The 66,362-nt window shown below is 38.1% G+C and overlaps 1 protein-coding gene and 1 pseudogene across 1 annotated transcript in view; both read right to left on the reverse strand.

Moving 5' to 3' along the window:
• Positions 1-6,714, reverse strand: part of SOD3 (superoxide dismutase 3) — a 93,253-nt gene extending 86,539 nt beyond the window's left edge. Inside the window, exon 1 of the mRNA XM_069073833.1 lies at positions 6,703-6,714. The gene's annotated coding sequence lies outside the window, so the exon portion shown is untranslated. The remainder of the gene's footprint in view (positions 1-6,702) is intronic.
• Positions 6,715-36,152: 29,438 nt separating this feature from the next.
• LOC138150411 (small ubiquitin-related modifier 2 pseudogene) lies at positions 36,153-37,210 on the reverse strand (annotated as a pseudogene).
• Positions 37,211-66,362: the final 29,152 nt, after the last annotated feature.

A 66,362-nucleotide genomic window follows, 5' to 3' on the forward strand; every position in this document is an offset into this window, starting at 1 on the left:
GGGAAACATCTGACCTGGGAGAAGGAGGAGGGAGAGGAGGAGGGGGAGGAAAAGAGTCAGCATCTGTACAAAACTTTAAAGTTTGCAAAGCACTTTACAAATATTGTTTCATTTGATCTTACTCTTGATCCTCCATTCACTGGAATATGTGAGAATATAACATTTGAGACTATTTCCCCTACCTCTTCGCAAGTAATTTCTCCCATGAATTAACAGACACCTGTTTCACTAGTGGTCTTCTTTTGGTCATTCCTGTTTTACAAATTTGTCTGAAAACTTTCCCCTCAATTTTCAGTGTAAAGATTTTTTAATCAAGTTGGCAAGTCTCCAGTCAAACCCAACCTTATTAGTCCTCAAGATACAGTTTCTCTAATCAGGAACCTTCATTTAGATATTTAAAGTCATAGTACCAGCAGACTTCATAGCGCCCCTAGACTAAGTTCTAGCCTTTGGATGGCATCCACCCCTTAGCTCCTTGAAACCAGGGGCTATAATTTCATCATATTCCTCTGCAGTCCCTAACACGTTGGATCCTAGATGAATGCTTAATAACTATTAAATGATGAACAAAGAAAAAGATTTCCTTGATACTTTGCAAGATCTAAGAGTTCACTGCAAGGGGGATTCCCTCAGCTACTCCATACCTTCTTCCTCCTCCCATATAATTCTTGTGCTTCTTTTCTCATGCTTCTTCCATGGAGAATCTACCCAAAGCTCTGTTGGTCTTCTTCTTTTTGCTTTTACCGTCTCTGAGCCAACAAGGAATGTGCCACTTTCACTGGCCATCTCCTTTTTCTTATTCTTACTACCTGACTAGCTCATATGCTTTTCCAATTGATTAATCACAACAAGCATTTATTAAGCACCTACTATGTGTCAATCACTGTGCTAAATGTTGGGGATACAAACACAGAGACAAAACATCCCCTGCCCTTAAGGAGCTTACATTCTAACAGGAGAGGCATCATGCACCTTCATCAGTATATATATGATACAGATAATAAGGTACAAGGTAATTAATATTTGTAAGGGTGTAGGAAGCAGAAAGACAGTAACACCTAGGGGGACAAGAAAGGCTGTATGCAGAAGATGGTACCAAGCTAAGTCATAAAGAAAACTTGAGGTCCAAAGAGCTTGAGGTGTAAAGAGAGAACATTTCAGTCATGGAGACTTAGTTACACGGAGAAAGTATGGTACAATGGAAAGTATTTGAAGTCAGAGGCCCTGGGTTCAAATTCCTGCTCTGCCAATGACTGCTTGTATAAGCTTAGGCAAATTGCTTAACTTCTCTGGGTGTTAGTTCTCTCATCTATAAAATGAGAAGTTTGGACTGGGAGACATAACTTTTAAGACCCCTTCTAGCACTGAATCTATGATGGACATTTTCTTTTCTTTTATTTTTGGAGTGGGGAGGGCAGGGCAGTTGGGGTTAAGTGACTTGCCCAAGGTCACACAGCTACTAAGTGTTAAGTGTCAGAGTCTGTATTTGAACTCAGGTCCTCCTGACTCCAGGGCTGGTGCTCTATTCACTGCGCCACCTAGCCACCCCTATGATGAACATTTTCAATGAACATTTTCAAGAAGCAGCAATTATTTGACTCAATCCCAAGATAGAGGGCCTTTGAATCCTTCCTAACCAAAAGTAATAACAAAAGTTCTAACTTGGTTCTATTGACATCTTGCCTATGGTTAAAAAAAACCAACAAACTGCCTTTCCTGGTCTTTATCAAAAGAGAGTCAACTCTTCCAACAAGCTGGTTTCTGCTCTTGGATGCTTCAGTCCTCGCTCAGAGGAAGAGTACCACCTACTGAATTAGCTATTCTGATTTTAAGCACTTGGAACCTTTCTAAGAGCTTCTTGCTGGTTCCTGGGATAGGAGTGCTTTCAAGGAATCTAAGCAGCAAAATGGAATCTCAAACTGACTTACGTTATTATTATAAATAAGAAGTTGTTACTAAAGTATTACGCAATTCACAGAGACAGAGAAGGACTGAGTAATAGTGAAAAGTAAGACCCACTTTATTTAGGTCTGGCCACTGTGATCTTGGGGCAAATGGATCATAACTCAATGGGGAAACTCATTGTTTTCCAAACTTGTATTAACCTCTTATATTTTTCAAGGAAGTCTTGCCATTGGATGTTACTTGATGGTGCCATGATTAATCAACATTAGCTAAAATAGTATTTTTACTATACTATTTTAATTTCAATTATTAATACCTTGCTAAGAAACTCAGCTTTGCTATTTAAGTCAAGGAAAGAAAAAAATATACGATTTCCATGATTGACAAGTTGCTGTTTCATTTGCCCCTCTAGATGTGCTCTGGAGAAATTGGGTTGGGTCCCATAGGACTTGATGACTAAAAAAATCACATTAACCTTCTCTCAAATACTGGTTCCCTTTGTTGATGATATTCAGAAATGAATATGGCCTTCCCCAAATTCCCAACATGTATTTTTATCATCCTAGACAGGAAGTGCTATGGAGCAATGTTATTAAACCCCATTAGGCTGTCAATCAACTGCTTGTTCCTCCCTCTTCCCTTCCTCTCTATTTTTTATGAATTTCACCTAGATGGACAGAAACTCAGGAGATTCAGCCATAGTACTGCAGGCCTCTCTTAGACCCTGTGGCAGCTTTGGGCTTTCACCTTTGTTCTTTCACTTTTTGCCTTGATTCTTTGAGCCCTGATTTTCTTTTAGTATGTTTTGCTTTGTTTTGTCTTTCTGAAAATACTTAATGAGTTTATTACATTGGTTTGTGAGGAAATGATTGAGTAAATGAAGGAAAAGGTTATTCTCAGATGGAGAGTATTAAAGGGAAAGGTGTTTTCAGTGCATGTGTGTTTTCTGACTAGACAAACCCAGACAGCATGACTCATATGTAACCTTGGGCTTTCCTTTGTCTGGACTTACTTCAACTTTCAAATGAAGGAACTGGATAAGACAACCTCTGACATCCCTATCAGTTCTGATATTCTATATTCTATGATTCAATCAAGTAGACTCTTTACTTCTTATGCACTTAAGGAATGCACTCCTTCCTTACCACTACTTCTTAGAATTCCCTGTTCCCTTCAAAACTCAGTTTAAACACCATATTTTACAGGAGGCCTTTCCTGATTCTCACCTTTCCCCTTTGCTAGTGCCTTACCACAAAAATTACTTTGCTATATATTTTTACATTTGGTTCTCCATTGGACTATGTTCCCTGAGGACAGGGTGTAGATTATTTTGTCTTTGTATCCCCAGTTCCTAGCATGATTCAGGGCACATAATTTGTTGACATTGGTTGATGGTTTAGAATTCGAAATTCAAACCTAACTCTGTCATCATCTTACCTGAGTCAAAATCCAGAATTTCTCTGTACTTTGTTTTCTTTATCTGTTATCAGGACCCTTCTGTAATTAAGGGAAGCTTAGTTCACATAGAGAATAACTACCAGGTTGTGAGCATTTGCTCTATAACTGGTGGAAATTAAAATTCTAATCTCATTCAAGCCCACTTCCTCTTTGAAGCCTTTTTTTGACCATCTCTGACCAGGGGGAAACTTTCCCCTCTCTGAGGTCCAGTACTAATGATCATCCCCATCATTTGTCATTTATCACAGATTGTTGTTCTGTTAAGTTACCCTTATTATTATCCTAAATGAACATTTACTGATCACCATTACGTATTAGAATTGCTGCTTGACTTTTGTCTGTCTTAAAGTATTTGAAAGGGCTTTCATGTGAAAGAAGGTTTAGAATTTTTTTGCTTGGTCCCAGGGAACTAAATTATAAGTAATGAGCAGATCTTAAAGCCTTTATACATGGGGGTTATTATTGTTGTTGTTATTTTTATTTATAGAGACAGATTTCAGTTCTGTGTGAGGGAAATTATCATAACAATCAGAACTATGCTTAAATGGAAGGGGCTACTTAAGCAAAAAGATATTGTGAAGGGTATTATTTAGTGGGTGTGGGTGGGGGATGACTCTTCCCATCCTGAGAGTCTTTGATTTTGTGAGAACTTGAAGCCTGCTTTGGGGAGTTTTCAGGCTATTTGGGGAGGTTGAGTATGAGAAGAAGGTTTAGATAAGTAGAAAGGGAGAAGTAAGGGTATTTTCTTTCCAGCAAAAAAAGGGGGGGTGGGAACTACTTGATTAGATGAAAAGATTTCTGTAGGGGAATAGGGGGGAAATATTTTTGAAGATATAGGAAGGGGATATATCATAGAGGATCTTGAGTTCCAAGCTGAATTGGAATTTTGGAATTTGATATTCTAGTGACTAGACTTTTAAATTCTTGGAATAGTTCCCAGCTTCTGGTCTCTCATCCATCTAACCTATCTTCCACTCAGGTTCCAAAATAATTTTCCTAAAGCACAGATCTAACATGTCACTTTCCTTTTAAAGAATATTAACTGGCTCCCAATTACCTCAAGGATAAGATACAATACAAGTTGTATTTAAAACCCTTTACAGCCCTTGTAGTTAAAGCCCTGACTTAAGCCTAGGCTTATTGCACATTATTTGCCTTCATAAATGCTATGTTTTGGCTTAACTACTCTACTCATTGTTTCTCAAACAGAATTTTATCTCCCACCTCCAAACCTTTGCACAGCTGATCCCCCATTCCTGAAATATAATCCATTTTCACAACTGCCTCCTAGAAACCTTAGCTTTTTCAAGAATCATTTCAGTTGATATAACCTACCTAAAGCCTCCCCCCATCCCCACCCCACCCCAAAGTGGCTGGTGTGCTCTCTCTCCCTTCACAAATTATCTTATATATATATTTTTTTATCTACTCACATATAGTATAATGTAAACTCCTTTGGGGAAAAAACTTTTTTTCTTTGTATACCCATCATTTACTGGTGCTGTCTATAGTCTCCTAAGGCTGAGCTGATGGATGACTTCCTCAAACTGGGGGATATAAGGGTCAGTTAGATCAGATCCCTGCCTTGAGGAACCTCTCAGGGGAGATGACTGGCTCTATCTAGGTTTCCAATTCCCTCTCTGTCAAGCCCAGGACCTTGTTTCCCCCTAGCCTATGGTTAATTGTATGTTATAAGCTCCACCTAATTCTTCCAATTCTACTCCTTTTCCTTCATGTAACTGAGAAGAATAAGGGTCTACTTCCTCTTTTCAGGTTGAGAGGGTATAGGCAGGGCCATTCTCATGAGGAATCCCCACAGCTGAACATTAAGTCACACACCTGCCAGTTTTCTAGTGCTTTATACTTGCAGGAACATTGACTTGATTGAGGTTGTGTTCAGTCATTTCGGCCATGTCTGATTCTTTGCGATCTCATTTGGAGTTTTCTCAGCAAAGATACCAGAGTGGTTTGCCATTTTCTTCTCCAACTTATTTTACAGATGAGGAACTGAGGCAAACAGAGTTAAGTGACTTACCCAGGGTCATGCAGCTAAGAAGTATCTGAAGCCAGATTTGAACTCAGGAAGATAAGTCTTCCTGACTTCAGGCCTAGCACTCTATCCACTAACACCACCTAGCTGCCCTGGTTGAGGTTAGGGTTGCTGAATAAGAGCTCTAAGTATTAAAGATCTCTGAAGTTAATCAGTAGGATTTTACCTTGACAAGGGTTCCTTCTTCTTGTCTTGTGAAATCATTTATAATTACTTTATATATGGAACATAATTCCTTTCTTTTGAGGTTTTGGAGGTTTGTAGAAAGCAACAATTCTACCATTTTGTTGGTAGAAATATCAGACATATTATGTCTGAAGACATAATATGTGTTATATTGACTATTTTGTAGTACTTTTCTATTCAAAAGACTATAGAAAAGCATTATCACTTAATAATTACTGTTTCATTGTTACTATTATAATATTTTTAAATTGACCTTGATAAGCTAGAGAACATTCAGAAAAAGGTAACCAATCTGGTGAATTATTTCAAAACCATGCCATGTGAGGATTAGTTGAAAGATCTAGGGATCTTTAGCCTAGAGGAGAAAACAGTTATGGGGGACATGTAGCTATACTAAAGTGCACAAAAGACTACTATGTGGCTACCCTTGGCTTCTACTCAGTAATGGGCCCTCTAAAGATACCCCTAGTTCAAGGCATGCTTTGAATTAACTTACGAGTCTTTACCTATATTTCTTTGACCATTTTGACCAAAGCACATACTAGTTCAAAGTAAGCAATATTTCATTAAACAATGAAACAAAATAAATGACAAAAAATATTCTACCTACATCCCCTATAAATGCAGGAGCATACCCCTTTTGTCCACAGGTAGGAGAGGGAAAATGCCTTCTCCCTTATCCCCTAGGCTCACAACCTAAGAGTCATCCTTGCTTTCTTACTATCTCTTATGACCCACATCTGATTTGTTCCCAAGGCCTATTGATGGAATCTTTGTAAAATCTCTTGAAAACACCCTCTTCTCTCCTCTGACACTGCCACCACCCTGGTGCAGACTCTTATCTCCTTATGCCTGTACTATTGCAATAATAGCCTCCTGGTTGGTCTGCCTGCCACATGTCTATCCTCACTCCAATCCATTTTCTATTCAGTCACCAAAGTGATTTTTCTTAAATTTGGGTCTGGCCATTTCAACCCTCTACTCTTATGGATCCCTTATGGAACCAAATATTAAATCCTCTTTTTCAAAAAGTCCTTCATACCCTAGTAGCCCCTTCCCTATACTTCCATCCTTCTTACGCTTTACACTCCCCCTCCCCCTGCCCCCATGTACTCATTGATCTAACCTCCTTGCTTTTCCTCAAACAAGATACTGCAGCAACTTTCACTGACTCTCTCCACCCCCACCCACATGCCTAGAGTGCTCTCTTTCCTCATCCCTGACTCCTGGCTTCCTTTAAGTGCCAGCTAAAACCCCACTTTCTTCAGGAAGCCTTTTCCAATTTCTCTTATTTCTACTGACTTCCTTTTGTTAATTATTTCCTGTGCATCCTGTATATAGCTTGTTTGTATTTATTTGCCTTCATGTTGTATCCCTTATTAGATTGTGGGGTCCTTGAAGACACTGACTGTCTTTTGCCATTCTTTGCATCCCTAGCACTTAGCACAGTGTACACATAGTAGTAGGTGCTAAATAAATTTTTATTCACTGACTGATATAGGAAACATAAAATTCTCATGGAGATGGCACACATATAGAGAACACATATGGAGAAGACATGTACTCACATCTAGGAAAACTCATAGTCCTAAGTTAGAGTCTCCACTGGAATGCTACTTCTTACTTATCTGTAGAGCTACAGATGTCATCTGATATAGTCTGGTGATACGATCAGACTGGAAGTAGTCTCTACTTCTCCATACTACTAGGATCCTCTGTTGTTCTACCAACTCTGATGTACTACCATCTTCTTGTATCTCCACTGCTGCCATCTTCTGTTCTCCACCAAATTCAGCTGCCATGTAGTCTTTTCTCCACAGGAAGAGGTCTCTCAGCTATTTTAGCTTCTAGCCTCAGAAACAATTTCAGCTTTTTTGTTATTCAGACCCATAGCTATAATCAGCAAGCCAATCAAAGAAGTCTTTAAGCTGATCTTTTAACCCGATTTTCCTCCTCCTTAATCACCATTATTTTAAAAATTCAGCTTACTTTTTGTTAGTATGTGAATATTTCTTTCAGTTCCCATAATGCCCCATGTCACTTGTTGAGTCCATGCAAATCACCTCAGAGCTTTCCTTAGTAAGACTGTGTTAAGGATGAATATGATAGAACTATCAGGTTTTTATTCTGTATTAAACCAGAAAAAAAAAAAAACCCTACCCTCCCTACAAATATCAATTGTTTTTCTTGGTCTCAAAGGGCAAGACAAGGAGAAATGAGGGAAGGGGTTGGTCTAGAGTCAAATTTCAGCTTGATAGGAATTTGAAAAACTTCCTAACAATTCATTACAACTATCTACAAGTAGAATCAGCTGCCTCCGAAGGTTGTGAGCTCCTCCTTATTAGAGTTCTTCAAGCAAAGGCTGCATGATACTGGGGATACTGTAAAAAAGATACTTAAGCAAGTGTGCATTGGCCTAGATGATCTCAAAAGTCCTGTCAGGCTCTGAGAATCTATGATCCCATGTTGCCAGAGATGAAAAAAGGATATATTCACATTAATATTTCCAACTGATAAGAATAAATGACTTCCTAGGACAAACCCAAATGGAAGAAATAACTGCTCCTCTGTGATTGATCTGAATGGCACCATAAATCTAACTTCCGCTAAATATTTCTCCAGTCTTCCATAGGAACCTTATATCTTAACTTTATAGAATAGAAAGTCAGAACTGGGAGGACCATAGAGCTTTAGTCCAATGCCCTCATTTGACATATATAAGGACTAAGTTTCAAAAAAGTTTAAGGAACTGGCCAGAGATCACATAATTAGTTGGGAAAATAGTTGAGATGAGAAAAAAGGGGTCTTCAGTGATCCTGAGACATACTTCGTCCTGATAAAACATAAATATATTATTTGGCAAGAGTAAATCATTAAGTTATTAGAGCTCATAAATACATCAGTAGTGATTAATTTATTGTATGGGTTAGCTATGCCTTAAAATTCAAGATATTTTGTATCTTTGTTTCCTTAATACCTAGCACAGGGTCACTCCCAGATAATCATTGCTCATTTTACGTAACATTTTTCTCATAACAATTCTGAGAGATAAGGAGGTAAGGTATTATGATCTCCATTTTACAGAGGAAGAAAGTGAGGATCAAACACAGGGTATATGACTTTCCCAGGGTCACACAGATATTAACTGTCTGGTCTAGAAGTCAGATCTTCTGATAAAGTCTAGTGGAAAGTCATACCAAGTCTTAATACATGCAAATAGTAAGAGTTTAATAAATATTAAGTGTATGGAACTGAACTGAATTAGGAGGCTTAAAGTAAGGGCTCTGTGGGGTCCAGGACACAGATGCGGTAAGTTTTGAGAGTGGGAAAGAAGATGACTGGAAAAGAGGAAAATATCAGGGGCATACAGGATGGCCTAGGGAAGATAGTATGCTGCATACAGTGTAGGACTGTGGGTAGCCCAAAAGCAAAAGAAGAATGCTAGACATTTGAGGGGACATACCTAAAACCTGGTTGGAATTTATTTATCTTTGTTTATTTTTCTGAACTTAAGAAAAACAAAACAAAATCATTATTTTCATATATAATAGAACAGAAAATGGATTGTATATGAATCTGCAGGTGCCCAGTTTGTCTGTCTTTTCAATTATGTCAAGAATTCTACATGTAATTTTCAAAGCTATACTTTCTGTTGTTTTCTTTGTATGAACCTCCTTTCTTTTCTTTTTTGGGGGGAGAGGCAACCCTATACTTACCTCCCTTTTAATTCTTCTCCCAAATAAAAAAAAACCCTTTAACAGATAGTTATATTCCTATACCAAAAGAAATTTTCCCATTGATTCTGTAGATATATCTTATACTGTAGCTTGAGTCCACTGGGGATTAAGATTTAAAGAGAAGTTAGAGATAACTTAAGATAGACTTCACCTTTATAACTATGTTGAATTATTGGTTTTTTGACATTGATAAACTGGAAAATATTCAGGGGATGACAATTAAGATGGTAAGGAGCCTTGAGACCAAGCCATGTGAGGATTATTTGAAGGAAACAGGTGTATTTTGTCTGGAGCAGGGAATTTGTCCCTCAGCAGGGAAGACACCTCTCTGATCCCTGTAATAATCCTATTCACTTGAGAATCCCCAGCCTCCTGGTTAATTATCACAAATGGATGGACCCCAGTTGGAAGGGGCCAAGAATTCCTTTGCCTGAGAATTCTTAGCTTATAATGCCAAACAAAAGACTTCATATTTGTCTCTGGAGATAATAGGGAGCCTTTAGAATTTATTGAATGAGAGGTGGGGGAGAAGGAGAGGGTGTGGTACAACCAAAAATACTTTAGACCAATCACTTTGGCAGCTAAATGGAGGATGAATTGTAGTGGGGAATAACTCAAGGCAGAAAGACAAATTGGAAGGTTTGCCATAGTCCAGACGAGAAGTGATGAAGGCCTGTATAAAGTGACTATGTAAGTGGAGAGAAGGGGATTTATATGAGAAATATTGTGAAGGTAGAAATGAAAGGATTTGGCAACAAATTAGATATATGAACTGAGAGACCAGGGTACAGGGGATTGGGGAAAGAAGGAAAGGGAACAAGCTTTTAAGTATCTACTATGTGCTAGGCACTGTGCTAAACATTTTATCAATATCTCATTTGATCTTTGAAGCAGCCCTGTGATATAGGTGCTATTATTATCCCTATTACACAGTTGAGGAAACAGAGGCAAACAGAAGTTAAGTGTCTTGCCCAGGAAAACACAGCTAGGAAGTTTCTAAAGATGGTCTTGAACTTAGGTCTTCCTGATTCCCTGACCAACATTATATTCTCACATGGACATTGTGCCCTTTAACAGAGTGAGGAGTAAGGCTTACACCAACAGGTTACAAGGCAAAGTGACTGATAGGTTAGTGACTCCCTCAATAGTAAGAGAAAAGCTTGGAAGAGGAAAAGTTTTGAGGGAAACATAATGAGCTCTGATCTGGCCATTTTGGATTTCAAAAGCCTACAATAAAACTGGAACTGGATGTCTAAAAATTCAATTGGAGATGCAGAGCTAGAGATCCCAAGAGACTAGGGCTGGAAAAATAGATCTGCCTAGAGATGATCATTGAATCCATGGTAGTAATTGTGATGACCAAGTGAGATTGTATAAAGAGAGAAGAGAAGGTCCAGCACAGATCTTTACAAGAAACCAGTGGTTAAAGAGCGTAACATGATGAAGATATAGCAAAGGCAACTGAAACAGAGGAAAACAAAGAGAAAAAAAAGTCATGACAACCTGCAGAGGAAAGAAAAACCAGGAGAAGATGGTGATCAGCATTGTCAAATGAAACACAGAGGTCAAGAAGGCCAGAGATTGACAAAAGGTCATTAGGTCTGTCCATTAAGAAAACACTGTTGATTTTGCAGAGGGCAGTTTCGGTTGAAAGAGGAGATTGCAGATTGGTTTAGAGGTTGTGAAAAAAAAAAGAAGGGAGAAAATTAGTGTAGATGGTTTTCTCAAAGAATTTAACCAAGAAAGGGAGGAGAGAGATTGGATAATTTCAGGGATGGTAGGCTCAAGCAAGGGTTTTTATTTTTAAAGATGAAGAAGACACAAGCTTGTTTGTAGGTAACAAGTAAGGAGTCAGTAGACAGAGAGAGACTGAAAATTAGAGAGTGAGGATGACATAGTGAAGGAAATAAACTGAAAAAAACAAAACAAAAAGGATGGGATCAAACTTATAAATACAGTAGATCGTTTTGGCAACAATAAGGGTCACCTCTTCATCAGAGATAGAGGGGAAATAGGAAATAATGGGTTGAAAGAGGACCTGCATTCAAATCTTACCTTTGATAATATTTTTATGGCCCTTTGTAAGTTTCTTAAACTCTTTAGCCCCCCAGTTTCCTAATTTTAAAATTAGGATTGGATTAGATAGCCTCTAAGATCCCTTTTAGTTCTTAATTTATGATCATATGATTTATCCATGATTACCCTGTTTGGCCCCAATTTTCTTGATCTCAAGTCTAAATACAATCATACCAAATGGTTGGGCCCTTGTTCAACATAAAAGATTAATTATTATTAATAGTCATAATAAATTATTTATAGATTCAATTAACAGATTATTATTAATCAATGGTGGGTTGTACTTTCTCAAGTTTATTTTTGCTACTAATACTTTGTAGTTGTCTTGTCCCTGGACTTTCATGAAAGAGAGGTGCTATACATGGTCAAATGTGGCTCCCCATTTCTGGGAAGAAAACTGGAAGAAAGTTGATTAGAAAAGCCCCATAAGGCTTTTTGGACATGAAACGCGGGGTGCATAGATGAGTAAGAAATATGTAGATTAAATTTCCCTTAAAGTACCATAGAAATTCAATAAATATATTAAAATGCATGTGGGCCTAAAAATTAAAAACAAGAAAATGCTTGAGGCAAAATGCATCTGACATTTGAAATAATAGATGGCTGAGATGAGCTATGTAGCAGGCTCTGCAGTTACCTGACTATAATAGGGAGCCCTTTGGTCACTGTGTTTGACTTGCTGTATGTTCACGGTGCATAATGGTATTGCAGGGAAATTCAATAAAAAGAGATTTGAACGCCAGCTGTGACTTCAGCATGGTCATTTAAAAGACAAAGTGAAAAGACTTGAGCTTCAGCCTTCAGCCCAGCACTCAGTCCAATGGCAATTTTGCTTACAATTGTGAAGATTTTGATTTCCTTCAGCATTACCATTCAGAGAATCACAGAATCTCAGAGTTGGTGGGGGACCTAAGAGGTTACCTATTCCAATCCATACCTGACCTGAGCAGCATCCACTCCCTAAATGAACCACCTTCAACAATGAGAAGCTCACTACTCAAGAAGGTAGCTGATTCTATGTTTGGACATTGAAAATCAAGAGTTTCTTACCTATGTAGATCCAAAAAAATCTGCATCTCCACAATGTCATTTGTTCTTCCTTCAGTTCTCCTGGGTTAAGCAGCACAAGTCAAATACCCCTTCTATATAACATCCTACAGGTAATTAGAGATAGCTTTCATGTCTGACCCAACTCTTCTTATCTCCTATCTGAATATCCTCAGTTCCTTCACTTTTTCCTTGTATGGCATGGTCTCCAGTCTTGGTTTGAACTCCAAGGAACATGATGGCCCTTTGCTGGGTACCCCCCAATAACCCAAACTCCTTTTCAGCTTCCTTTGGTGTATTGTCTTCCCTCAGACTGTAAATTCCTTGAGGACAGAAAATAATTTTTTTTCTTTTTCTTATTTATATCCCCAGTGTTTAACACACTGCCTGACACATAATAGGTGATTAAGTAGTGTTTATGGAACTAAATTGAATTGCATTCTGAATATCAGTGTAAAAACAGTGGCTTAGATTCAATCCAAGATGGCTACTACTGCTTAAGATGTACAAACTTAGCCATTACCTTTGCTGTAGAGTCCTTTACAAAAGATACACAATGTAGATTGCTAACATAAAAGTAATGTTGAGCAATTGAAATGAGTGAATATATTATCGTAACAATCGTAAGCTTCACTATTTATATTTTTGCCTTTGATTCCTTTGTGCTTTGGTGCTCTGCTTTCTGCTACTATATTGAATGCATCTTTCTCTTACTCAAGAGAAAGGACAAAAGAAATAGGTAGGACTTCAAAGTCTGACAACATTCCTAGCTCACCAATTATAAGAAATTGCAGCAATCTCTTTATACAAGGTCAAACCATTCCTTTATCTTATCCCAACAAGCAGTTTTGCTGACCTTGTTTATTCCCAGTCACTCTTTTGACATGGCTCAACAAGAAAGATACTCAAAATAAGTGTTTTTCCTAATCATGGGCTAGTATATCACAGAAAGGCTGTAAGAGGTCATACAAACCACCTTAATAAAAGGTCAGAACCCTAAGAAGATTGCAATAGGGGTATAATGGTAATGGAATTTGAAGATCCCCTTGTATTGGTAAGCTAACAGGTACTTAGCACTTAGTTTTGGGTTAAGTGTTAAGACCCAGAGCTTGTGAAAATCCCACATTGGGATGGACTTGCTGAAGTGATGAGAGGGGGCTGAACAGGGAGGATCTGGTGCCGTGTATAGGGAGAAGCCCAAGAGGAGAGAGGGCAGAAGGACATCTGGGAGAAGCAACATGGAGGCAGAGAGAGAGAGAGAGAGAGAGAGAGAGAGAGAGAGAGAGAGAGAGAGAGAGAAAGAACTGCCAACCAGAACTGCCCAGGATTTTTGGGGACCAGCAGAGGTGCAGAGAACTGAGGAGGCATGACTGTGGTACCAGTACTTTGTCTGTCTGCTTTGATGTTACTTTGTCAGATTCGTTTGTTGATGGAAGCCTCAGACCTTGTTGTTGGGTCTAGGTTGATTTCACAGGCAAAGAGTGAATTGATGAGGATGGCAGCAATGTGAATGAATGTTATTGTGGCTTTCTTAAGTTTTGTCTTCCCAGGAACAGAAACTGCTGAGAACTTGCCTCAGGTCAAAATGAAGAAAAGATCTCTTCTTAGGTATCGAATGCTGGGATGATATTGTAACCTAGTTGTGACCTAGGGGTGGAAGGCCTTTGTGCTTTCCACTTGCCCTTAAGAGGATGCTTGGTGGTGACTGACGATATTGTAATTCAGTTGTGATCCAAGGGTGGAAACTTTTGACCTTTGTAATTTGTGACTGACTAAATAAATGTACTTTGTTTATGATTGGAAACTAATCTCCAATTGAGAAGAGAGAAGACTTTGTGATTGACTAAATTAATGTACCATCTAGGGGTAGAGTACTTTAACCTTTGTACTTTGTGATTGAATTGAGGACTTACTAAATGATTGAGTTACTCTGTATTTTGATTTTCTGTGAATGTTTTGCCTTGATTTGTTATTGAATAAATGGGGAGTTTACTATGCTTGTAATCAGAACCTTGGAAGCTGCTCATTCTTGGTGTTACAAGGGGGTGGGGTAGTCATTTCACTGATATTCCTGAATAGAGTGCTTATTGTTTTTGAAGCAGACCACTCTGGCTTGAAACCTGGTGACAGAGAACAATTGAAGATTTCAAACCAAGAAGTGACATGGTCAGATCTGTGTACAGAAAGGCTAATCTGGCTGCTAACTGAAGGATGAATTGGAGTGAGGAGCAACTGGGGGAAATACTTAAGAGGTAATTGCAGCAATCTAGGCTGGTGATAATGAGGAATTATATTAGATTTGTGGTGGTGGAAATAGGAAGGAGGTGATAGACTTCAAAGTTATTGCTGGCGAAGGATACATAAGATTTAAATGGTTGGATTTGAAGATTTGAAGCCTAACCATCACATTCAGGTGCTGTTGTCTAGTAGATATGTGAAAATGCTACTATGAAGTATAGGAAATAGGAAGAGGCTAGAGATATAGATTTAGGAGTAAATCATTTAGAGGTGATAGTTGAAGCAATGGGAGTAGATAAGATTGCTAAGGGAGATATAAAAAGAAAATCTTTGTTTTGGCTTTTCTCATCAATAATAAAGGAAACAGGTGTACAAAATTAAAAGAAGTTTATTAAAAATACCAAGACAGAAATATTGCATTGGTGGGCTGGAGGGACCAGATCACTTTTAAACTTTTCATAATAAGAGTCAGGCAGTTCCGACAGGTATATATCTACAAAAAGGGATGGATCATTGCATCTCAGCTCCTCTTTCATTGCAATAATCATAAGGAAATTAGATTATAGATAAGGGGGATGGGCCACTATATGCTGGCTAGCAGGTAATGAAAAAAATGAGGGGATAAGCTAGTGTTATCTCAGAGACAATTCATAATACAGGTGGATGCTGATTTCTAAAAAGGAGATTAAAGCAGATGCAAGTGTCTTTTCCTATGCTGGGGTTGGCATGTAATATTGCTATACTTCAGCCACCCTATGAGAGAGCTGGCACATACACCTAGGAAAAGGAGATGGGAGGTCATGGATTCATTTGATGGTAACTATCTACACAATAATCCCACATTCTGCCAGCCATATACATGGTGTAACACCACAATTAGACCTATATTGGTCCTCTATTTTCAATTGCAAGATGCCAGTCTCTGTTTCTTGTAAATGTGGGAGTTGACTCAGGATGATTTCTTTGCACTATAAACATAAAACAACATATAATCCCCATGAAGACATGAAAACCCACAAGCAGATACTTTAGCCAATGAAAGTTCTGAATTCTAAAACACATCTGTAGCTCATATACCGTGGTGGTTCAACATAATTATTCTGTATGTTTAAATGGTAGGACACCCACTTTTACCCTCTTGTTGTAAGTTTCCTTCCATGAGGAAAGGAAATTTCTTCATAAGAAAGGCAGCTAGAGACCTCGTGAAGGGCCTCTGTACAAACATCATGTGCTATGAGTATTACAAAATCATAATCCCACGTTTCTTGCGATGACATAAAGGTTGAACAAACTTAGAGAAAACACAATCTCGGGGGTGGAGTCAAGATAGCAGAGTAGAAGCAGGTCCTCCACTCAGCTCTGGCTTTCACCTTTCCCAATTCATGCAAAAAGGGACTCTGAACAAACTTTGGAGCTACAGAACCTACAAAATGACACAGAGAAGCTAACTTCCCACTGAGGACAATCCGGCAGGCCCACAGGAATCGGCCAGTGCAGCACTCTGGGAGGTGAGCACAGCTCCACACCAAGGTTTTAGCCCCAGGGAGAGCCTGACCAGCCTCTGGCTGGAAGGACTCCAGATAAGCAGCAACTTGGCGTTCCAGAATTATCAACACATAGAAGCAAAGGACAAAGTGAGAGGTCAGTGCAGTCTGGATTTTGGGACCAAGTAGTTGGGAGTGCATCAACTTTTGCCCCCAGGGCAAGAAGCCTCTGAGGAGCCTTGAGTGTGCAACCACCCCCCATGTGGCAGCTTCAGCTCCTGGCCTGCAGAGTGTAGGGGGAACAAGCAACCAGTCTGAGGGGTAATCACTCTTGCTTTAACCTGCTTGGTTCTGGATTGCAGTATAGGGTGGAGGTCCTGGGGTGAGTGTCCAGCTTGCCAGAGTGTGTGGAGGCTTCAGCAAGGGCACCCAACTAATACCTATGGCAGCTGAGAAAACCCCAGCTTTTGGTACAAAACTGCCCTGTCTGGTAGCAGAGTCTACTGTGGCAAAAGCCCAAAAGTCAAGTAATTGAGTGGCAATATGACCAGGCAAAGGAAGCAAAGCAAAAAGAAGAACCCAATATTAGACTCTTATTTTGGGGACAAAAAGGAGCAAAGCATGGAACAGGAGGAAGACAGTGAAGTCAGAACTCCTGCACCAAACCTTCAAAGGAAAATATTAGCAGGTTACAGGCCATAGAGGACCTAAAGAAGCAGATAAGAGAAGTGGAGGAAAAATTGGGAAGAGAAATAAGAACAATGCGAGAAAATTACAAAATGAGAGTCAACAGCCTGACTGAGGAAAATACTACCTTAAAAAATAGACTAACTCAAATGGCAAAAGAGGCTCAAAAAGGCAATGAGGAGAAGAATGCCTTAAAAAGCCGAATTTTCCACATGGAAAATGAATCTCAAAAGCTCACTGAGGAGGATCATTGCTTCAAAATGAGATTGGAGCAAATGGAAGCTAATGACTTTATGAGAAATCAGGATGCTGTTAAACGCATCCAAACAAATGAAAGAATAGAAGGAAATGTGAAATATCTCATTGGAAAAACCACTGACCTGGAAAATAGATCCAGGAGAGATAATTTAAAAATTATAGGACTACCTGAAAGCCATGATCAAAGAAAGAACCTAGAAATCATCCTCCAAGAAATCCTCAAGGAAAACTGCCCTGATGTTTTAGAACCAGAGGGCAAAATAGAGGTTGAAAGAATCCACCGATCACCTGCTGAAAAAGATCCCAAAAAGAAAACTCCTAGGAATGTTATAGCCAGGTTCTGAAATTCCCAGATCAAGGAGAGAATATTATGAGCAGCCAGGAAGAAACAATTTGAATATTGTGGAAACACAATCAGGATAACCCAGGATCTGGCAGCTTCTACACTGAGGGATCAAAGGGCTTGGAATGTGATATTCTGGAGGTCAAAGGATCTGGGATTAAAATGAAGAATCACCTACCTAGCAAAACCGAGTATCATGTTTCAGGGGAAAATGTGGTCATTCAGTGGAGTAGAGGACTTTCAAGCATTCTTGATGAAAAAAACAGTTGAACAGAAAATGTGACATTCAGATACAAGAAGCAAGAGAAGCATGAGAAGGTAAACAGGGAAAAGAAATCATAAGGAACTTATCAAAGTTGAACTATTAACATTCCTACAAGGAAAAACAATAATTGTAACTGATGAAACTTTTCTCAGTATGAAAATAGTTGAAGGGAATAGAAATATATATATTTCTACATATGAGGGTATATGGGCATATGAACACATATGTGAATGTGTGTATATATGTTTACAGGTATACATAGATAGAGGGCACAGGACCGATTTAATAGGAAGGGATGATACTTAAAAGGTGGAATTAAGAGGTGAGAGAAGAATACCATGAGAGGAGATGGAGAGAGACAGAATGGCATAAACTATCTCATATAGAAGAGGCAAGTGAAAATGGTTACAATGGAGGGGAAGAATAGGAAGGCAAAAGGGAATGGGTCAACCTTATTCTCATTGAATTTGGCTTGGGGAAGGAATTAAATACACACTAAATAGGGTATCTCACCCTACAGGAGATTGGGGGGGATGATGGAAGGGAGGGCAGGCTGGGAGGGAGGGAAATTGGAAGCACCCACTTTTGAAAAGAGATGGTATCAAAGTAGAGAATAGGACAAGTGGGAGGTGGGATAGGAGGGAGGGAAATATAATCAGTCTTTTACAATATATCTTCCATGTTAATGTTTTGCATTAGCTACACATGTATAACCTTTACTGATATGCTTATCTTCCCAGTAAGGGTGGTTGACAAGGGAGGAAGGGAATGAATCTGGAATTCAAAGTTTTAAAATCAAATGTTTAAATATATACTACTATTAATACTATTTTACACATAATTGGGAAATAAGATATACAGGCACTGGGGCATAGAGATCCACCATTCCCTACTGGAAAAGTAAAAAGGGGTATGGGAGAAAATATGGGAGAGAGCAGATTGGAGGAGGGGACATCCTGTGAGGTTGCTATTTTGGGGCAGTGGGTAGGGGAAAAATGGGGAGAAAATTTGTAACTCACAATCTGGTGGAAATGAATGATGTAAATCTGAAGTTAATAAAGCATTTGAAAAATGAAAAAAAAAGAAAAACACCATCTCATGTGTCTGTTAAGGAGGCAAATGTGTTAAAGTCAGGTTGCAGCTTTAATTGTTTAGAGGACTCATCATGTACTAATTTGAGAAGGAAATATATATATATATATATATATATATATATATATATATATATCACTACAATCACCAAGAAAACATAAATATGGAATAAAAGGCCAAAACAATGATCATCAATATTAAATAACATCAAGTCTCCTTGTATCCTGGTAACTCATTCCCAATGTTCATTCAATAAGCACATTTCACCTTGAGTCCAAATTGTCCCATGTAGTCATCTGGTCCTTGGAAACATCTCCCCTTAGACATTCTGGAGAAGGCCTCATCTTCAGGGCAGATCTGAAGGGAGCTTGTTCTAGCAGATCTGCTTCTCTAGTTCCAAATCACTGGGAGAGATTCCTAGCTCATTCCGCTCAATCCTTGTATCTTGGGAGCTAGAGTGTGAGAACCTTATCTATGACTCCACAGTTAATGTAAACAGTGAAAGAAGTTCTAATTATCCCATGGGCAAACTTACACATGATCCTGAACCTTCCCTGGTATTATGTCTTCTTTGTTCTGTTTCTATATAATATCGACTTGGTCTAAGGAGATCTACCACTGTCATCCTGCCACCAAGGAAATTATATATATATATATATGTGTGTGTGTGTGTGTGTGTGTGTGTGTGTGTATGTATGTATGTATGTATGTATGTATATAAACAACCCTGACAGGGTCTGCTTCTTTCTTTGGTATCTCAGTTTTTTCCTATTCTGATGGGACTGTTCCTTTGGACAGTTTGCATCCTTACAGTCACACTAGTGATAAGACTGCATAATTCAGTAAACCTTAACAAATCTAATCAGATTGGCTTTTCAGTAACTAGTTCATGTAGCAAGAACTAACTCAAACTAACTCTATTAACAACAAGAGTTATAAGAAGAACAACAAATTAAGAAGCCACAGTTCACATGAAACTTCAGAGAATTTCAGGTTTTACATACCACTTGTTCTTTCTATAGTTACACAAACTCTGTACCTGATATGGACCATGTCATCCACAAACTGAAGAAAGAATCTTTAAAAAAAATCCATGAAGGTCTGACTTTAAAAAATGAGTCCTCTCTTAATTTTAGTAGACAGGGACTTCAAACTGGGGGAAGGAAAACATGATTTAAAATTCTTTACAATTATTAATACGATGTTACATGAAAAAATCTAAATCTAATTTTGAGAACTTATCAAAACATAATTGATATTATATATGTACATAGATGTGTGTATATATATGTATATATAATTCTCATATCATCTTGAAGAAATGAGGCAATCAAATATTTGAATATATAGCTATGAGCAAGGGGAAGCCAATCCCAAGAACTTATTTACCTAATTACATCCAATATGGAGTTGACCACAAATATAGATTAGCAATAGTAATATCCACAATACTTGTATCCCATTACAGTAACTCGAATATTTTAGCATTGATCTATTAATTAATAGATGTAGTATTACAATGACAAACTTCCACTCTTAATCTACCCTGGTTATAGAAATTTGCAAGGAAAGGCAAAAAGAGGGATATGGTTATAACAATATCAAGATGTTCCATCAAGGGCACAGATTGATTTGATACAAGTCATAATGGGGAAAACTTCCTTAGCTCTGTTTGATTTCAAGGTAAGAGTTATACTTAACAGCCAATCATGTAGCAGAGTTCCATATTATTCATAGAGTTTCAAAACCAGGTTAAGAATTAACCAGGTGGGAAGCTTTTCTGTTCAGAAAGTAAATAGCACAATGGGAAAACTGAGTCAAGAGACTCTACCTTTGCCTATACAAGGTCATCCCCTCAACTTTCCCAGACACAGACATCCACCTTTAGTAGCTGTCAGAAACCTCTCCCTTTTTAGGTAACTCATGGCATTCCCCTTGAATGGTAAACTATTAGCTTCATGACAATTCAGATAATCATACCTGAAATCAAACTCAGAATAATAGCAAATTACAGTACCAAGAGATTTTACTTCAAATAGAAAAATTTCTCTAATAACAGCTTAAGGTTAGGATATTATTAGTTTATTCATGTTTCCATAACAGTTAACAATATGCAAATATAAGGACATTTTATCTTTCATTTATCAATTAAGAATAATCACATTCTGGGGATTCATATATACAGTGAATATATACTAGATAAGTAAAACCCTCCAGAAAATCACCAGCTGCTGTAAGTCCCTAGATTAATAGAAATCTATATCACCTGTTAACCGCTAAGGCAAAATAAAATCTTTGAATCTAAAGTCTATTGTTACTAAGTTCGTTCAAAATTGTGACGCCAATACAAGCTAATTATTAACAAATATGGCTTGATAATTTTCATAAGTGATAGCCAAATATTATGTCAGATAAAATACACTCTTTAATATAAGTAAATTTGTAGCACCCCCACCCATACACACACACACACACACACACACACACTCTTTTATGGTGAGTATTTGTGATGGATGAGGGAATACCAATTTCTCAGCAAACCAATTCACTATTTTAGAATTTTACAACATTTTGCAACTTCTTTTACAGTGCTGATAAGATTTTATGACCTTTCCAATAGAAAGTCCTAAGAAACTTTACAGATAAGGATAACTTAAAGGGTTTATGCTACTTTTCTCCTAACAGTAAACTATTATTATTATTCACTTTAAGGCAAATATGTGCCATTAAGTATTTATCAGTTCATAAATATTTTTATCACATTCTTTTAATAGCCCAATTCATAATCTAACAGCATCCAAATTAAAAGAGGCGTACTTTTCTAGCAGCATTTTAGATACAATTTCACAATATACAAAAAAATTAGAAACACAATAACATACATAAGATCATGTATTTAAAACATGAAACAAACTTTTTACTATCAGACGACATCAGTTCAGTTGAATGCATTTCCAAAATAACTTATATAGAAACCATTCATTTCTATCACTTTTGACACTGATTGCCAATATTTTGATATTGATTGTGTTCAAGATCAATACAAGGTACTTATGTTTACTAATATTTATACAGTGATGGCCATGTACCAAGTACTGTGCTAAGTACTTTGCAACAACTCTGGGATGTGGGTGCTATTGTTTATTGCCCTTACACATTAGGAAACTGAAGTAGACAAAAGTGAAATAATATGCCTAAAGTTCTAATAATATAATTTAATCTAATAAATTTCTGAGACTGAGTTTTTACTCAGATCTTTTTTTAATCCATGCATCTTCCAGCATAGCGTCTTAATGCCAAATAGCAAATGTATTTTCCATTAAGTTCTATTTTACTACAATTTTCCTAATAGGAGAATATATCTCAGTGTAAAGGAGACCACATTATGGTATAATTTCAGGGCAAAATTTCAATCAAATCAAGTCTGGGTTTACAGTTTCAAATGGCAATATTTAGAACCTCAATTCTCCCAAGGACCATTTACTTCTAGCACTTCAAATTATAAGGCCAGCTACTTTCAGTTAGTCGACAGTCAAAAGATTTAAAGTAGCAGTCTTGTATTATCACCCTCTTTTAGGACCCATGAAGATTTTCTGAAACACAGAAGTTGCAAACATAATCTCTGTCATGCAGTTATGAAATTAAGAATGCATATTCCCTACATAAAGACTAAAATACAATCTTCTAATGATCCTTCAAGGACAGAATTTTGGTATGTTATTGCCAATAATTCAATGCTGCAAACATATTTCTATATTTTCATATCATAAAGAACAACCAAATAAAGTTTCTCATGTCCTTCTTATCTGAAAGAGATCAAAACCCTTCCTCACACATCTTTCAAAGACAAAACAAAACTCCAAACCCTTTACTTCCAAACTCTCTATTCATGCTGTCAGTACAAACACACTACAACTTTCTTAATTTTCTACCCATTTCCTCTTTTCCTACTTGCTTAAACTATCTCTCTTCCTTTCAGTTATAAAGCCTTTCATAACTTTGTCTTGTTTCTTTCATATTCTGATCTGACACTTCTCTTACTTTCTACTATTTGCTTAATTCCTCTAGTCTTTATTTCTCAATCATATCCCAGACTAGCTATAGAGCTAATCTTTATGCCACTGAATTTTCCCATTACAATTTAGCACAAATTTTTATTACACAATACAAATTAATTGCAATTACAAATTCATGGCTTATTCCAATACCTTTTAATAACTTTGCTTCTAATTTACCTAAATAATTAAGTTATGTTCTATCATTCACAGGAAAAAAATAGTGACAACACAAAACATTCTTTCAAATTAAATTTTACTTACTTTTAAGTTGCTCCCTGATTTAACTAGTTTCTCTCTTTTTATAGCCAAGAAAAGTGTTAATAATAAGCAGTTCTTAACATTTTAAACTGCAAATCCATTTTTCTAATTAGTGAATCTTCTTCCCTTGCACTAAAACAATAAATCTGTCATTCTCCAGGGAAAGAGTGATAAAAGGTCTAAGTGCTGTTTTCATGTAACTGTCACTGGGTTTTATTCTTATTTTCCTTAAAGCAAATTCTACAGAGTAGTGCCCCAAAACTCACTAAATTTTTTTACCATTTATAAAACATATTTAAACCACAATTTGGAAATTCACAGTAGAGAAATTATTTCTCGGTGACAAATTTAACCTCTAATTAGTTGACAATACCTTAAATTCCTGCAGACTAGAGAGAGGGTTTATGTCATCTGCCTCTCCAAATTGACGAGAATTAAAAGGGAGAAATAGAGGGGAAGAGAGGGAGGGATAGAGAGATAGACACAGAGAGAGAGGGACACAGAGAGACAGACAGACAGAGAGAGATACAGAGAGACAGAGACTTTTCTGTTGAAAGTTTTGGAAATTTTGTTGAAGGCTTTGAAAGTTCTGCATGTCCCTGCATCTTGATATTATCAACAATTGAGACAGCTGTTTTGAAACTCCATACTTCTAAACTCTATTCCTATTATATTTGCCTTTCTTTTACTTAATCCCTTCTCAGGCTCTTTCCTCCAAGGGTATTCTCATCTTGATTGTATCGATAATGAGGGAAGTTTAGGTTTCAAAAGCCCCTCTCTGCCACAGTAAATTCCATTTTTATCTAGGTTATTGACCTGTAAGTCTTATTTAGAATGTGCATCTAACTATAATTCCCAAGGTCCCATCCTTTATCTGGCCAAATTTTCTTTCATTTTTTTCTTGTTATTTTTTCACAACTTTCTCCGTCCCTACCTAGTGATGACCCAGTAGACAAAAACTCAGGGAGGTTGCTTTTCCCCCAAGTTTTAGCTGCTTGTCTCACTTTTCTCCTTGAGAGTCAGGAGGAGGCCAGTGCCTCCCGATCCCTATATAATTTGAATCCTGGTATTCCCTTGTGAGGGATAATTTGCAGTGAAGTTTCCCCATTCTGAAAAATCAAATCTAAAGTGGCTTCAGCATCCATAAGGCCTAAGTTTAGAAGTCACCTGACTTTACAGGAATCTGGGGCTTAGAGCAATGGTGACAGTGCCACCTCAGCATAAGATATGCCAAATCAGGACAAAACTGCCTTCCTGGCCTTGCATGAGACACCCACATGTTTCTGCGTCCTTTGTCTCCAAGACAGATTCCCCAGCTTAGGTTGTGGGCCTACCTCCCCACCAATAAGAGTGAAGGCCACTTGGGGGTTGGGTTTTTGCATTAGAAGGTTATATAACCATGGGCTTGCTTCTACATGTTGCTCTCTCCTTGGCAGACACCATTTGAAAGACGGGGATAGTCCTTTCTCTTGAGGAAGAATAAAGACCTTTTCTGATCTCAGACTCAGACTCTGACTCTGAACTCTTTCATCTCACACACCCTTATAATGAGGGTGTACTCACCCTGAAAGTATACTTACTCTATCTTTCCCATGCTCTTCTGTTCTTCATACACAGATGATAGGGGGGGAACAAAATTTGGACACTGGGACCTATTTCTCTTTTATTTCTACCTGTGTTTGGGGAGTTAAATTCTTCCATCATTGCACAGTTGACTGTCCATTGGGGAATTCTGTTCCTGTCAGCTATGCGACAAAAAACTACTTTGGAATGGGATTCCCCAATGAATGCCCCTGGAAATGTCCTCCCACTTGTGTTTATCAAAATTGTTAAAAAAAAATCTTAGTTTAGGCTTTTGACCTCAATAATGAAGCAAAGTCAAGTAAAGAAAATTTAAAGTTTTTTCAGAAACACCAAGGTAGTAAAGGCTCAATTGGTGGACTGACCAGCAGGGACGAATCCGAGGGTTCAAACCAGACTGCTTTTAAAGACAACTTTTTGTAATAAGAACAAGACAATTCTTATAGGTACATGTCTGCAAAAGAAGATGGGGAAGTCATGGGTTCACTTGGTAGTGGCTAAATTCTATATGGAGAGAGTAGAGATAGAGAAGAAAAGAAAGCTGAGAATGGAGCCTGGGGGAACTTGCACCTCAAGAAGTCATAAAGAGATTGAGTTTCCAGTAAAGTAGATAGAGGGTTTGTTGTTGTTCAGTCATTTTAGTCATGTCTGACTTCATGTCCCCATTTTGTGTTTTCTTGGCAAAGATACTAGAGTGGTTTTCCATTTCCTTCTCCAGCTCATTTAATAGAAGAGGAAACTGAGGCAAAAAGAGTAAAGTGACTTGCACAGGGTCACACATCTTGTCAGTGTCTGAGGCTGGATTTGACTCCAGGCCTGATGCTTTATCCACTATACCACATAACAGCCTTTCAGGGATAGTCACCAGAGACATAGGAAGAGCCAGGAGGGTGGTATCATAGAAACCAAGGCAGAAGAAAATATCAAGGAACAAGGTAATAAAAAGTGACACATATTGCCGAAGAAGCATGAAGCCTTGGGGAAAGGCCATTGTAATTGGCAATTAGGAGATTACTGATAACCTTGGAGGTAGCCATTTTAATAGATTGATAGGGATAGAAGTCAGAACACAAGGGGATGAGGAGAGCATGGATGATAAGAAGTAGCAGTACCAAATAGAGACAGTTTTTTCAGTTATAGCAAAGAAGGGGAGTCATGGGACAATAGTTTAATGGGAATATAAGGGTCAAAGGAAGTCTTTTTTTTTTTTTTGTATAGGAGCTACCTGGGTGTATTTATAGGTGAAACTAGTAAATATTGATCAGGTGGCTATACTAAGAAGTTGCTGTCCATGGTCTGTTTCAGATAATGCCTAAAGACAGAGGAAGACAGAACTTTCAGGAATATGCAGAACTAAAGAATCTTAGAATTTTAAAGCCAGAATTCAATGCAATTCCACAAAATTTATTAAGCACTAATTGTGTGCATGCTTCTGGGCAAATCTTGAGATGTAAATACAAAAGTGAACTAATGCCTTCCTTAGAAGAGTTTATATTATATTGGGGAGGTCAGAAGGTCACACATATATGCCAATGAGCAAATCCAAGGAAATTTGACAATAAAAGGAGTCTTAGCAAGTGGTGATGGTGGTGGTAGGGATTATGGAAAGCTTTGCAAAGTAGGTGGCACATGAGCTAAACCTTAAAAAAAATCTAAAAATTCCAAAATGTAGAAGAAGGAATAAGTTATGAAAGATTCCAATCCCCTCATTTCAAAGAAGAAGAAACTGAGGTCCAAGGATGGGGAATGACCACTATAAGAATATTGATTCCTTTGTGACAGAGCTGGCATCAGAGCCCAGGAAGTCTGCTTCTGGCCCAGTACTTTCTCCACAACATTAATCTGCTACCTAAATACCTTGACTCACAGTTCCCAAGCATTTCCTAGACTGTCATTTAGCTCCAATTAAGGAACTATGTAATGGCCATGTTGCTAAGATCACGACACAAAGCAGCAATAATCCAGAAGTATGGAGAGAAGCTTTCGATGTGGTATCAGGTTATGGAATCATAGGACTATGAAGTTGGAAAAGGCCTTAGGTATCACCTCATTTTATAGAGAAGGAAACTGAAGAATGGAAATGTCTTATTGAAGGTCATGAAATTAAATAGTGAAATAGGACTAGAATTCAAAATGCTGGAGGGAAATAACCATTTAAAGGTACTGGTGAGAAAGGGACTTTGTCTCTCACCCTACTAAGATGGGATGATATTAGAAGGGTGGGAGACAATTAAACGTGTGTCAGGCATTAATCAGAAGGGGCATGGAACAACCCCAAAATCCCATTCCTGGGGGTCAGAGAAGGAATAATCAGTAATAGGCCTAGAGATCAAAGCCAGAATTCCACAAAGTAACAGACACACATGGGTAAGGAGGAGAATGTGGTTTGAGTTTGGGTACGACAGGTTAAAAACTGAATAAGGGAAAATAGACAGGCAATTCCCCTACAGAATAGCCTGGGTTTTTGAGTAGTGACATGGTTTTCACATAAAGATTCAGTAAAAGGGAAAGTTGCTTGATGATAGCATGCTAACTTTTCATGATGCTCCTGCTCCTACCCTGATCTACCCAGGCCCAGCTGAAGATAAAGCAGCTGTGGGATCAGCAGGTTTCAGTATAAGAGAGAATAGCTTAATTTTGAATTTAGGCTTATCGAGTAACCATTGGACTTACTGGTCCCACCAGCTGCATTGTACAAAGCAGTCTGCCCTCCCCTCCCCCCACAAATTGCATTGATTTACAATCTAGACAACACTGCAATTGCCTGAGTGTATGTAATCTCTTCAAATTAAGCCAACTTCACATTCTGCATAGAATACGGAATACTTCTGAATGTTTACAAACACAGTTACCCCCAGACCATGCTGAAAAAATCATGGCAGAAAACAGTAATAACCCAGAAGTTTGGAGTAAAGGTTGAAACTTTTCATGAGGTCATAGAATTATGGGACAAAGAAGCTAAAAAAGACCTTCAGAATTACCTAGTTCAACCTTCCTATTTTACAGGTGAAAAAACCAAAGCCTGGAGAAGGTAAACGTGTTGCTCAAAGGGCCCAAAAATATCTAGTGACACAGCCAGGTCTAGAAGTCAGGAACAAGGTTCTTTCCACTGAACTAATATCAACCAACATGTTATAGGGGACAATGACAGACATTCTTTGAGTGGGTAGGAAGCATGGTATAGTATTGGACTGGCATCCTGTGTACATGAATCAGATCCCATTCTCTACTTTTCTCAAAACCTTCCAGTGATTCCAATGGCATCACCCACCATTTAAAGAGAAAGATTAGGAGCCTCCGTTTAATACGCTTTAAACCTGTAGCCCGCCTTACTTTCAAGACTCCTTTCATACAGTGTGTATGCTAGAGAAGACTAAAACAAAATGCTCTTTGAGTGGTGAAAGATCATTAGTTGGGAGGGAGGATGAGGGACCACTTCATGGAGAAAGAGGAATGGAGGTTAACATAAAAAGAAGGCAGTGCTTTCCCCTAACAGAGATACAGCTTACAGAATAAGGGAGTCAATCACCTCACTGTGCTCAAACCTGTCCAAACCTCATCTAAAACACTGTGTATGGTTCTGGGCAAAGGAATTAGCCATTTTCATCTTACTCTTTACTTCCTGCAGGGCAAAAGTATTGAAAAGGAGCAAAAGTTTAAAAAAGTACAAATTTCATCAGATTTTGAGCTCCTTGAGGGCAGGGGTTGTCTTTTGTTTCTTCTTATATCCCCAGAACTTGGTGTAGTGCTTAATATAGTACAGCAGGTACTTAATAAATATTGATTGATTTTGCTCAACACAAGAAAAGAACTCTTGAAATTAGAATCATGCAAAAATAGGTAGTGAGTCCCCGTTCCACCCATCACTGGAAGAATTTAAACAGAAGCCGATTAATCACTGGGAAGGCTGTTGTAGATGGGATTCATCCTCTGAATAGGACTAGATGACCTCTGAGGTCCCTACCAGTTCTTCAATTATACCTAAGTGCCAAAGTAATTTCTAACTCTAAGATTCTGTGAGTTCATAGAATACGCTTTGACAAAAGTCTTTTTTTAGATTCCTAGCCAAAGCTAGTGACTGCCCTGCCAAATGATACAATGCTTCTCAACCCCTTCCTCCCAGACAATGGTCTAGTACCATTCTGCTTCAATGACCTTTGGGGAGGTCTGACAAAACTGGAGAGATATGGGCCAACTGAGAATGGAAGTGAGTCCCCCTTCACTAGAGGTCTTCAAGAAAAGGCTGAATGACTACTTGTTGGGTGTGCCATCCAGAGAACTCTTGTTCAAGATGGCCCTCCCAACTCTGAGATTTTATCATCCTGTGGTCTAGAGAATGGAGATAGTTTCAGAGGTATTCCACAGAGGCTCTACCCTTGTCTGGGGGAGCCCCTGCACAACAGATGAGCATGAGAACATGAGTCAATCTTTTGGGGAATCTTCTGAATCAGAGATTGAATTGATGTAGACTATAGCAGAAATTTACTCAAATCCATATACATAATTTTAGGACTCACTGGGAATAGGCTAAGTAAGACAAAGCTGCAGGACATTTATCCTCTGACTTCTGTCTCACACCAGGCCCTCAATTTTCCTATTAACAAGGCAGAAATAATTTATTCTCTTACCAAGGGCAAGAATATTTCATTAAGCAAGTGGTAAAGTTTTAGAAAGTCTTCATTGCTTATTACCCTGATTCTCTCTTCTCAATTAACAAGCCTTTGTTTTCAATATCTAGCATTTATATAGTACTTTAAGGTTTGCAAAGCACTTTACAAATATTGTCTCATTTTTGCCTTACAACAATCCCGGGATGTAGGTGCTATCATTGTCCCCTTTTTAGAGAAGAGGAAATTGTGACAGACAAAAGTGAAGTGACTTGTCCACATTCACACAGCTAATAAGTGTCTGAAGTAGGATTTGAACTCAGATTTTCCTGATTCTACGTCCAATATTATCCACTGAACCTCCTAGCTACCCCTAACCTTTTATACTTCTACAGAGATTAGCCCCCTTTCCTATAGACAGAGTTTAGAAAAACTTCTGCAGTAATTCATTATCATCATTTATTATTATTATCACTGTTATTACAATAATATGAAAAGGTCATATGAAAAGGATTCATTTGGGAGAACAAAAAATTTCGATTGTGTAAAATCCAAACTCTTTCCTGGCATTCAAAGCTTTATATAATCATATCCCAACCTAGCCTTCCCAGATTATCCCTCACCTTGTTTCATTAAAATGGGTTACTTGATGTGATGTCAAGTACATCTACACGCACATCTATATCTTCCATGTTTTCTTATCTCTCCACCTTTTCCCATGGCATTCCTTGTTACTTAGAATTTCCCCTATCCCCACCCCCAACTTCACAGATTGAAATTCTAATCATCTTTCAAGGGTCAGCTCATCCCCATGGTCCCCATAGGGAAATGATATTTTTTTCTTTTGAACTCTCCTGAGCACTTTATTTGTGCCTCTCTTATTAAGCATTTTCCCATACCAACTTGTATTAGAGTTATTTAAATATATAACATCTCCCCTGCTAGAGTATAAGCATGATGAGGGCAGAGATTGATATCTCCCCTTATATAAATCCTGTGTTTAGTTCTGCTAAATAAATGTGTGTTGAATGAAAGAATGAACCCACAGAGCATGCATTGACAGGAGCTGTACTATATAATTTTCAAACCAAAGAAAGCACTTGTCTCTAAAACCATGGAGTATTGCTGAACCCCATTGGTCCAATTCTAATAAAGAGAGCAAAGTTTGTATTTATTCCTTACTCGCCTCCCCTTTCCAGATGGAGTTCCCCATAGTACAAGGGCTTCCTGTAGTCCTCCATAAGTATCCATAGGTTTAAGAGTTTGTGAAGAGCTTTCAGAATCACATTTGATGCCAACAACAATCCTAAGAAACAGGGTGAAAATTATTCACAGACAAAGATGCTGAACCTTAGAGATGTTGGGGAATTTGCCTGTGGTCACACAAGGGATAGGGCAGAATTTGAACCCAGGTCTTCTGATTCCATGTCCAATGGTCTTTCCACCATGTCATTCACTGTATATAGACATGTTTAATCTCAACTGGAATGCAGGATGAGTGTGGGTAAGGACCTGCACCCATGCATCACATATAGCACAATATCTCATACATAGTAGGTTCTCTGATATTTTCTGAATAAGGGGATGGACAGAGGGCTCCCTGAATATCCCATTCTTCGCTGCCCATCTTCTGTAACATTCCCCTTCCACTCACCAAAAGGTCATAGTAAGGAAAGGACCTCCTAAGTGACCTAGGTTAGGGTGTTAACTGAAAAGGCTTGTGGCATTCTCTTTGCAAGGGCTATTTACGTTTTAATAGATTACTCTAGAAGACCCAAAGCCTTCAAGAACTGAAAAGGGATGACCCGCACAGAGGGATCTGAGGCACCTCCTTGTCAGGCTAGACCTGTAGCTCAGACAAAACAACTACATTTCTGTGAAGCCAATTTCCATAAGGCCTACAGCAGGCAGATTGTGGGTACAGAGATATTGATTGAATCTAGAAACTGATTGTAGTGCTCCAGGATGGAAAGGATTACGCAGGAGCTATTTCTGTCAAGAGTTTCAGACCCATTCATATACAGGTTATTTAAAAAAATATATACACAGTTTACTCACTGGGCACCACTGGGGAATTTCAATGAATCTTCTTGAAAATAGCCAAAAGTCAGAAGGGTAAAAGCAAGGAAGAATGAGGGGAAGTGAGGGAAGCGAGAAATAGGGAGAAATGAAAATGAAAAGGGAATAGAAAACATTCACGAACTATATTTTTTCAGAGAGGAGAACTGGGAAATCTTATTCATTTAAATAGAAAATACTAAAACTAGTGCTGGAATATGCATTTATCCCTCACCTCCCTTTCCCTTTTCCCATTTAAGAAAGGTGGGAAAATATAGTCACTTCCATGAGAGATGTGTATGGTAAAAGGTGGGAAGAAATGGAAGAAGAGTCTTTGGAAGAAGAGACTTTGATGGGGAAGGGTCTGACATAGGAGATAAGAGAAGGATCCAGCAAGTTTTCCTACTTCATGCTACACTGAATGGTCTGTATAAAAGAATTGGAAAGCCCCATGGCAATTCACCACCCTTGCCTGAGAAACTGGAGATAACACATGGAAAAAGTATGCCACAGTTGGATAGAGTCAGCTGACCTGAGTTTGAAGTCTGTCAACTAACTATCCCTGTGACCCTAGGCAGTTCACTTAACCTTAACCTCTTTGGGCCTAAGCTTCAGCAACTACCGTATCAAATGAGGGGGTTGGACACTTTTATTTCTGCCTCTGTGACTCTAATGAACTACAATGACTGGAAATTAGAAAAAGAAGGAGAAGTGTCATTCACCAGCCCAGACAGAAATCAGGCAGCAGGGTCCCAACCAGAAAAGTCCTCATGCCTGAGGTTCTAAGTGATGCTGGAGAGCCAGGCACATCTTTAGGGCTAATCGTTGTTCAATTGAGGATTTGGGTTTTAAAAAAAATTTTTTTTCCTTTTAATAAAACTATAATATCACATACTCTGAAACTGAAAGCAAGAGCTTCACCTCAGTACACTAAGGATTGGGGCAGCCCCATGGCACAGTAGATAGAGTGCTGGCCAGAAGTCCAGAAGACTCATCTTCTTGAGTTCAAATCTGGCCTCAGATGCTAGCTGTGTAAACCTGGGCAAGTCACTTAACCCTCTTTGCCTTAGTTTCCTCATCTGTAAAATGAGCTGGTGAAGGAAATGATAAACCATTCCAGTGGTTCTTTGCCAAGAAAACCCCAAATGGGGTCACAAAGAGTTGGACACAACTGAATAAGGAACACTGAGGATTACTAAGAATGTGGGTTTTTTCTGATTGGGAACAGTGAACCAAGAGAGTGAAAAAAGATCTTCCAAAGTGTGCATGGGTCCTTCATGTCATGAAAGCCTCTGATGCAAGATTTACATGAATCTAGGTCTGTTCTAAATGAAACAAATCTTGTTACCTGGAGAATGGCTTGAAAAGGACCTTGATTTTCACAGATGGCATGCCATGTCATTAGCCCCAAACAGCTACCTCGCATTATGACCTCATGGCACCCAAATTACTGTGGCTGTTGTTATTTTTTTAAAGAAAACTTCACATAGAGATAGTGCCTCAATAAATAGAAACAAAGGAGAGAATATGGGATAATGAAAAGAAACTTGAGGTGTGGAGTATATGTTAAAACTGTATTTTGTTCTGATCCATTCAGCCACCACTACCCTATCTAGTAAGTGTAGTAAGTTTATAAGGAGTCAGTATAAAGTAACAATAGCAGGAACTAAGATTGCAGTAGGGAACCCGGAAGTCATTTATAGACTGTCCTATAAAGGGAGCATAAAGGTTATTTGCAATCTCTCCATAAATTAGCTAAAAGTCATATCCTGAGACTGTGTGTTGAATCAGGGGAAGCCAGCCAGGCCTTATGGTAAGGATTCTTTGGTTATGTTAACTGCCCAAAGTCTATAAGCCTCAGATGAGATCCAAATATTTGAAAAGATCCAGATATTTGAAATAAGATCAGCCGAACACCAAATGTTGCTGATAACTTTGAGATGACATGGATATGTTAATGAACTAACCCCAAGGTGGCACAGATGAGATTAGTCTTTCCCCCAACAAAACCTGGTAAAAATGAGACCCCCCAAATTCCTGCCCCCTGAGCACTCTTCCATCTCCTAAAGGTATATGTTGCTCAAGTGCTCCCAACTCCAATCTGTGGTTGGAGTGACCCTCCCCTTCCCCATTCTCTTCCTCATACTGCCTGACTTCTCCTGCCACCCCATCATTATCCGCATGCCAGCTGCCTCTGCACTCCACCCCAGTCATTTGTCCCTGTACTCTCTGTGCCTTATTAAAGTATGATTGAAGCATTTCTCCCCACTTGCTGCCATCATGGTTTTTCCCAACCAGTATTCAAAGAACTGGGAACTCCTGTTCCCCACTTGACCCAGAGGGACACTTTTATTGTCCCATTCCCTTACTGTATAAATTAATTAGCAATTCAGAATGAATGAGAAAAGGGAACTTGTCATAGATGCTTTTTTTTAAGTAAAAGAGGAGACAAAGTCATCAGCTGAGAAGGAGGAAGGATAAGGAAGTGTAAAGGGTTTGAGGAGAAAGAAAAAGAAACTGAGAAGAGTGTAGTAGAACATCATGCAGGGAAAAGCAAAATAATTACTGTGCAGCAGTGAGGGCCCAGTTGATATTACCCAATTACTCAAAAGCTATGGTCCCAGCCATTTGGAAGTTCGCGCCAATGTTAGAGATTGTGATCTACCTTTTGTGATTTTTGTCTATGTCCTCCATCAGTACCAAAGGGACTTCACCCAATATGCTAGAAACTTGATTTAATTTCCCATGAAGATGTGAGTGGAATGCTCCAGCTGTCTGCCTATCATCCATAGTCCTTGCCATGTGACCAATGTCTTCTCTTTCTATAATGAAGTTCCTTGATGACATCCTTTATTCCTGTTTTTCAGAGTTCCTCATTGCTTATATGTTGCAGCCTGTTATTGCCCACCATGTTTCCCCCTCCCCTTGCCCTCCGTTTAACATTCATTTATAATTCTTCAAGCCTATTATAGTCCATGTCTTACTGCCACTTAGTAATATCAGGAGAATGGTGCAATTAAAAAGATTGGCCTTTTCTTTCATGGGAAGTAAGGGGTCGTTAAAGGAGCATTAATTACCTGAAGGCAAATGTGGATTTTTGTTGATCACTTATTAAAATTGTTTGAACCTAGCTTTATGTGGCTGGAAAACTGTCTAACCCAAAAAAGCTTATTGTAGAGGTCAGACTGACCTCAGAGATGCTCCAGGGAAGATAGATGGTTATAGAGAATGCTCAGATCTCACTCAGTGCTTGTTTTGGGTTCTCTCAGGTCTTATTTTCGGTTCACCCAAAGCTTATGTTTTGGGTTCTGCAAAACAGACTCACTTACCTTCTGCTATACATCTCAAACTGCCCTTCTCTTAGAGACTACCTACTGCCTACATGAGGCCAATCACACAAATGTCGTTACACCCTTGATCTGAACTCTATGATGTAACCTCACAAAGATTTGGGGAGGGAGTCACAACCTCTTTCTGGAGCATGTGCTCTCTCCCTCCCTCCCCCCTCCCACCCCCTCTCTCTCCCTCACCCCCCCCCCCCCCTCCCCCCCCCCCAGTAGGTAGTCTCTAAGAGAAGGGCAGTTTGAGATGTATAGCCTCACTCAAGTTCTCCTTTTTTCCCTCCCCTTCTCCCTTCTCTTTCTCTTTCCCCTCTCCCCCCCCACCCTTACCCCAAAACAACCTAATAAATTTCTTTCTAAAATTCTTTCAGATTTTAAGGTTTATTCTCATGAACAAAACAAACCAGCCCTATCTTCTCCTGCTGTTCAACTCTGAGCTCAAATCATTGTTCATTTGTACTTGTTTATTCCAGATAGACATACTGGAATTTGACAGTCTCTACAAGCTGTCCATCTAATAGATCTTCTTCATCCACTTTAAAAGACTTGCCCAGTGTCTCATAGCACTTGTGTCAGAGGTGAGACTTGAACTCAGGTCCTCTTGATTTTAAGACTAACAATAATAATTATAATAGGAATAAAAATAACAAATAATGGAAATGTATAGTGAATTAAGGTTTGCAAACCACTTTACATGCTTTATCTCAATTGTATCCAACCAATTATTCTCATTTTACAGATGAAGAAACTAGAATCTTAGAAAGGTTAAGTGATTTGCCCAGGTCATGAAACTAACAAATTTTAGATTCAGATTGTGAAGTATAGCAGACAGAAGAAAAAAAAGCCTAGATAGAATACTATGGTAGGGAGATGTCATAGGAAGCTTGGCATGTGACAAAAAGAGAGATTTTTCTAATGGAAAAGACAGAGAAGATAAACTTTTCATAGAGTGGAACCCCTTTTATGAGTAGCTCATCTTTTTTTTTTCTTTTCTTTTTAATTTTTATTTTCAGTTGCAATTTCTCTCCCTCCCTCTCTGTAGCAGCAAGTACCCCAAGTGTCCTCAGGGTTTGCTGCCACCACAGGTTCTTGGATCTGCTTTGTTAAAGGAAAGCAACTCAAAATGGGTTAAGTTTAATCAGTCAAACATATATCGTTTATCTAGTTCAGGGGAAAAAGGTCAGCACCCCGAACTTCAGAATACACAGACAGAATTATCATGACAGAAACAGATCAAGTAGACAGATTTCCAAATTGTCCAACCATTACATCCATACCCAGTCAACATCTGGGTTTCAACATCTGGGTTTTTCAAAGGGGGGGGGGTCTTCTGGAAAACGGCTTCCCAAAACCCATATAAAATCACAGAACACCTCAAAAAGTGAGCCCAAAAACAAAGCCTCACATCAGGGCTTATATAGCCTTCTCCTGGCTCAGAGAATGTAACAACCTCTTGGACCCACTGGCCAATCCAAAAGTATCTACTGAAAAACAAGCCTCCCACCCCAGGCTTCAGGTGCACTTTAGCCTAGGGGCAGGGAAGATCTTCCAAATTTGCATTCCCATTACACTCTCTCCTCCTCACCATTACTTTTTTTTAAATTTTAAACAAAAAATTTATTTAAACAACAAGATGTTTGACTTGAAGGGAAAACTATCTAGGATCAACTTCTTTATAGTAATTTATCCCTACTGAGAGACAGAGATTGCCCTACATGTAACAGCTACGTACAAAAAAGTTATAAAATAGTCCTTGGATTTACAATGATAAAAGAAAAACATTAAAATTATCCAATCAAACAAGGTATGCAAGGATTTTTTTGTTGTTGCTGTTAAACAGTGAGAGCAAAATAACTTACTAGAATATAAAAATAAAAGTTGAATGAGCATGCCACTAATGGAGAAAAGGGATATTTTCACAGAACCAGTTTGTTTTTTCCCCTCCCCATCTCCATTTGATGTTGATCAAACCAACCATCGGCCATTTGGTTAAAAAAAAAAAATACACATTATGCCTGTGCACATACACCAGTTACTTTATGTACAATAAAGGAATGGGGAAGGGAATCAAAGAAGAGAGAAAACTATACTGCAGTAGTCAGGATGTGCGTGAACCAAATCTTGGTTTTCTAATAGTGAATGTATTGTTTTCCTTGGGAGCACAGTTCTGGAGTAGAGCTGTAGATTCTCTTTTAAGTAATCGCCTCCTGTCTGCTGCTGGAATACATCGATTGTATCTTCATCCTCCATTTCCAACTATGCAGGTGTGTCTGCTTCATTGATTGGTTGCCCATCAAATTGGAATCTGATCTGCCTCATTGACAAACCCTGTCGTTCACGATAGGCTTTCATTAGTTTACTAAGTGGTATGTGCCTCTTAATCTTAAATTGCACCACTGAACCATCTTGTCCTTCCACCTTCAAATTAATGTGGTCGTTGTTTTCAGTCTTGACTCCTTCTTTTGGCTTTTCGTCAGCCATGGCAAGTCCGGGGGTCTCCTCAGCCACAGCTTCACAAAAGAGGCACCAGGATGGTCCGCTCCAAGGGAACAGAGGGAGAAGCAGCAGCAGTAGGAGCAGGAGCAGGAGGAGGAGGAGGAGGAAGATGATGGTGGTGATGGTGAGGAAGAGGAGGAGAAGAAAGAGGAGGTGGAGGAAGAGAACGAGGAGGAAGAGGAGGTAACCATTACTTTTTAAAGATGGAAAAATCAGAGAAGACAAACTTGCTATAATGGGACTCCTTGTGTGAACAGCTAATCTTAAACAGGGTAAAGGGATTTTCCATTTCTTTTCTTCTTCCTGAATAGGCTGACAAAATTGGTTTGTGTTTTGGCATCTGTTTTGGTCTTGGAAGGAAAGCCCTAGTATCTGAAGTATGATTTTAAATAAATCTCCTCTGGGTTATGCAGAATCCCCATCAATTCTAACTTCTTTTCCTCTTCCTCCTTCTCCTCTTCCTCCTTTTTTAACATGGGTATAATCTTTGGTAAAAGAGTTCTTATTTGTGGTCATCTTGTAACTGCAGTTACTCTGAGGTACCAGTTTCCTCATCTGTGAATCTTTTCTTCTGCAAAATGAGAGGATTGAACTAGATGTCTTCTGAGAACCCTTCCAACTCTAGAACTATGATTTCAACTTCCTTCCCACTATACTCCCAGTACCTTCCAATGGTGACTATGTCCCATTTATATGCTACATCTTGGATGTTATGTGCATAGTTATGTGCATGATGTTTTCTCCATTAGAATGTGAGCCCTTTGAGGGCAGAAACAGTCTTTTTTTCTTTTTTGTTTCCTCAGCACTTAGCATAGTGCCTGGAAAATAATTAAGCATTTAATAAATGCTAGTTGCCTATATAAAATGAGCAATGTTAGATGGATAATCTCTGACATCTGAAAGATACTATGGTTCTATGGTCTTCAGGAAAATGAAGGCTGTGAAAAACCAACCTTATGAGACTGATATAATTTTAAAAACCAATAAGTGATATTTATATAGCACTCTAAAGTATACAAAACTCTTTCACATGGATTCTCTCATTTGATCCCTACAATATCCCTGGGGTTTTCTTTTCCTTACCTGTAAGGCATGTGCTACAAAACATTTCCACCCTCCTCCCCAGCCACTGATGTCTAGGGAGTTCCAGGGAAAATGTCCCTTTGCCAATGCAGATAGGTTATTATTCCACAATTTAGAAGCTTAGGGAATTGAAAAATTAGGTGATTTGTTGAAGGTCATATATCTAACTTGTGTCAGATCCAGGTCTTCTGGACTTCAAGTCCAGCACTCCATCAATCAACAAATGCTTATTGAGTACCTACTATGTATCAGGCACCATGCTAGGTCCTGGGGATACAAAAATATAAATGAAATAGCCCCAACCCTCAAAGAGCTTACACTGTATTAGGGGAGTCACATAATAAGCACATATAAAGTAAACAAAAGGTAATGGGGGAACACTAGCATTTGCAGGGAGGGAGTATCCAGAAAGACCTTGTATGGGAAATGGTATTTGAGCTGAGCTTTGAAGAAAACTATGAATTCTAACAGGAAAAGGTGAGAAAGGACTATGTTCCAGGCATGTGAGACAGTGTATGAAAAGGCACAGAGACAGGAGATGGAATGTTGTATGTAATTAATAACAACAAGTCTGCTTTGTCTAGACCAAAGACTATGTGAAGGGGGGTAGTGTGTAATTAGGCTGTAAAAGTAGGTTGGAGCCAGGTTGTCAAGGGTTCTAAATACATAATCCACTGTTGTATTGGATTCCCACAGGTAACAGAAAGCCACGGGAGTTTCTTGAGGAAGAGAATAGCAATGGTCAGACCTATGCTTTAGGAATATCGCTTTGGATATCCGAGACCAGGTGAACTCTTAGGAAGCTATTTCAACAGAAGTCCAAGGAAGAAGTCAGAAGAGCCTAAACTAAGTTAATGAAATGGAGGGAAAGCAATAGACACTTGAGATGTTGAAGAGCTAGAATCTAAAAGACTGGAGAATTAGTTGAATGGGGAAGAGAGATGTAAGAATAAAGAGTCATGGTTGACCTCAGTGGTATTGTGGCAGGAGCGATATCCTCATCCCTATTCTCATGCAAGTTAGGTTAGCTTTTCCTTAAAAAGATGAGCCCATCTTTGAGACTTTGTTGGCTGCGGGACTAAATAAAGGTTCAGGCTGTTGACTTTACTTTCTGATTTCCTGAGTAGAAAACAGCCTGAAGGACCTGCCAATGCTGTAACTCAATGGTGGGTCACAATGGGCAACTCAAGCAAACTTCATGCAGCTGAATTAAGATCCTTTTAGGAAAAGCTCCATTGAACTGTCCTCAATGCCTATCCTTATGGAACATGCTTCTTCTGCTATGGCTAAGTAAATCCCTTTTCGTTAACTATTGCATGAACTACAACTGTAGATAATTTTGTTACAATATAGAACCTGAACTATCAGGGCACTGGCCTGAGTCCAGCCGAAACTAGATCAGATATATACAACTAAAATGATGATGGCCCTATCCATTGGTCTACCTTGTCTTTCAAAGCACATTTTATTTTACAGTTCCATTGATAAGTGCAAGTATTCAGATATGTAAATGAGAAAAAAAGAAATACAAAAATTAAAAATGTAAATGATCCTTCATGAAACAATAAACTGTTATTTATCAATTGCCAGGAAAAAAAAACATGTACACTGATTTTAATAGTTAGCAACACAGACATCTGTTCATTTCCATGACCTCTTCAGAACATCTTTTCTGTATATTTAACATGGATTTGCTGCTGTTATTGTTTTCTTTATTTACATATTCATAGACAGTGTATATATTATCCTTTTGGTTCTGCTTTCAGCACTCTGTCACTTCATATAAGTATTTACATATTTCTTTGAATTCTTCACATTTGTTGTTTTTTATTGCACAATAAGAATCCATTGCATCCAAATACCATAATTTGTTCAGCCATTTCCAGTCCCTGGACACCTGATTTGTTCCAATTTATGATGATTGAAAATAGTGCTCTGAAGTGATAAACAAGATGGTAGACAAGACATGATACCCTCAGCCTCTCAGACCTCTCCAAAACAGAAATCATGCGCCATAGATAAAGAAACTTCAGTTGTTTCAATGATTTAGGACACCTGGAATCCAAAAGAAGGCTGAAAAAAACAAACCAAACCATGAACCAATTCCTCACTGAACTTCCTCAGCTCCCCTCTCCCACACCCCAGCAACTCACCACTTCTAGGAGGTGGGAGGTCCACAGACATTACACATTGTACCTGTTTTGGGGATTTTTCAATATATTGATTAGTTGTGTTCATCTTTCCCCCTCTCAAAAAAATATTTGTTATATGGGATGGCTCTCAGAGGGGGGAAAGAAGACCTACACTTTGGATAATTATGATGATGTCAGAAACAGATGGCATCAATAAAAACATTAAAATCAACAACATAATAAAATAGTGCTGCTAGGAATATTTTGGTTGAGATAGGTCTCTGGTACAGATAGGTCTTTTAGTAAGGTAAATATAACTTAAAGTATAATATAATAATAATAGCTAATACTTATCTAGCACTCTAAGTTTTACAAAGCATTTTGCACAAATTGACTCCTTTGATTCTCTCAACAACCCCGTGAGATAGGTACTACAAGTTTTATGTCCCCAGTCTACAGATGAGGAAAACCAGATGGGGATTGACTTGGGAGAGAGGGGGAGAAAAGTGACTTGCCTCAAATCACACAGCTAGGGGCAATCAGGGGCAAGATTGCAGCCAAGGTCTTTCTTGTCTCCAAGTTTAGCACTATACTACCAGTCCAGTGATGGGACCACTGTTCAAACCTTTACTTAGTTCCTACTGTACAAAGTCCTTTCCAAAAAGGTTGAACCAATTCCTGCTTCTCCTTCAGCATGATTTCTAGCCTCTTGAAACTCCCACCCAGAAAAAGAGAAAACAAATTTTCTCCCACCTATTCAATACTGTTTGAGAGTCCCTGAACAGGAAACATCTTTCATCTGTTGGGAAGAATGAATGAATGAAAGAGTATCTTTTAAATGCTTACTCTTTACCAATCCCTGTGCTAAGGACTAAGGAATACAAATACAAAAAGCAATATATAAAGCAATAAAAGAAGCAATATAACAAATATAAGAAGCAATATAACGAATATAAAAAGCAATATAAAATACTATGAAGTATCTTATATTGTAATGGAGAATATAACATGCAAAAAGGAGTGATGTCCACAGAGGGGCACTTGAGTCCAGAAAGTTAATAGAATGATGAGCAGGGCAATTAAGTTGGGGAGTACGGTAAGTGGGGATTGACAACTCTCCATTCAGAAACAATGGCAGAATTGATTTGATCATAGTTTATGGTTCTATCACTGACGAGATGAGGGGAGGAAAAAGAGTGGGAGGGGGAAGAAGAAGAGGAGATGAAGCAGAAAAAAAGGGGAGCAGCAAGGGGAGCTTTTCTGAAAATAGTGACCTAGGAGAGACAGTGACCAATAAAGAGAGAGGGCCCCCAGGGCCAAAATTTCTCCAGGGAAAAATTAAAAGTTTCTCCATGCAGAGATTAAGTTTAAAATGCAAACACCCCTGAGAGAGGTAATAAATGACTTAAGTTCATAGACGATTCCTTGACATTCCAAGGCGCTTAATAAATGTTTGATTTGAATTAAGGTTTAAATAACTGGTGTCAAAGTCTTCCCCAAAAGTAGGTTTTAAAGGGACAAGAGATATAGAGGCTTGAATGTTCTGAGGTGAAGGAACTGAAAGGGGTTGGGCCTAGAAAGGACACTTGAGGGGCTGATCCTTCTTTTTAATGTATAGAAGACCACTACATGTGATGGGATGTTCTGAGAACATTTTGGCTCTGACTCAACCAGCCTTCACAGAACATTTCCCCAACACTGTGAAAATAGCCTAAATTTTGCTGACAGAAAGTGATGCTGTCCTCATAATCAGTAATTTGAGGAAGAAAGAGGAAAATTACCTTTCATGACCACACATGAATTTTCCAGTCAGCAAAGCCTCACTCATTCTGTTTTGTGGAATCTGATTTTTTTCCCCTCAGTGCCCAAGAGACAATAAAATGTTGCAGTGTCAAATCCTCATATATATCAAAGACAAAAGAAACTAAAGTTTTCTTCCAAGTAGACAAAAAGGAGAATGACTCTAATTTTAATTCAACTAATATAAGTATGGCACAGTATATAGAGTGATGGCCCTGGAATCTGAAGACCTAGAGTCTCAGATGCTTTCTAGCTGTGCGACTCTGGGCAAGTCACTTTAACCTCTGTCTGTCTGTTTCCTCATCTCTAAAATGTATCTACCTTCCTGGGTTGTTGTGAGAATAAAATGGGATATTTATAAAGTTCTTTGTAAACCTGAATGTTATATTTTAGCTATTCTTGCCAGAGTAAGCATTTAATAACATCTGGGTTCCATGGAATAGCATTTATTTTTCAAACAGTAAGCACTGAGTACCTACTATATGTCTAACACAAAGCTGTCCAATAGGCAAGGCATTAAAGAACTCTAAGGCATATGCTTCTGCTTATAAGAAGCTCTTGGAAGTGAATGTTGAAAACTAAAAATAAATAACATAATATTAATAATAAAAAGAAAAGAAATAGGAGACAATAGCATAAAAAGAAGCTCTCATACTTAATCATATTTTTAATTTTCTTTTTAATCATAAACTAACAAACGTGAACATTTCAACAAAGAACAGAAAAGAGGATTAATTACATAAGAAACTTTGACCTTCTGTTATGTATAGTTTTTTGTTGTTGTTTATATTTTTGAAGGGGAAGGCAGGGCAATTGGGATTAAGTGACTTGCCCAAGGTCACACATCTAGTAAGTGTTAAGTGTCTGAGGCTAGATTTAAAACTCAGGTCCTTCTGACTTCAGGGCTGGTGCTCTATTCACTGTGCCACCTAGTTGCCCCTATGTATAGTTTTTTAAAGTATAAATTAGATTTAATGTGAGTAACAAAACTATCCTGCTTGCCTGTGACCTCTGCTGACCTTCCTTTGTTCCCTTATGTGTATTTTTAAATGTTTCATTGATATTCTTTTCTGTTTTTTCATGTGTGTGTATGTGTGTGTGTGTGTATGTGTGTGAGACCATCATTCTGACCCTCAAGAAAATATAGTAATGATTAGGAACCAAACAGTCCTTGAATGAGGGAGTGAAAGGGCTGGAAATTAGTGGTCCTTTTCCAATTTTCATTTTAACAATAAACACCTATAAACTATCCACAATGTGCCAGGCATTTGTAGGGAAAAGACTTTATTATTTATCAATATTGTTTTAATCTAATTTGTTTTATTTATTTTTAATTAAAATTAATTTTTATTAATTAATAATTATAACTATATATTAATTATATTATATAATAATATAATTAAGAAAATTAAAATACCATTATTATAATAAATATAATAATAAAATTTTATTTATTTATTTATTTATCTAAATTGTTTTAATTTAAACCCAAAAGCTTGTGTTTTGGGTTCTATCAACTTTTACTGAATTTAGACTTACTTGTTGATATACTTCTCAAGCAACTCTGGAAACCACCCATTTTGGATACTGCCACTCAGGCAAGCCACTCAGCTTGTACCCTTGTTTGAACTCTCTATAATGTAAGACATATAGAGACTCAGAGAAAACCAGCCCATTTTTTTCGGGCTCTCCGTTTTGTCTGACTTAAAAAAAAATTATTTCTAAACACCTTTTTAAGTTTCTAATTTATTCTTGACTGACACATTATACTGGCCACTAAGAATACAAAGACAAAAACAAAACATCTCTTGCCTTCAAGGAGCTTACATTCTACTGAGAGCATATCATAGGTACACAAATAAGAAAATATAAAATATATACAAAGTAATACAAAGAATTTCAAGACAAATAGAGTACTAATTACTAAAGATATCAGAACAGGTTTTGTAGGAGGTGGCCTTGGTGAGAGATAGGAATTGATTCTATGTTCCACCAGGCCAGGCTGTCCAGAGTCTCCCAGAGAGGCCAAGATTGGGGACTCAGCATCCAGAACCCCATGCTAGCAGCTTAAGTATACCTAGAGCTGATATTAAACTCAGCCACTGACTAAGGCCAGCAGCACAGGGTCTCCAAGAGGGATCAGGTATATGGATTTAATACCCAGAGCCATGAGCAAACATGTGAGGTCACCAAGAACAGAGGTTGAGGAGGTATCCTGGAAGGACCAGGAATACTGACAGTGCCCAGAGTTCCCAACTACATCAAAACACTGGGCTGACTAGAGCAGAATTGCTGTAACAATGACTAAAAGAAGAGAGGAAAAAAGAAAGAGTTTTTATGAGGTCAGAGATGCCAAAAATACAAACCTCAAAGAGTAGAACAACTCTAAAATATCTTGAAGAAAAGCCTCAAAGAAATATATAGCTTGCCCACAGGATCAATTAGAATTCCTATAAGAAATGATAAATTACTTCTTAAGTGAGTTTTAAAAAATGTTTAAAAATGAAATGAGAGCAATAGAGGAGAGAATTTTAAAGCAAATGAGAGATGTGGAGGAAAGACTTGGAAAGAGAATTAACAGCTTGGCACAAGGGGTACAAAATTGTACTGATGTAACAAACTCCTTGAGAACTAGAATGGACCAAACAGAAATTAATGACTCTTTGAGATAATAAGAAATATTTTTAAAAAGTCAAAAGGTTGAAGAAATAGAAGAAAATTCAAGATATCTCATATTTTAAAAAACCAACTTATCTTGAAAACAGATCAAGGAGAAATAATTTCAGAATCATTGGAAGTCCATATTTTTTTTAAAGAAAACTTCCCAAATCTCCTAAAAACCAGAGGACAAAGCGAAAATAGAAAAAAATCCACTCAAGAAAGAAACAATATGAAAATTCTCAGAAAAATCATAGCCAAAATCCAGAGCTTCCATGTCAAAGAAAAAGTATTGTAATTCAGCATATTATAAGCAGTGATTTACACAGGAGAAGAAATACAAAGGACATTCCAGAATCACAGATGTAAGAGTTGGAAGATACCTCAAAGACCATTTAATCAAACCCATACCTGAATAAAAATCTCTTCTATAACATACCTACCTAGTGCTTGAAGGCCTTTAGTGATGGGCTGGGGGAGCCTACTCCATCCCAAGGCACCCCTTTCTACTTTTGGATAACTATAATCATTTTTACCTTACAATAAGCTCGAATCTGCTGGTTTGCTACTTCCAACCATTTTTCCTGGTCCTATCCTCTGGGGCAGAATAAGTGTATTACCTCTTCCACAATCTTTCAGATTCTTGAAGAAAGCTATCACATACCACACATACCCACACACACTCACACACACATACACACACATACACATACACACACATCACCTCCACCCCCATCTTCTTCTCATGAAGCTGATTTTTTGGACCCAAATTGTGAGTCTCTACATTTATCCCTATTACAATGCATCAAATTAGATTTGGCCCAATGTTCTAGCTTGTCAATACCATTTTGGATTCGGATTCTGTCATAAATTCTTTGCAAGCAGTGATCTCTCATTTATTGTATTTGAGTCCACAGTACCTGGCATAGTAGGGGCTTAATAAATACTTATTGATTGATTAGCTGGAAAGGGAGATAGCTCCTTTTTTCGGCAAAAGTAAGGAACAGCCTAAATATTGTACTGGATATGACAAAATATTAAAATAGTTCAACAAGGTGAGACCTCCAGCAGAATGGGTAGATACTGTATGGAAGAACAGGACAAGAATGTCAGAGGTATGAGTTGACATCGATGTCCTTAGAAGGCACACATACTACAATAATGAAACCACAGATCCATCAAAGGATGGAGCAAATTAAAATATGAATGCCAATCTGGCATGACAATGACCCTTAGATCTCAATGGTCATGCCAGCAGTGTATACTCCCTGTTAAGTCTGGTCAAACTGGAAAGATTTCAAGTCCAGACCCACCAATTATATTCTTGACTATTGGCTGACAGTCCACCTAAGAACAGAGAGGCTCATTACCAAAATACAGGGTAAATTTTTGTTTTATCCATAGAAATTCACGAAGACTGTCGACTAAGAGCTGTGATCTGAGATGATGAAGGGAATTTCCATGCCACCAAAACAACAGGATCACAGATTTAGAACTGGAAGGGACTTCAGAAGTCATCTCGTCCCTATACACACCCCTTCACTTTATGGAGGAGAAAACAAGAGACTAGAAGGGTTAAGTAACTTGAATAAGGTCACACAGATGGTGTCAGAGGTGTGATCTGAACCCAGGACTGAACTCCAGAGCCAGTGCTATTATACCACACTGCTTTCCCTAAGTTAGAGATTTTTGAAGTAAATAAGCACATTGGAAGTAGAAACAATGACTTTTTTTTGTCTTTCATCTGGCTACACAGAAGGCAGTAAATATTCATTGCTCATTTGATTTCAGTTATTTGATTTTTAGCAATTAAGAGTTTGCAGCAATTATTCCAGCTTGCTGGCCCACGGTAATTCTATATTCAGCTGGACACCAGTGAGCCGTTGACACGGGACCTCTGGGTGTGTTTGTTTATTTTAGTCGCTGCTCATTCCAGCTTGCTCCAAGAAAGGGGTCTATGGTGCAGAGGGCTAGCATTCCGGAACAGTTGTCATCACCCTCGCCATGCTGAGTTGTCACATGCCACTGACCCAGCCACACTAGGAAGAGGACACTTCGAGGAGCATTAAATAAATCAGTTCTAATAATCAGCATCTTTCTACTGTGTTGGGCAACAACAAATCCAAATGAATGAACCTTCGATTGCTTCCCCTTTTATTCCCTTTTAGTTCGACTTGGTCTTTTCATTACCTTTTAGTTCAGCTTATTCCCTTAGACTGTTCATTAACGTATTTTTAAACTGTTGTACAGTAAAAGTATATCAATGTGGATGATTCAGATTTTGTGATCATTCAAATAATCTTCTATCCTCTTTATCTTGCAGACAAAGAAAACAAAGTAGCAATAATGTGATTTATCCAAGAACACACAGCTAATAGCTGGCAGAACTCAGACTAGAAGCTAGCTCTCTTCTCAGGATCCTTTCTATTATGCTGCACTGAATTACCTTTCTTTCTTTTTTTTAAACCATCTTTCTTTTAGATCACTTATCCCTTAGGGATGTGGTTTTCCCTTTCCCAGAAGCTTGCTCCCACTCCCTTCCTGGGAAGTTAGAACTTTAATTTTTTTTTTTTATTTTTCAAGTAACAAGTATTTTTTAACCATTTATTTTCTTCCCCCTACTCTTGCCATGTCATCCCCTGGTCCTCCCCAATGAGTAAATTAAAAAAAAACCCAACCCCAAACAAATCCCTCAAGATACACACACTCATTCACACACACACACACACACACACACACGAGTCTGGCAACACAAATCCCAACATTAGCTGTGTCTCTGGACTTGAAATTTATCCCTTCTCTTTTAGGAGATAAGTGACTTATTTTATCTTCATTCTTTTGTATTCATGGTTTTTCATTGTGTTGATTAGGGTTCTAAAGTCTTTCAAAGTTATTTTTCTCTATAATGTTGTTATTATTGTTCTCCTAGTTCTGCTCACTTTGCATCAGCTCATCAAAGTCTGCCCACCCTCCTCTGAAACTGTCCATTTCATAATTTTTTATGGCACAATACTATTTGATTACATCCATATTCTGCATTTGGCTTAGCCATTACCCAATAGGAGGATGGTGTCTTAGTTTCTGGGACTTCCACAAAAAGAGCTGTTACAAATATTTTGGTACAAAGAGATCTTTTTGATCTTTCTTTGATTTCTTTGGGGTATAGGACTGCTAATAGTATAGCTGGGTCAATCAATATGCATAATGTAATAACTTATGGGGCATAATTCCTAATTGCTTTCCAGAATGGCTGGACCAATTCACAGCTCCATCAACAATACACCACTGTGTCTGTTTTCCCACAGCTGCTCTAACATTTGTCGTTTTCCTTTTTTATCATCTTTGTCTGAGATATGTGTGATATGAAACCTTAAAGTGACTAATTTATAGTTTTCTTTTTCATATAATTGTTGATAGCTTGAATTTCTTCCTTTGAAAACTTTTTCATATCCTTTAGTCATTTATCTACTGGGGAATGGTTCTTAGTTCTGTAAGTTTGAATCAGTTCCATATGTATGCATGTTTTCATATATATATGAATGTGTGTATATATACACACATATATGAAATGAGACCTTTATTCATTACCAAAAAATTTTCATTAAAAAAAATTAATTACCAAAAATTTTCCCCAGTTCCCCTTCTTACTTTTGCTACCTTAGATTTGTTTGTTCAAAAACTTTTGAAATTTCACGTAAATAAATTGTTAGTTTAACTCGTGTGGTCCTCTTTATCACTTGGTGTAGTTATAAACTCTACCCTATCCATAGCTCCAAAAGGTAATTTCTTCCCTGTTCCTCTAAACTGTTTATGATTTAACTTTTTTTAAATCTAAGTCATGGATCATTTTGGAGCTTATCTTAGTTTACAATATAATGTATTTGTCTAAACATAATTTCTAACAGACTACTATCTAATTTTCCCCAGCAGTTTTTGTCCAATAATGTATCCTTCCCCTGGTAAATGAGTTCTTTGGATTCATCAAACATTATGTTACTGAATTTGTTAGCTTCTATGTGTTGTATACTTAATCTGTTTCACTAATCGATCTGTCTCTCTATTTTTTAAAGCAGTACCAAATTTTCTGCAAAAAATAGGTTTACTAAGCAAATTCATTGCAAATGAGTCTTTTTTTAAATGAAGATTGTAGAAAGGGGATTTTTGCTTACCTGAGATAAAATATTTTGAATACTTAGCATCTTCCTTTTACAAACAAATAATTAATGTGTCATTTACAAATTATCCTTATTCATTAAGGTATATTTGGCAGGATCTCCACTTGGCAACACTTTACCATCAGCTTGTGCTAATGTCTATACTTGAAAGTAATAAGTTTGGATTTTTTTTAAAAAAAATCACTCTATAATATTCTATAATTTAGACATTTCACTCATCCAGGTTGGCCTTTCTCCCAAAATAGTCACATTTTAATTCTAATTCAGGATTATAGATCAAACCTCTCTTGTTACAGGTCTCTAAGTGCATTCAATATTGTCCTTTGCCTTTGTTTTATGAGGATTTGTGACATTAGAATCACTTACTGCTGTGAGATTTTGTCTCTCATTTGGTGGGATGGGGGATGGACTACAACAGTCCATCTTTCTTTAGAATTATGACTTGCCTAGAGAGTTATGTGACAGCAGCAGATGAGAATGGCAGACTAGTGCAGTACTAATGCTGAGATTCATTTTTTCCATTCAATTTCTAGTGGACTAATCCAATTCTGACATTCTAATAATACAGCCTCCTAACTGTCCACAGCCACTAGGTACCAAAAAGGGTTGTTTGATGGAGTTGTTGATTTTCCAGTTATGCAAGATGGTTTCTCTTACAGCCAAAAAGCAAACTCTTTAACAGTCCTTTGTCTGCCAACGTGCTTGTTAGGAAAGCTTTACCTTCACTAAATAATATCAATGTAGAATGAGGGGACAGATTGAACCACTATTCAGTGTATGGAACTGACAATGTTCTTTCCAGTATATGATATAGGATGGTACATTCAGGCCGATTAATACAACACAGATGTTCTAATGAAGATGTTTATAAGAAGGCATTCTGGAGTGGTGGAAGGAAGATTTGAAGTCAGAGTATTTGGGTTTGAATCTCACCTCTCCTAATTCCTGCCTGTGTCACCTTAGGCAAGCCACTGAAATTTCTCAGGACCTCAGTGTCCTGACTTGTAAAATGAAAAAATTTAACAAGATTACCTCTAAGATCAAAAAGAAGATACCTTATAAAATTAAAATGATGTTATTAGATGTAAGATATCATGCTTTTGTATAAGATTACAAATGTCTCAGACTTTGGAGATACACTGTACATGCCACAGGCACTGTCTCACTTTTGGAAACTAATGCATTTCAGCAATGTTGGCTGTAAAGCAAATCCTATTTTCCCATTGAGTTTATTGATAAAATCAGAGCTATGTTCTGGTGGAAGGAAAATCCCCCAGTAGATTTATTTCATTTAAATGCTCTGAGACAAACATTTATTAGGCACCTACTATGAGTGAACATTTTTAGCTGAGAAGAAATTAACATAGTAGTCAAAGCCTCTGCCATACTTAATACTTTAAAGTTGGAATTATTTTATCTGTGCTTCTTTAATTTGGTACATTTTTTCCTAACTGCTTCTTGTCCTTTTTCCTCTGTTGAATCATAAGAATGTCACCTGTGCTTATGTGATCTCCTGAGTAACATTCACATTTCTTTAAACATACCTTTTCACCTTTTTCTTTTTTTATTCATAATGTCAAATACTTTAAGAGTCTGTCATTATCTCTTCAACATCCCCCCAGTCTTCTCCAGCAGACTGAACCCATGATCACCCCCATTTTCTCTAATCTTCAATCTTACCCTATCTACTAACTCCTTTCCTGCTGCCTACAAATACCCTTATCTCTCCCATCCTTTAAAAACCTTCACTTGAGTTTATCATCCCCACTAGTCACTTTAATATAGCTCTCCTCACATTCTTGGATAAAGTCCTTGAGAGAGTCATCTACAGCGGGCACCTTCACTTCCTCTCCTTTCCTCTCTTCTAAATCTTTTGCAATTTGACTTCCCACCTCATCACTCAACTGAAACTGTTCTCTCCAAAGTTAGTTGATGACAAATCTAATGGCCTTTTTTTCAATCCTCGTCCTTCTCAACGTCTATGTTGTATTCAACACTGTTGATCTCCTCCTAGACGCTTTTTCCTCTTCAGGTTTATGTGACCTTGTTCTCTCCTGCTTCTCTCCTTATCTGTCTGACCATTCTTTCTTAGTCTGTTTTGCTACATCTTCATCCATGTCTTGCCCACTAATATGAGTGTACCCTAAGGTGCCATTCCGGCTTCTCTTTTCCCTCTATATTATCTCACTTGATGATCTCATCAGCTCCCTCATATGTCTATGCAGATGATTCCCAGATTTGTATATCTAGCCCTACACACTCTCTGTCTCTGTCTCTCTCCTTAAAGTGGACATCCCTTAGGCACCTCAAACTCAAAAACAAATTTATTTAATCATTCCTGTGACTATTTAGAAGTTCAGTATCTCTAGGTAGCATAGTAGATATAATGCTAAGACCCGAGGTCATGAAGATCTGAGTTCAAATTCTGACCCAGCCACTTCGAAGCTATGTGGTTATGGACAAGTAGCTTAATCTCTCTTAGCTAAGTTTCCTTATGTGTAACAAGGGAAAGATAATAGCTCCTACCTCACAGGGTGTTGTAAGGATCAAATGAGTTTACATTTGTAAAGTGCTTTGCAAACCTTAAAGTACTATTTAATATTAATTATTACTAGTAATATTATGATTGATATGTAAGACCTGTTACATAGATTACTAAACATCATTTCCATTAATGCAGAATAGACTTTCCCCCCTAAATTGATAAAACATCTGGGATGTTCCAAATGTGGAGAACCTTCTATACAACATTCATCTTTACAACATTCATTTCCACAATCCCTTGAGTTCCAAATTTTCTCCCCTTCCCTCTCCTTGCCCCTCCCACCCCATGGTAGCATACAATCTGATAGAGGTTATACAAATACCTTCACATTAAACTTTAGTCAAGTTATAAAGAAGAATTATAATGGAATGTCTTGTTGCCTTCCTTGTTCTCAATAAGGTCAATTCAGTGGATATCACTCTTCCACTGGCCAATGTGAGAATGAAGTTACATCACCTTCATCAATCGATACCCCTAAGAAACCCTGCACTCTCCTATGCAGAGTGCTAGTGACATAGAGGAACCAGTTGCCCAACTACTTCCCATTTAGAACTCAGTGTCCTGATGGAGCCTAGTCTAGTCAGTTGTACATGCATGGGAACATCCCAGAAAGGAATGTAATACCATGTCAAACACTGTAGCAATACTTGGCACACCATGATTGATTGTTAAAAGTAGGCACCATCCACTCTGCCCACAATGCTAAGCCTCCCGTGTTTGACTCATCTCAGATGTATAAAAATCCAACTAATTTACTAGCTTAAAATATTTGCTCATTGATAGATATTTTCTAAAAATATAGGCCTGCCTACTTTACAGGGTGAACAAGCTAATATATTACAAAACACTGGGAACTCTTTAAAGGGAAGATGTTAGGCCATATGTAAACTCCATTCAAGTCTACAAATATTTATCGAGCTTCTGCTTTGCTAAATGTCAGTGATAATGCAGGTGCTGATAGTGTGGTTGCTGCAACTGCAAGAATGATAGGCAGATTTACTTCCATTTGGAGAATGTTGGAAAACCTGCAAAATGGTTATTTGTAGTCCCAAAGAGGCACTGGTGCATTGGTTCTAGTAAGCCCTTTGACCTTTCTTTAATCATACTCAAATGTCTAGAAAATGCTTAACTCTTAGGGGATAATCTAGTAGCATGATAGAATGGAAAGAACCCTGACTCTGAAATCAGAGGAACCTGAGTTCAAATCCTGCCTTAGATACTACCTGCTTGAGCTTTGGCAAAATCACTTTACCTCCCTCAGCCTCAGTTTCCTCCTCTGTAAGATGAAGGATGTCCTCCGAGATCTGAAAGAGGGATTTTATGCTTTATCTAGGAGACTTAAAAGGGGAAAGGGCGGGGTAGCTAGGTGGCAAAGTGAATAGAGCACCGGCCCTGAAATCAGGAGGACCTGAGTTCAAATCTGGCCTCAGACACTTAACATACACAAAAAACTAGCCGTGTGACCTTGGGCAAGTCACTTAACCCCAACTGCCCTCCAAAAAAGCAAAAAAAAAGGGGGGGAAGGACTCCTCCTAGGGCATATTTGGCTACATACACCACAACAGCATCATTATTATTACAATTAGTTCCCAATTTACAGAGGTCAACCTGCAAGCACCCATTGCTACCACTATTGGGGACTTTGGAGTTCTAAGTATCAGTAAAATCAGGTATAGACGTTTGTTTGTTATTCATAGTATCTTTCCTTGGGTCCCTAACTCATGCCACACAGATGACCTGTTGTGCTCATTAAGAAGCCCGGAATATAAGAGTGTTAATCTAATTTTGTAATGGAGTAGACCAAAAATATTTTTCATTCTTTAAAAAGAGATAGAAATTAGGATTAGGGAAGGAATGACAGAATATGTCTGATGACAGGTTTAAGTATCTGCTATCTGTTAGGGAAATCACCAAAAGGGAAAGAGAAGGGATATTTGAGATTATAATGGTCTGGGAAAAAGAAATATACTCAGTAAAATTGTGAAGTTTCTCTTTTAGTGCTTGCTGTCTTCAATTTCCATGGTGCTCTGGCCTCCCCTATCACCTCCAGTCTCTCAATGCTCTAAGAGATATGTGTTCCATACTTAGTTCTGACACCCACCAGCTATGTGACCATGGTCAGCTATTTAAACATCCTAAGCCTCAGTTTCATGGTATCCCAGAATTGCACAGAGATTTCAAGCTGGAAATGGACCTTAGAGGCTACTTCACCTGACCCTCTCATTTTAGAGTGGCCCATAGGAGGTAAGTAAATTGCTCAACATCACACAAATATTAAATGGCAGAGAACCTAGGACCCATGACTCAAGATCCAAGATTCTTTCCTTACATGAATAATCATGATAGTCATAGTTGTATTGACTATCTCAACAGATTTTTGTCAAGAAAAATCCTTGAAAACCTTAAAACACTGTGTCAATATGAGTTTTTGTCATTATTTCAATTCACTCAGAACAAAAGATCCAATATACCTTTGTGTGAATTAAAGACAGTGTTCTCTTTCACCCCAAGAATATTCTACTCTAATATTTTGTCATGGAAATAATGTGACAGGGCCTACCAACCTGAAAAGTTTTCAAAGAACAAATTGAGACAGATTTTTGACATTCCAGGACAAGCTTAGATAAATGTGGAGAAGCTCCTCACTAGAGGGTTGGCAACCAATAATAAATATACTACAATTACCCCCAGCTTTAACATTGAGGCAGGGTGGCCTGGTAGATGAGCTCTGAGTTGGGAATCCAAGAATGATGAAGGTCTTCAAGTTCATGCCATGTGAGGATCAGCTGAAGGAATGAGGGATGTTTAGTCTAGAGATGAGACAACTTAGAGGGGAACACAATAGCTGTCTAAATATTTGAAAGACTGTCATGTGGAAAAGGGATTTGACTTGCTCTGCTTGGTCTCAAGAGTACAAAATTAGGAGCACTGGGTGAAAAGGGAAGTGATATAAAAAGGTAGGAAGTTGGGGGAGGGGAAAAGCAATTGATAAAACATTAAAAAAGAAAGAAAAGCAAGAAAGTTAAATCCTGGAAGAGACCTTAGTAACTATCTCATTCTACCCCATTATTTTATAGACAAAGGAAACCAAAATTAGGAGAGAAGTATGTGTGTGATTCAAGGTCACATAGCAAGGTTTGGACTCCAATCTTCTGATTCCTAGGCTAATGTTCTTTCTAGCATGCTAGAATGAGAATCCTAGGATGTTAATTCTAGAAGGAACTTTAGCAATCAACTGATCAAACCCCCCTCATTTTGTTCACTTTTTTCATAGTATTATTATTGTTATAGTTGTTTTAAAACACAGGGTTTTTATTTATTTTGAACCTATCCTAAACTGTACTGGTACTTTCCCCACATCTTCAAGGAACAACAGAAACACATTTCCTCATCTTCTTATTCAGGGGGTCAGGATTGATCATTTTATTAATAATTTTTGTTATAAAATAAAACTTTGCCAATATAAGGCTTGTCTTTGTGAGAAATGGAATAAGTTTCTTAATATGAAATGAAAGTTTCTCTTTAGTTTTTCTGGCATCCAATTTGACTTGTCAACTCCCCTTTGGACACAGTTCCAAAGATAGCATTTCTTCCATCAAGAGATGAGTATTTTGGTGGGGTTTTTGATGATGTGAACTTGCTCTTGGAGCTTTAGACTGAATTCATTGCAAATATGCCCACTTTTCTCTTTCACATTCAAGGTGCAGAAGAGAGAAAATATTTCTTCTATCTTCCTCCTTGATCCTTCCCTTTGGTCATTGACCAAAAGGGAGAAATGTTTATCTACAGAAGAACCTTTGAAAATAAGCTTGCAACACCCCTGCAAGAGTTCATAAGGGAACCAGAGGTTCTCTTTAGCCTGTGTTCTCTGGTTTCCACACCTCCCCACCCCAAATATAGCGAGTCACTTTCCTTTCTAAGGCTGCCTGCACCAAACACAAATCTGCAGGTTGTCTCTGTACTCTGTATGTTTCGCCCTCCTCATTGCTTAAATAAATGCTGGCACAGGATAGAGCTATGTTTTAGGCTCACTTTTCCCTCTGCCCCCTGCTATATCCCCATCTTCTCTTCTTCTTCCTCCTCTTCCTCCACCATCACCACTGACAACCATACACATTATCATAGAATACATGGAACCCAGAATGCTCTTCTGGATGCTGCAATCATTCCCAGAAAGCTTTGTTGGCATAGTCACTAAAGTAGAGTGCTAGGAATGATGGACACAGAGTGGTATGGTTGTTGGTCTTATGTCTCATAAAGTCTGGGACTTTCTTTACAGGGTTTGTGAAAGCACATGTCGCACTTCTGCCTTTGGTCATACCCAACCTGTACCTAAGGGTTAGTGATTGGGGAAAGGGAAGATTTTCTCTTTTTCCAAGTGCCAAAGTCAAGCGTTTTTCATTCTGAGGCCAAGTTAGAAAGAGGAGGAAAGGAGTTGGAGGGGTGGGAGTGGAATACTCTAGAGTTATTTTTAACCTACTCAGAATTTAAATGAAACAAAAATTGTTCTAGAAATGAACTGGAACACCACTCTCCATGGTTTTACCCTGCTATCTGCTGTGTCCACATAGGGGTAAGAATCAAACTTAACAAATTAGATCAACAGGTGAAAAAGACTTTGTAGACACCCAGATGTTTTTAACCAGCTTCATATAATTTTCCCTAGATCTAGGATGTCTGGGACCTCAATTTCATACTTAAAATGTAGGATGTAGAATTTCAGAGCTAGAAGGGATCTTAGAAATCATCTAGTCAGAGGATAATAGGTCAGACTTAGAACGGATTTAAGTCACTTAGTCATAGGATCATAGATTTAGAACAGAAAGGGACCTCAATGGTCATTTAGTCCAATCCCCCTCATTTTATTGATGAGAAAACCAAGGCCCACAAAAAAGGCCAAGTGACTTGCCCAATAGTACATAGACAATAAGTGGCAGTCCTGGGATTTAAACCCAGATCCAGTGATTCCAGATCTAATCCTTTCTACTAAACCAGTGGTTCCCAACATTTTTTGTTCCTTAAAGCCCATTTAACAACCATGAAAAAAAATGTGTTACAACGCCCCCATAGTAATTTAATAGATTGTTCATAACATTTTTTAGGTTTATTTATTTGATGCTTACAATGACAATGATAACTTTTGCCCCAAAAGTTCCAAATTTAAATTTACATTATATAATTATAATTGTAAAATATAATGTATAATTATGAGGATTCTAAATATTTATCAAATTCTAAAGCTCTCAAGTATAAAATTAGTATTTTATTTGGGACATTCTGCAAGAATTAAAAGAAGCAATACAAAAAGACTTCATATCATTAATATTAATCTATAAGAATTTGCATTAAATTCCTGAATTTTATAAATTTTGTTGAGCACAAAATAACATTTTAGTAAAATAAGCTATAACTTGAAGGACGTTTAATATAATATAATAATATATAAACTTAATTTCTATATTGGATTTTTTTATTTGATCAAAAGGGTGGTAATATCTAACTTAATACCAAACATATTCTCAAATTTTATTCTATATTGAGTTTGCTTCTGAACTTTTATTTAAAACAGGAATGTAGTGGAAATGCTTATTCACACAAACAGAATATGGAAAATGGTAGGAGAATGTTATAAGCTCTCTTGCTAAGAAATAGAAATTCATTTTTTAAAATTTTTAACCAACCAACCAATTAATGAAAACAAATATCTAGTAAATATAATATTTTACTGTTCTAACTAATGACAAGTGCTGTATTAAATGATCAATATATTTAAAGTTCAACTGCCTATACTGCTTAATTCTAAACACTTATCTATAAATTAACCTTTATAAGGAAAGACTAGCTTCAGACTTTCTTCTCTTCTACTACTGGTATGCCAGCTACTTTTTCACAGAAATTCTACTGAACTACTGACTAGCATTGCCAACCAGTTCTTCAAAAATCCACCAGATAAAAGAATAGTAACATAAGTAATGCATAAATTTAAACTGGAAAACAGTCTTAATACAGCAATGAGAGCAATATAAGGTTTGTTTCTGTAGTATATTTGTGATGATATGTGATGGTTTCAAGAGGGCTTGTAAAGCATATGCCCAGGGACATGATTTTTTTTTAAAGCAATTGGGCGTAAGTAACTTGCCCAAGGTTACATGGCCAGTTTTTTTGCGTGGGTGTTAAGTATCTGAGGCCGGAACCAATCCCGGGTCCTCCCAACTCCGGGGCCAATGCTCTTATTCACCGTGCCACCTAGCCGCCCCAAGGGACATAATTTTTAAATAGCCTGACATTTACCCTGCAAGAACCCAAACATTGGTAACACCTTGATGATGTAAAGATAACAGCTGATGAGATATAATGACCAAGTAATAGAGGATAATCAGGAAGCTGCTTTGGTGTAATGTACAGAAGGCAAATGAGGGCGTGTGGACTCCTCTGACCATCTTTAGAATTAGTTTGCTTTCAAATGTCAAATTCTTCTGGCAGTTTAGAAACAATTTGATGACAGGTTGAGAAACTAAGAATATGTTGCTTAGTCAGAAGTGTATAGAGTTTGATGTAGTAATCAGTGGACCAACACTAAAATCATTATAATAATCATTATAATGATCATGGGCTAAAATTGCAGCTGAAACAAGCTTCAAATATGTGCTGACTTGTTGCCAAAGAGAAGATATCTTTTCAATATAATCAGGCACTTATTTGCTGCTTAAGGTGCCATTAAAGAAATTTTAGCATCAGTCCCTCAGACCAGCACTTCTTAAACTCTGGGTCTCAACCCCATATAGGGTCGAAGTAATTGAATGTGGGGGTCTTGAAAAATTTGGCAACAGTAAAAGGTTTCTGAACATGAAATGACCATACTCATCTTCCTGAGCTCAAATGTGGCCTCAGACACTTCCTAGTTGTGTGACTCTTGGCAAGTCTCTAATTGCCTTGGTTTCCTCATTTGTAAAATGAGCTGGAGAAGAAAATGGCAAACCACTCCAGTACCTTTGACAATAAAATCCCAAAATGAGATCATAAAGAGTCAGACACAAATGAACAATAATAACAACAACCAGGCCACTTAGTAGTCTATAAAATAGTCATTTGGGTAGGAAAAGACCTTTCTTTAAGCACACCAACTTTACTGTGAAGTGAGTAGAGATAAACAGTTTTGGTCCTATGTTTACATCTGCTTAAACTCTATATCCAGAATGTAGGTATTTGTAAGCACCCTACAGTACTGTACTCCTCAGGCTCCGTCTCCCTCATCTACCCAACCCCATTCTTGATCCTTGGAGGGGGCAAGAGGGAGTGGTGCAGGAAGCACTTTAAAATGTGCCCTATTGAGCAAGGACAGTTCAGAATAAATCCTTGTGATGATCCTGAAAGTCCACCCTTAGGTCAAATCTAACCCCATCACTGCTCTTACCCCATGGCCTTAGCCATCCCTTGGTCACAACCTTGGCACAGCCTTGAATAAAATTAGAAAATAATAGCTTTTTCCCTACTCCTTTTGTCCTATTTTTCATTTGACTGACACTGATAGCTTTATACCATTTTTAAATGGAGATTTTTTGAAGTTCCAGCAGGTGACCTCTATTTACTACAATAAAATTAGTGATTTATAGAAAGTCAGATTTCCACAATCCCCCAAACTCCTTTTATCCCTAACTACTATGTCAACAAAGCACCCAGCATCAAAGGTCTGGATTATGTAGCAAAATAAATCACTTTTAAAACCCCAATAGTAATGTAGAGTGTAAAAAATCTTAACTGGAAATGTGTGAAGAAGAAGAGATCATATAAGAGAAGCAGATGCAGCCAACCTTGGCTGTGGTATATTACTTAAGTTGCTATGGGGCAGAGAAGATTGGATATTTAATGTCAGTGTTACTATGAGAGGGGATGAAAATCAAGAAACTCCAAGACAAAAGAAAAAAAAGGGCAGGGGGTGGAATAGAACCTTTTATAGACTACAGTCTACAGCTCTCCTCTCCTTTTTCTCTTCTTCATTTCCCTTTTCTTTTCTCTCCTCTTCTTCCTCTCCTTCTCTTTTTCCCTTTTTCTCTCTACTTCTTTCCTTCCTCCCCCTCACCCACAGAAACAGATGTGATGTGATAGAAAAACTATCAGATAGTGTCATAAAACCTGAGTTTAACTTTTCACTTTGACATGTATGAGCTGTTTTTACCCCTAGGAAGTCACTTAAGCTCCCTGAGTCTGTTTCCTCCTCTTATAAAAGGGAGACAAGCTTTGCATTCCCTACCTCACAGAGCTGTTCTGAGGAAAGTACTTTGTAAACCTTTAAAAATTATATATGTGTGTGTATACTTATATAGTACATACGTGTGTATGTGTTCGGTGTCTTTTTTTCAAAGTGGTTGTGGACACTTCCTTTACTCTTTTTTTTCTGTATTTCTATCACATCCATCTGTAACTTAGTTTTGGAGAAATGACTGAGGGTCAGAGCAGTTAAATGCCCTCTAGTTAAGTGTCAGACTTGGGATCTAACCCCAGAAGGCTCTTCTACACTCAAAGTATGAACATTAGGTCTCTAATACTGAAGACTACCCTGAAGTTCAGAAATGAGGAAAAGAAAGGCCCAGCCAGAGAGGCTCCTTTTCAAAGTCTCCAAGTTCCCTGCAGCCAATCAAAAAGCCTCCTCTTCACCATGTGGTTAGCCAACCAGAACCAGTTACGGAATGTCAATGGGGCTCCACAGTCTCTCTAAGACACTTTTCCTTACCCATCACCATGGTATTCCCCAGCATCCTACATGGGGAGAGGTTGCATCAACCGAAAAAACTAATAGGATCTGTTCCTACATCAGACCCCTTTTACCCACAAAATCAAATATATAGGATTAGAAAGGAAGCCAATTATATTTAAATAGTTATAAAAATACATTTTTTAAAAAGTCCAAGGACCCCAGGTTAAAAAATTCTATTTTACATTCTCTTTTGTAATTCCTTCCACTATATCCAAGGATTCTTTACTTCAACTCTGTGGTAGAAGACAATATTTCGATTAGGCACTGACTAGGTAGAATTCCTCTTAGAGATCAATGACTTTCCAGACCATAATACTACAAACATGTGCTTTCATGTATAGGATCAGAGTTCCTTTGCTGTTACTAGTTAAGCTGATGCAAGCAATATCATCTAATATAGCAAATATCTAACTTCATCTGCTCCAGCAAAGACGGAACAGCTGCAGAAAAGTCAATAGAAAACAAAGGCAGCTAAGATAATAAGCAATAGAACAATTCCCAACAATTCTCTATTCATAATCCATGTTTAATTCAAAATACAAAAGGATTTGTTTAGGATCTGGCAGGTTTTTAATGGCTCTTCTCTGCAGCAGCATCTCTGAAGTGGTGGAGATGTCAAGCAATTTTTGACTTTTTACCAAAGCAAGGAATTAAACACACAAGAGAAACAAAGGGTAATGATACAGCAAATGGCAATGCGTCCTGTTGTTTGGCGGTGTCTAGCAGGGTGCCACAGGGATCAGTTTTCATTCTGGTCTAATTTAACATCTTCATTAATGATCTGGAAGAGAAAGTAAACAGCACATTAATTATAATCACAGGCGATGCTAAATTAGGATTTACTGCATGCACCAGAAAAAGGGATGCAGAAAGGGATTGGAATGGAAAGAAAATAGCAAAATGAAACTTAGCTTGGAAAAGTGAGTTGTATTTGTGAAATAAATATCCCAAGGCAGAACTATTGAATAGGAGAAAGACACCCAGAAAGAAATTATAATACTAGGCAATATACATTACATTTTATAGCACTTTACAAAGTGCTTTTACATCCATTATTACATTTGATTCATTGGAATCCAAGGGGAACTTACAGAGTATCTAATCCAATCAACTTCTAGGAAAGTGAAGCTACCTCCTCAAGGTCACACAGGTAGGTAGCAAATAGAAGAACTGGGATTTGAACGCAGATTTTCTGGTTCTAAAGCCATTGTCCTCTCAACTATGCTGTAAATTTGAGACCACAGAGGTTAAGTTCCTTACCCAAAGTGACATGGCATAGATCCAAGCCCAGAATTTGGGTCTCCTAATTCTTACCTCTGGGCTTCCTTCACCATAACACAGCTCACTATCTGAAAAAGAGTAGAAGGGTAGCAAACAATATTGGGTGGCATTGGTATACATCAGGAGAGACAGGTGGGGAAATCATTTGTAGCATAATGTATGGAATTGTTACTAGTGGAGTAAGTAGCCACTGATGACTGAGAAATCACCCTGACTAAAATATTTCTCCTACCTGCCTAAAATTTCACCATTAGCTTATTCTTTTTTTTTTTTGCCTTTTGGAGGGCATTTGGGGTTAGGTGACTTGCCCAAGGTCACATGGCTAGTTTTTGTGTTAAGTATCTGAGGCCAGATTTGAACTCAAGTCCTCCTGACTCCAGGACCGGTGCTCTATTAGCTGTGCCACCTAGCCACCCCCATTAGCTCATTCTTTACTGACCTTCATAAAGAGATATATTTTTAAATTGACTTAAGGCATTGTGTTATTTGGTAGTTATGCAAATAGATTACAGATGGTGTGACAGTGGATAAAAAGTTAAAGTTGGAGTCAGAAGGACTTGGGTTCAAGGACTACTTCTGACCATTTGATGAAGGGCAAGTCACCTAATTAGTCTCTCTGTGCCCCCTGATAACTCTCTGAGACTAAAGTTTTCTGTTATAGAATTGGATGGGATGGGGCAGCTAGGTGGTGCAGTGAGTACAGTGCCGGCCCCAGAGTCAGGAGGACCTGAGTTCAGTTCTGGCCTCAGACACTTAACACCCAAACACACACAAAAAAACTAGCCATGTAAACTTGAGCAAGTTACTTAACCCCAATTGTAATCCAAAAGGCAAAAATAAATAAAATTGTCTTCTTAAAAAAAAAGAATTGGATGGGACCACAGAGCCATCTCACGCAGTCCCTCATCTTAAAAATGAGGGAACTGAGGCCCAGGGAGATTGTGATTTCCCAAGGTAATAGTATCAGAGGTGCTATTTGAGCCAAGGTCCTCTCATCCCTAAAGCAATGCTCTTGCCCCTGTACCATGTTGCTGATTTGCTTTCATAAATGGTCTCCACAGTGGGATTTGTCTGTACTGATGAAACAATAAGTCCCATGTCTGGACCACCACAAACAAAACAAATACATTGGGTACCAATTAGGGAGTTTTAAGAGGGGGCAGGAGGAGGCATATAATTGGCATTGACGTAGACTAGGTTCAGTGCTACATGATCAGGTCATGATCAACTAGATTGATGGGGTAGTCTTAGATGTCTGAGGAAGGGGTCATTGGTAGAAAAGCAATGAGAGTATAGTACCTGGCACATAGGAAGCACTTAATAAAAGTTTATTGACTGACTGACATCACAGCCCTGCCTTGGACTAGTCCTGGATATACAGTTATTTCTCCTAAAGGAGGATGGGATTACACTGATCCATCCACACTTTGTCATCTGGTCCTTCTTGTAACTAATGGCATGCATTCACAAGACAGCTGCTGGCAAGGGTGAGGGTTGCAGGTTCTGCAATGGAACCCAAGACACCGAGAGATCAAGCACACGACCTTGGCCACATTAAGGCTCCACTGTAACCAAATGAGCAAACAAGGTCATGTAGCGACAGTAGGTGTAATGAGATTAGATGATGCTAAATTTAGACAGTGAAGACTTTCTAATGATGAATTCTATTGCAGCACATAGCAGCATACTTCATGTAACCTTTGAAACTGGTAACGGATATTTCTCAAGCACAGAGATGAGAAAAGTCCCCTGGACCCTTCTCTTTGTCCAAATTGTGGACAGTTCAGCAATGGTAGAGAAGACCCTTGAGGTTGCTGCTTGGGAGAGTGTAAAAGAGAGTGCTGACAGGAGTGAGCTGGGATGGCTAGGCAAAATTATAAATAGGCAAAGTTTATTTCCAATGCCTTCTAAATTCCTTCCCACCCAGTTTCCCTTACTGAATGTCCCAATTCATAGTCCAGAAAGATCATGATCACAAATGACTGACGTCTTTAAAAGCCCTAAAGATGACTTGCATTATAGAAAGGGAATGCCAAAGAGCTGTCAAGATGTATAAGAATAAAACTATAATGGTGGAATGACATACACTGGGCCCTATCTAGTTCCCCACCTTAATCTAGTAATATATTAGGATTATTCTGCCCACACACTCATTGAAATTTAAGCTTTTGGGTATGTGTATATGTGCATTTGTCTTCACCTTCTTGTTTAATGGATCTTCCATTTTTCTTCTGTGATGCTGCTAACAATGTTATTTCACCCTCTCTTGGACCACCAGAGATCATGCCATGGAGGAGCTAAACCACTCTGATCTGCTCTCCCTGGAATCATCTTCACTTCTCCCCCTTCACCCCTCCACCCACATAATCAAATCAACACTATCTTTACCTTTGGAAAGATCATGTCAATAGACTATTCTTTTGCTCTATTCAGTAGTTTTGCCACTTTCCAGATGATAACTGCCTTAGCCACCACTCCCCTACACATGTGGTCTCCTCTATTAGATTGTAAGTTCTTTGAGGGCAGGGAATGTCAGTCTTTTATATCTATATGCCCAGGATCTGCTGGTCCATCACTAGTTGTCCTGATCTATATCTGGCCACTGGACCCAGATGGCTCCAGAGAGATTGTGAGGCTGGTGACTTTGCACAGACAAATAAGTATTTAACAGGAAAAGAAGGAGAGGAAGACCATTCCAGGTATTGGGAACAGTGTGAAAAAGGAAGGGAGGCAGGACACAGTATTCAAGTACAGGGAAGGGATTAATATGAGACATGGCTAGAAAGGTTAGGTGGCACCAATTTGTGGAGGGTTTTGAATGGCAAGTAGAAGAATTTGAATTTAACTTAACAGGACATAGGGAACCATTGAAGGATTTTAAGCAAAATTGTGCCTATGTCTATGTATAAGAAACATAATTCTAGGAGTGATGTGAAAACTAAATTGGAGAGAAGAACAGGTGAAGACAAGAAAACTTGATAAGAGATTATTACAGTAGTAAAAATAGGTATGGGGACCTGCATAAAGGTGGTAGTAATAAAAATAGAGAAGAAAGGATTAAAGTAAGAGCTACTACAAAGGTAGGATTGATAGGACTTGGTAGCTTATTGGATATAGGAGTTAACAGGGAGAAGAATAAAATAGAATACCAAGATTTTTAGCATCAGAAATTAGGAGGTATAACTGGCAGGAATAGCAAATTCAGAAGAAAGAAAAAGTTTGCATCGGAAAATGTGCTTCTGTCCATCCCCAGAGAAAGAACTAATGTAGCCTGAATACACATAAAAGCATACTTTAAAAACTTTATTTTTCTTGGGTTTTTGTCTGTTTTCTTTTATAACATAATTAATATGAAAATTATTTTGCATGACTACACATGTACAACCTATATGAAATTGCTTGAGAGACAGGTCTTGGGAGGGAGGAAGAGAATTTGGAAGTCAAAATTTTAAAACTGAATGTTAAAAATTGTTTTTTCATATAATTGGGGGAAAATAAAATACTAAATAAATAATTAAAAAAAATAAAAATCTTGAACAGGCAATTTTCAGAGAAAGAAATTAAAGATATCTATAAGCACATGAAGAAATGCTCTAAATCACTATTGATTGGAGAAATGCAAATCAAAACAACTCTGAGGTACCACATCTCACCAGTCAGATTGGCTAAGATGACAAAACAGAAAAACGACAAATGCTGGAGAGGATGTGGGCAAATTGGAACACTAATACATTGCTGGTGGAGTTGTGAACTGATCCAGCCTTTCTGCAGAGCAATATGGAATTATGCCCAAAGGGTTATAAATACTTTCATATCCTTTGACCCAGCAATACCACTCCTAGGGTTATATCCCAAAGAGATCATAGAAGTGGGAGGAAGACCCATAGGTACAAAAATGTTTATAGCAGCTCTTTTTGTGGTGGCAAAGAATTGGAAATTAAGGGGGTGCCCATTAATTGGGAAATGGCTGAACCACTTGTGGTATATGCATGTTATGGAATACTACTGTGCTATAAGAAACGAGGAGCAGACGGTCTTCATATTTACCTGGAGAGGCTTATATGAACTGATGCTGAGTGAGAAGAGTAGAACCAGGAGAAATTTGCACACAATTACAGACACAACGTATGTGTGATGACCAACTTTGATAGACTGGACTCTTCTCAGCAATGCAGTGATAGAAGTCAATCCCAAAAGACTCATGATGGAGAGAAATGTGTGCATCCAGAGAAAGAACTAGAAAGAACTGAGTTTATATCTAGATGGAAGCAAAATACCTGATCTTTTTCCTTTTCTTGTTTGGTTTTATGTCCTCTTTACCATTTTTCATTCCATCTGATACAATCCGTCTTTATAATCTGACTAATATATAATGTGAAAGTATTTACAGATCCTATACTTGACTATATGCAGCCATGGGGGGGAGGAGAGGGAGGGGAACAAAATGTGAAACTCAAGGAATTGTGGAATTGAATCCTGTAAATTAAAAGGAAACAAATTAATTTAAAAAAATAAAGTAAAGGGGAAAAAAGAGAAAAATCTACTTCATTTTGGATACATTTGATTTGAGGTTCTGTTAAGATATCTACCATGTTTCCCCGATAATAAGACCTATCCCAAAAATAAGCCCTCCCCTTACTGTGTAAGATTCCTCTAAAATAAGCCCTCCCCAAAAAATAAGCCCTATTGAGATTGCTACTGTGGTGAA

This window comes from Petaurus breviceps, unplaced genomic scaffold, assembly GCF_028583685.1.
Source record: "Petaurus breviceps papuanus isolate PSGF00001 unplaced genomic scaffold, PetGlider_PUasm1.0 140, whole genome shotgun sequence".
Taxonomy (NCBI): Eukaryota; Metazoa; Chordata; class Mammalia; order Diprotodontia; family Petauridae; genus Petaurus; species Petaurus breviceps.